The sequence below is a fragment of the Cornus florida genome, unplaced genomic scaffold (assembly GCF_030987335.1).
Source record: "Cornus florida cultivar Cherokee Brave unplaced genomic scaffold, ASM3098733v1 CherokeeBrave_3.0.0_Hap2_Chr07, whole genome shotgun sequence".
NCBI lineage: Eukaryota > Viridiplantae > Streptophyta > Magnoliopsida > Cornales > Cornaceae > Cornus > Cornus florida.
Window position 1 is genome coordinate 84,452,407 of NW_026775577.1, and position 72,089 is coordinate 84,524,495.

General features: G+C 37.6%; 1 protein-coding gene and 1 pseudogene across 1 annotated transcript; both read left to right on the top strand.

The window, feature by feature from the left end:
* Positions 1-31,683: 31,683 nt before the first annotated feature.
* On the top strand, positions 31,684-48,443 carry LOC132266355 (uncharacterized). Its single transcript, XM_059767210.1, has 3 exons — positions 31,684-31,986; positions 32,056-32,385; positions 48,246-48,443. Exons 1-3 carry the CDS (start codon positions 31,684-31,686, stop codon positions 48,441-48,443), a joined length of 831 nt encoding a protein of 276 aa, XP_059623193.1.
* Positions 44,943-45,041, top strand: LOC132267990 (small nucleolar RNA R71; annotated as a pseudogene).
* Positions 48,444-72,089: the final 23,646 nt, after the last annotated feature.

Consider the following 72,089-nt stretch of genomic DNA (forward strand, 5'->3'; position numbering starts at 1 on the left):
GTAACGATTAAGGAAATACATCAAACAATCCAGAAATAACTATGATAATATGACTTCAAGTTATCACAAAATAGGAATGACTTATTATTTATTTAAGTTTCCTATATCATATGTCCTACATAAACTGAATCTTATACATATGATGATATTTTATTATTCCGTCAAATAAGCATTCTCCATATCCAATTCATCCTAAACATTTAAATTCAATTGTTAAAACATATTAAAAGATTAAATTCATTCGTTTGTTTAAAACATTCAAATAGCAAGCATCATTATGATTGAGTCTATTTAAATTTATTTAAACCCAAACCTAGTTCCTATTTAATGTTCAGGAATCCTAAGCATGTTTCTACGTTCCATTATTCCACCGATATGAAATATACATAATTTAAACATGTAAAAATTCACACCGGAAATCAAATCAAAATCATGCAATTATCAATTCAAAACACAAGAACAGATATGAACCAAATTCATAAAACCTATGTTCTAATCCAATTAAACATGCATAATTATTTAATTTTATGTGTTTAATAAATTCTGAAATTTCTTAAGCATGTATAGAAACACGAATCAAAGGGAAAGAGATAGAAGAAGAACTTGCCTTAAATTTTCGGATTGAAAGTTAAACTTCTTCTTTTTTGATCTTCTCTCTAAAGGGTTTTCTCCTCCTTCCTTCCTCTTTCTCCTTCTCTCTCTAACTCTCTTTCTCCAGAATATATTACGTGATATATTTTCACTCCTTTTTCAACCCATAGTTGTGTATTTATAGGCTAAATAATAACTCTATTCCTTTTCCCAATCCAAGTCAACTTAATAAAGAAAAATAAAAATAAAAATATTAAAAAGGTAACTTAAAATATGTTACGTATATAATCTATGTATATCCTTATTAATTAAATAAAATATATACATTAGATTATTTATTAATACTAAAGTTACCATAATATTAAAAGGTAACTTAAAACATGTTACGTATATAATCTATCTATATCCTCATTAAATAAATAAAATATATACATCAGATTATTTATTTATACTAAAGTTACCATAATATTAAAAAGGTAACTTAAAACATGTTACGTATCCTTATTATATAAATATATAAAATATATACATCAGATTATTTATTAATACTAAAGTTACTATAATATTAATAAATTACTTTCCTTTTTATATATATGTATATACATATATATCTATATATATAAATATAGAACTATCTTTGGGTAATTATCCATACCCATCCAACCTCCTATCCAAGTAGTCCATGGGACCTAATTAGTTAGCCCATTACCACTAACCATAACCATAAAATAAAATAAAATATTTAATCATTTAATTTACAATTAATTACAATTAATCAAATACATCATTTAAGCACACAATCTAATTAAACAAATAATACAAATAACACCTAGATAAAATACAAATAACACATAAATAAGTAGCCAATTAATCAAGTAACACTTAATTCAATTAAACACATAAACAATTAGTCAAATAATCAATTAAACAATTAAAAAAATACAATAAAAATAAATAAATAAATACCGAAACTATCCTTTTAAAATTAGGGGTATTACATGACTTGAGTTATGGTGTTTGCAGGGATAAGGTTAATTACCTAAAGAAATACGTTCTGAACAACATTCCTTCCTGCTCAGATCTCCTTGCTTCAGATAACCTTTTTGCCCTTTTAGTCCTCGGCAATACAATGAGTCAGCTCAAGATCCCATCCTTTGGTAGGAAGAAGGACCCTCCAAGGACCACTGACGCTTCTGCTGCAACCTCTTCTCCTGCCTCGGCATCTTCTTCTGCCACTATCTCTGGCACTTCCCCTCCTATCAATCCGACCGTGGTAACTGCCAGCCCGGTCATTAACGTTCTGCCTACCAATCCGAGCACAACTTCTTTAGTCAGCAACCCTCAGAACGCTACCACTGTTGCTGCTCGTAAGAAGGAGAAAGGGAAGAGGCCTCTACCTGAGGGTACATCTGGTCCAGAGGGTAACCCTCCAACCAGAAGGGTTCGTACCTCTGGGCCGAATGTGCCCGTGTCTCCACTAATCAGGCCCCCTCCACCCTCTGGGTCTGTCACAGCCACTGCTTCTGCCTCTGTAATGGCGTCATGGAGTCCTCGGTTCGTCCGAGCGGATGGGACAAGCGTGAAGCCGAGCGAGACAATGTTCAGGGATGGTCCTACCGCCATGGCATATTATAGGAATATGTGGACTCCCAAAGACATTGAAGTGGCCAGAGGCTTATCTCAAAAGGAAGTGTTCAGCCGCTTCCCCTTATCTGCCATGGAGGTATCTTTTTCCCCTTTTATCACCAGATCTTTTCATAGTCTTTTCCCTTGACCTCTTCTAACCATGCGCTTGATTTAACCAGTATTCATGCATATCTCTGTAGACCTTGTTCGGTATGATGGTCATGCAGAAGTAAGTGGAATTGGGGAATGCCAAGGCTCGTAAGTTTTCTGATGGCCTTAATGCAGCCAAGAAGGAAAATGAGATCATCTGCGCTAAAAATACCGAGCTGATAGTTCAGCTTGACAAAGTTGAGAAAGAGAGAGACGCTCTGAAAAAGGAGGCAGACACTCTCCGGGATGAAAAGGACGCTCTACAAATTGAGAAGAGTGTCTGGCATACTGAGCGTGACTCACTTAGGGCTGAGAAGAGAGAACTTCAGCGCTTATTTAGTGATGAGCAGACCGCTCGAATGGCTTTCGAGAGGAGGGCCTTGGAAGAGCGCGACGCCCTGCTTAACATTATTGGCAAAGTAAATGGTGGTATGATGGCTCTTCATGCACGCTTTTCCAGGGTAGGTGCCCTCAGGTATGCACAGGGGTTCCTAGAAGGTTACACCGACCGCGTTCCTGCTGAAGGCTAGACCGGTTCTACTCCAGATGAGGTTGACAAGGAGTTAGATATTGATCCCCCAGGAACTTATGTTGATCCAGTTTCTACTCCTGCTGTGCATATTTTTTATGAGTGTCAGGAGATCGCTTCTTCCAGGGTCACTCTTACTCCTACCACTGATTAGCCTTTGAACGTGCCTCCTCTGTCCACCCTGGTCCCTTCTGCGACCACCATTGAGGTTGAGACTCAGTAGATCAACTCTGTTATTCAGCTTGATTCTCCTCGTGAAGATGGGGTGACCAATGGTGGTGAGGAGATAAGTCAGCTCAACCAGGAGGGTGATGGAACAGAGGCAGACAGTTAGGGTTCTTCTGTTGCCACAACTTCTTTCTTTTTGTACTCATATCATTTATATACTTCATGGGTTGTAACCTTAGAAATTCCTATTATAAATGAGATGACAGATTTTTGGCTAAACTTTGCTCCAAAATTTTTTATATTTTCCTATTGATTACACCTGCTCATTAGTAACAACAATTAACTTCATATTCAGTTTCGACAAGTTTTTGGCGTTCAGCTCATAGTGCCAGCTGCCACTTACTTTGCAGAGTGGTTGGCGCTCGGCTAGAATGCCACTTGCCACTGTCACTCTTTATTTTTTGGCAAGTTTTTGGCGTTCGGCTCATAATGCCATCTGCCACTTACTTTGCAGAGTGGTTGGCGCTCTGCTAGAATGCCACTTGTTACTGTCACTCTTTATTTTTTGGCAAGTTTTTGGCGTTCGGCTCATAGTGCGAGCTGCCACTTACTTTGTAGAATGGTTGGCGCTCGGTTAGAATGCCACTTGCCACTGTCACTCTTTATTTTTGGCAAGTTTTTGGCATTCGGCTCATACTGCCAACTGCCACTTACTTTGCAGAGTGGTTGGCACTCGGCTAGAATGCCACTTGCCACTGTCACTCTTTATTTTTTGGCAAGTTTTTGGCATTCGGCTCATAGTGCCAGCTGCCACTTACTTTGCAGAGTGGTTGGCGCTCGGCTAGAATGCCACTTGCCACTGCCACTCTTTATTTTTGGCAAATTTTTGGTGTTCGACTCATAGTGCCAGCTTCAACTTACTTTGCAGTCTTTCAAACATTCAATTTTTCAGAGGAAGATAGCTCTTTATAGATTTTAAAATTTCGTACATTCATACGTACACAATTTGAAAATGAACAATGATAAAATTGGAACTCAACTTTCTATTGATAATACCTTTTCAGAGACGTAGCATTCCATGGCTTGTTGACCAGCCTTCCAGCCATGGTCTCTAAGGTGTCAGCTCCCTTTCCTATGACTTCTGCAACTCTATATGGGCTTTCCCAAGGTGACACCATTTTCTTAACCATTCCTACCTTCCTCTTCAGAACCAGATCACCTGGTGCAAAGTTTCTGTGCTTGACCTTTTTGTTATGGCTGTTCATAAGTGTCTGCTGGTAGGATGCGAGCCTTACTGACACTGCATCTCTCTTTTCTTCCAACATATCAAGGTTAAACCTCAACATACTGTCGTTTTGCTCTCGGCTCCATGCTAAGCTTCGGAGAGTCGGAACCAAGTGCTCGACCGGTATAACTGCCTCGGTACCATACGCCATGGCGAATGGGCTCTCTCCATTCGGTTGTCTTGGGGTCGTTCTATAAGCCCATAAGACGTTCGGCAGCTCATTTAACCATTTTCCTTTCTGATCCTCAAGCTTCTTCTTGATGCAAGCAAAGATTGTTCTATTTGTGATTTCTGCTTGTCCATTGGCCTGGGGGTGACTTACTACTGCCAGCTTTTGATTAATTCCATACTCCTCCAACAACTATCTTACTTGCTTGCTATCAAGGTTAGTCCCATTATCCATGACGATTGACCTCGAAATGCCAAAACGGCAAATAATATTACTCCAGATAAAGCGTTTCACATGAGTCTAAGTCACGCTCGGATATAGTTTTGCTTCCACCCACTTAGTAAAATAATCTGTTGCCAGCAGCACATATTTGTTCTGAGCTCTGGCAGTTGGTAGAGGACCAACCACGTCCATCCCCTATTGTGCGAAAGGCCATAGTGTGGCCATTACGTGCAATTCCTCAGGTGGTTAGTGGATCAATGGTCTGTATCTTTGGCATTTATCACACCTTTTAGAGAACTCTTCCGTATCTCTTGACATGTTTGGCCAGAAGTACCCCTATGTCATTGCTTTGTGCGCTAAAGATCTTCCCCCGGAATGATTTCCACATACACCTTCATGAATAGCTCGCAATATCTGTCGAGCCTCTGTGGGGGTGACACATTTCAAGTATAGCCCAGAAAAATATCTTCTGTACAACTGGTTATGCACTATGGCATACTTTGCAGCATTCGATTTGACCTTCCTAGCCTCTTCCCGTTGTTCGGGTAAAATACCATCCCGAATATAAGTTACGATTGGATCAATCCAACTCGGCTCATATGGTATGACATTCACTTGCCAAGGATCGGAGCCTGTAGGTTCTTCGAAGATGGATGGCTGGCTCAGTATACCTATTGGAACCACCCTCTCCAATGTCTCCCCAGAACTTGAAGCACTACATGCTAACCGATCGGCATCGTCGTTATGCTCTCTCGGCAACCGGATGAATTCAATTTTCTCAAAGCCTTTGGCTGCACGTAGCACAACAGAATGATATGCTTCCATCGTTTCGTCCTTGGTTTCGTACTCACCATTCACCTAACGGACAATCAATTGTGAATCACTAAAAGCAGTTAAGTTGCTGACCCTCAGCTCTTTGGCCAACTTTAGTCCATTTAACAACACCTCGTATTTTGCTTCATTATTAGTGGCTCGGAATTCAAGTCTGAGCGCCTGACTCAAAGACGTGCCCTCTGGCATTTGCAATTTGATCCCAATACCTGCCCCCATCTGGTTGGAGGAGCCATCCACGTAGAGCTTCCATGGACAACTTCTAAGGTCTTCTTCTGCATCTTCTGAATCGCACTCCAGCAAAAAATCAGCCACCACTTGCCCTTTGATAGCTGTTCTAGGCTCATATGTTATGTCAAATGAGCTTAACTCTATAGCCCATTTCGTCATTCTCCCTGAGAGGTCTGGCTTGTGCATGAGTACTCTGATTGGGAAGGTTGTCAGAACGACTATAGGATGGGACTCGAAATAATGCCGCAGCTTTCTCTTGGCATTTACGAGCGAAAGTATTACTCGTTCGGCCTTTGAATATCTTCGTTCAGCATCGGTCATCATTTTACTAACATAAAACACCGGGTATTGCACTCCTTCCTTGCAACAAATCAAAACGGCACTTGTCGCAATACTGGATACCCCAAGATATAAAACTAGCTTCTCTCCTGGATCAGGAGCAGACAGGACTGGTGGATTCTGCATATACTCTTTTAATTGAGTCAGTGCTTGTCATTGTTCATCCCCCCAAACCTGTCTCCTATGGCTCCGTATTGTGTCAAAGAATGGCTTACAATGATCTGACAGCTTTGAGATGAACCGGCTTAATGCAGCTATTCGACCCGTGAGAGCTTGCACATCTTTGATTGATTTCAGTTCCACATTTGTGATCAGAGCTCCTGCCTAAGCTGGGCTAGCTTCTATTCCTCTGTGGTTAACTACATGTCCCAGGAATTGTCCAGAACTCACGCCGAATGAACACTTGCTTGGATTAGGCCTCATTCCATATCTTCTTAGCACATCAAACACGTCTTGGAGATGTTTCAGATGATCAACTTTCTTATTACTCTTCACCACCATGTCATCGATGTAAGCCTCCACAGTTTTTCCCATCTGATCTTTAAAAATCTTGCTGATCAGCCTCTGGTAGGCTGCTTCTGCATTCTTTAGTCCGAACGGCATGACTCTGTAATAATAAGTCCCTCGTTCGGTAACGAAAGAAGTTTTCTCTTCATCAGCGGTGTTCATGGGGATTTGATTGTAACCTGAATAAGCATCCAGGAAGGTTAAGTGCTTATACCCTGTGGTAGCATCTACCATTTGGTTAATCTTTGGCGGTGGGAAGCTATCCTTCGGACAAGCTTTGTTTAAATTGGTGAAGTCAATACATACTCGCCATTTGCCATTTTTCTTTGGCACAACGACAACATTTGAGAGCCAGTCTGGGTACTGTACGTCCTTAATGAACGTTGCGTCAAGTAACCTATCAACTTCCTCGGCTATAATCTGATTGCGTTCTGGAGTGAACCTTCTCTACTTCTGCCTTACAGGTTTTACGGTCGGATTAACGTGAAGGGAATGACAGGATACAGAACGACTGATTCCTGTCATGTCTAAGTGACTCCATGCGAACACATCAGCATTCTGAGACAAAAAATCAACTAGCTCTCATTTTTCTTCCTCGGCAAGTCTTATTCCCACTCTGGTTGTTCGCTTTGGCCTGTCTCGGTGGATCTACACATCAGTAAGGGGCTCTTCAGTCAAGTCTATGGGCTCCTCCTCCCCATTCTGTATGGGTGGAGGTTCCTGTAATTGCTATTTCGAGCTTGCCAAACGAATAGGTGCTTTTCCTTTTCCAGCGGATTTCATCATCACAGAATAACACTCCTTAGCTGCAACCTGGTCCCCATGAATATCAATCACCTTATTTTCGTCAGGCCCCAGGCACCTCATTACCTGGTACAGAGTTGAGGGAACACCCTGAACTCTGTGAATCCACCCTCTGCCCATCAGAAGGTTGTAAGATGGATGGATCTCAACAACCACAAAGCTCTCTATCAGAACCCTTTCTGCAGCCTGCACTGTAACTTTTACCATACCGATGGGTTCAACCCGTTTTCCATCGAACCCTAGCAAGGGATTTGCAGTGGGCTTGAGCCTCTCGAGTTTTATTTCGAGCCGATCGTATGTGTCCCTCGGCATAACATTCGCACTACTCCCAGGATCAATCAGGACTCGTCGTACCAGGCATTCTGCTACTGTCAAACTGACGACTAATGGATCTTCATGATGAATTTGAACACATAACAGGTCGATTCTGTCAAACTTGATCTGTGTTGATGCACTCTGCTGGTGCAAAGTATTTACACTGTCTATCCTCCTCTTCATCTGTGCCTGGCGAAGGCGTGTTCGAAGTAGTTCATTTGACTCCTCAGTGGGTTCAAGCCGACCGTGAATTGCATTGATTATTCGAACTGGTTGCGAGTTGTGGGAGCTCGACTTCTGATTCCTATTCACTTGCTCCATCGGTCGGCTCTGTTCTACCACCGGGCCTTGAATATAACTTACAAATTCCCCTCTGGCTATCGGCATCTCTACCTGTCTCCTTAAGTTCCTACATTCATTAGTCTGATAGCCAAAGTTAGAATGGAATGCACAATGCTTAGACTGGTCCCTCTACTCGAGGGGCTGTCTGATTGGTAAAGGAGATCGGAACTTATCTTTATTTTCTTGGTACAGTCTTGCTAAGGTGACTTTCAATGGATTAACCAGCTCTTCCTCCCTAGGCCTCTTTTCAGATTTCTAGGAGGTCTGACGATGTGGCTGAACCTGCTTTTGCCTGATCTTTGCTTTGGTTTTCTCTTCTGTTGATATGATAGATGTCTTTCCAGCGTTAGCTGCCTCTTCTTCTTCCAAGCGCACAAATGCATCAGCTCTTTCATTGAGTTCATCCAAAGTCTTCGGTGTATTCATTACCAAGCTTGTGTGGAATGGAGTACCACAAGTCATGGCCAATTTAAACGCTTGAACCGCCGTAGAAGGGTGACACTCAATCACTATACTCTTAGTAAGGTTAAACCTGGTAAGAAAAGCTTGGAGACGCTCGTCCTCATGCTGCTTCATTGTGAATAGGCTCAAAATGTCCTTTGCTAGACGTTTATTTCCATAGTACTGGCCTATGAACCGATCGCATAAGCTTTGGAAACTATCCACTGAGCCTCTCGGCAGGTTCTTGAACCAATTGAGCGCTGGTCCAGCTAAACTTGTTGGAAAGCATTTGCACATCAATGAATCGTTCTCAGTGTTCAAAGCCATTTTCAACTGGATGTGATACACATGATCAATCGGATCGGTTGTCCTGTCGAACAGAATGAAAACGGGCATGGAAAATTTCCTCGGATTCGGAGCATTCAGAATTTCATTGGTAAACGGCTAATCAACCGTCTGAGCTGCTAAGCAGAGGGCTTCATTCTCCCTCTGGAACCCTGCGGTAGCTCTCTGATCTATAGATCTCCTTTCTGAGCTTCGATAATCGAACGTTGCCATGGAAGGCCGATAAGACGGATCGAATAATCTTTCCTCCATAAACTTCTTGTGCCACGGTGGTATAGCTTTGTGGCGATCAAACTCCATTGCTTCTTCTCGACTGAGCATTTTGTGATGTGGATCGAAAGTCATGGCTTCGTTTCGCCTGATCTGTTCATACTGTGGATCCACGTGAGTTGATCCTTCACGATCATCAACACGACGAGGATTTGGCGGTAAATCATTAGGCCGGACCTCCTCATGATGAAGATCTGTCTGATTATTCCCTACCTCCTCACCGTGATGTGCTGCACCGGGGCGTAGAACTTTTTCTCCTGCCGAGAGCGGTCACGGAATCACCGGAGCTTCTAGACGCTGCATTTCCGTCCTTAGCTCTGCATTCTCTCTCCTGAGAGCTTCGATCATGCTCATCAACTCATCAAGTTTCATCTGCTAGACATTCTCTACCGTATTGGAGTTCTTACCCCTAGTCATCATTCCGGAACGGAGCAAAGGCATGAATCACAAATTCGAAATCAGATATGATTTTCACTAACACAAATCACGTCAAATCTGGACTCAAATTTTATGAATTATGTTCTCCCTTTGGTAGATCAGAGCTTTTCTGGCTTTGAACTTATCAGATCCAGCCACGACAGAATGAATCACCGCTGCATAAATCTAACACCAATTTCTCAAAATCAATCAGGAATCAAGAACTTCTCAAGAGCAAACCGCAATCTCTCAGATCTGGATTCAACTTCCAGAAATCAAGCTTCGTCTTCACGAATCAGTCTGAATCAACATGATGTTGATCAAACAAGAATCAATCTTCAACGTTTCCCACAGACGGCGCCAATTGTAAATGCCAGAAAAATATCTCTCTTGACCTCTCTAATATTTCATTACACAATTTTTCTATCTCCCCTCTTTCTATATCTTCTATGCCTATTTATAGGCAATTACAAGTGTTATAACTAACTTCTGATGTTGGGCTCTCAGTCTTCGGGCCTTCTTCCTTTTGGGCTTGACTCAATCCGGTGGATCTCCGGTGTTGGGCTTGTGGTATTAGTCTTCAAGCTTGGGCTAGAACTTGCTGCCCAACCCGATGCTCTCCTCTTGGGTCAGACCCAGCCCACTCAACCTTCGGTATCCTCAAGATAGAATGTTGGTAAAAGAAATAGGGAAGGAACAACCGCATGTGGTTTATCATGGGATATGACACTAATTAGAGTTTAATGATAATAAGAAGTTTACATTCCCAACCCCAATGTGACATCATAAATATTTGGTTAGCAATTTGCGGTTCTTGCAAAGGGCGCATTGTCATGCAACAACAACTTGATAATATAATAATCATATTAATAATAGTAGTAGTTTGCAACTGCTATGATTAATTTTGCTGGATCTTAGGTTATTGTTGGTTTTCTTAATATGTTGGAACTTTGGAATTGTACAGTTCCCATAAATGTTCCATTTTTTTTGCTCATGGTGTTATATTTATTAAAATGTTTGATTAAAATTGATTAACTAGCCTAATTAGTCTTTAATGAAATCTTTTTTTTTTTTTTTTGGAAATCTAAAATTTATTAGATCTCTCTCTCTTCTTCGCCCCCTCCTTTGTCCCTCTTTTCTATTGTGGTCCTTTATATTTTGAAAATATGTTGTGATGTAATTGAAGGAACAACTTAATTATTGTTTGGTGAATTTAACTTTTTTCTTATAGTTACATAAAATATAATATCTAGCTTGGTTGTTTAGATGGAGTGAAAGATCAAATGTGGTCATACATTACGACTTGGGGTTCTTCCAACTGTTTCTATCCCATAATTAATGATGTTTTCATGGTGTGCTATTTTGAATTTAGGTGTTGGTAAAATCATATTGTGTAAGTGTAAAACAGCTTGAAAGGCCTCATCTCCATCCCTGCTTAACGTTTTACTTTTATTCAATTTGCTCTCACAAGTAATCATGAGTTTGTAGTTCTATCTTTCTTATCCTACTCTGAAATATTGCCTGTGGAATATCTTTTGATTGCGACTACTTATTTTATTTACTTTAGATTTGTTGTTGTGGCTTGATAATCTGACCTTAACTACCATAATTGTATTATTATTTGTTTCACTACTGCTTACTCAGTGTCATGGGAAATATTTCATATTACAATTGACTTGACATATTGTTGTTATCAATTTGCCTGATCTGGAAATTTTGCTTTGTCGTCTTTGACATTGGTACATGGTCGTTCAGGACTAGATTTTTTCATGGGCTTTTGGATGTGAAACCATTTATTCCTTTAATTTGAAATATCCCTGAAGTTCTGAACTATGTAGGTTGGCGGATAAACTATAGGGTTTCATTTGTTTATATATGTATGTTTAAGACATGTAATACTGATGGGGTGATTAAATGATGGTGATTGTGGTCATGAATTGTGGAAAATTAACAAGCATGAAAACAGTTCATTGAATTTTATTTGTTTGCCTACATGGATGTATGTATTACATCTCATACTGGTAGAGAGATTGAATGAAAGATGATGGTGGGCATTTATGATAAAGTGGTAACAATTCGTTGAACTTTGGTTGAAGAAAAATGAGTTTTGATTCTTGATTGGTTTACCTTAAGTATCAAAGATTAAGTCCTAATCTTTTGCATAGGTTATTTGAGTTGAGTTTTGATTCTTGATTGGTATTCTTGATTGTTCTTCTTCCAGGAGAGATGTGGATGAGTTTTTGGGCATATTCAATGGTGGGGGTGGGGGGCATTATATTAAACATTGTGATAGTGTACTTTACTTAACAGAATTAGTTTTAAATTTAAATTATGTATAACTATGGAGAATTTCTATAGAATTTTAATTTTTTGGCTAACGGGTTCCGCAGAATATATGACCCATGCTCCTTTAGTTTCTAAAGGAGGGAGCTAAGAACATAATTTCCTTTTGCAATTGATACGTTGACACTAGTGTATTGTAAGAGCTTTTATCTTTTTGTTTTTTCAAGGTCAGATGTGAGTTAGAGATATGAAGTGGAAGAACATTTGGTCCAGCAGATTAATTGTAGAAACTGATTTATATTGTTGTATTAGTTGAACAGGTAGCTGTCAAAAGGGTGGTATATGCATGTACGTTATATTCGAAATATAGGACTATATTTTTCCTTTCTTCCTCAAATAAGATTTGTTTAGGTATATGAGAGCATTTGCCAATGCATAAAATATGTAATCACTGAGGTTGCATAAGCTGTTGGTTTAGTTGGTAAAATCGCAATGGTCAGCCTGGCCAATAAAGATGGAATGATGTAAGAAGTTCAAACTAAGTGGCTTGGTGCAGTTGTTGCCCCCCCCCCCCCCCCCCAGCAACCAAGTTCACGTGATTTAAATTCATGGATCATTATTATTTGTTGAACAACCATATGCTTTATTGTGTATAATTTGGTATCCAAGGACTTTCTCTTGGTATCCAGTTTTGCTCCTCTAAGGCACGAAAACAAAAAAAAAAAATGAACATATATACAACTATGCATTAGAAAGCAATAAAAGGATAACGTCTCTTTCGTACAAAATACGGCTGCATTTAGCATATACAACAAGTCTTTTAAATTCTTAAGTTATCCTTAGTGGACCAGTAAAGTCTCGCGAGGGTTTCAAAAAATGATACCCACAACCATCAAGCTCTTTCTCACTTAAGAGGCACCAACATTCCAAACAAGTATTGAAAGAAAATTACCTTGCCATTTTTCAACCATTTCTAAACAATCTTTCAAAATTTCAACAAGCAAGCAAATATGGTACTCCGCTCCACACATCAAGTAAGATATCATGCAAATCAAAACAATTCTAGCATTCTTGTTCAATTTATATAATCAATTTTCTATTTCAGAATTTGTTTCTATTTATTAATTCATTTGTTGATTTGCAAAGAACCTAGATTTTACATGCTTTTGAATTTTTATTGGGGTTTTAGTATATGAAATAGGATGATTTGCACTCTTTTAATTATTTCCTTATGTGTCTTTTGACAGACAAAACGGAAAACAGCATAGCCAATATCAAGACATATATTTTATTTGAGAATTTGAATGCCAGAGCACAACGGCAATTGAATGAAGTAATTGAGATGGGGGAAGCCACAGTGGATAATGCAAGATTAGTTCGACAACAAATTAACAATAATATTATTTTAATGAAAAATTTTAAAACGGATATAATTACACATATAAAAAAAGGGGTAAAGTGCAAAAAACCCCCCTTCAACTATTGGCCATGTGCAATTAACCCCCATGATCTATTAATTTAACATATAAGCCCCTTGAACTAACCAATTTGGTGCAATTAACCCCATCCAGTGATAAGCCGGTTGAATTTGGCAATGAAGACGCACGTGATGGGTCACGTGACAACCCAAATTTCTTTAAATGACCATACAACCCTTTACCTTTACACCCAAAACCACTTAGATCACCCAAACACGCCCTTATGCTAAATACACATTGTTCACCGTCAATAAAAGAGATGATACCATCACCACCATCCGGTCCGTCCCCACAACTACACCTTCGAGGCTGAAGATGGCCAGCGAGACAGATCCGGCTGTGAGGATGGAAATGACCGGCGAGATAGATCTGGGTGTTGGACTTGGACTTGCAGCGCGGCAAGCTTGAGGATGTTGATGGCAGTGAAAAGCCGGTGAGAACAGATCCGGCTATGGTGGATCGAGCTCGCGGCGGATCTAGCAGAGACAAGAAGAGAGCTGTGAGAATAGATTTGGCGGCTGTGTGATGATCTCTTGGTCAGCGCAGATCCGGTGAAAGCCGGTCGTGTAGATGGATGACTCTTGGCTGTGAGGTCCACAAGCTTGGAAATAGAGATGGAGGTGGTGGCTGTTGTAGAGCCGATCCGGTGGCAGCGGATCTGGTTTGCCGTCTGCCAACAATTCCAATCCTTCTGTGAGCGCACTTCTGGCTCTTTGATCGGATCCTTTGGAGGAATTCTTGTGTTTATACTGTTAATCTTGTTGTCCACTGTAGCCCTTTCTCGACCTTGACGTGAGATGATCAGTCACCCACTCTTCCAATCACTCATGCTCATCAGTGCATCTATATATTTCTTTTTCACGTGTGTCTATTCCAGTTTGTTTGTAAGAGTGAATGTCAGTGGCTCTTGTCATCTGTTTTGATTTGGATTTTGGAATGATATATTGGGAAATCTTCTGGAAAAAAGTATTTGTCTCTCAATATTCATCTTGTTCATAACAATGTGTTGCCCGCCGCCGCCGTCGACTGCAGCAGAATTAGGTTTCGCCGCTGCGTCACCGTCGCCTTTCTTCTTCTCTTATGGCAGCAACCAGATCCTCGGCTTATTCGACATCTTGTAGTTCAATCTAGTCGCAGAGCGCCATGGATTCACAAGGCACAAATTTACAAAATTTTTGGATGCCGTCGAGGCCATCGCCGGTCTGTAGGAGGGTGCTGTCGAGAGGAACTGAACGAAAGAACACCACGTGTAGGTGAGGGTTGGATTTGGTTGGTCTGGAGGTCCAAGATGAAAAAGGAACTGAACGCCGGTCTGAAGTTTTCGTTTTTTTTTTTTTAAACGACGTAGTTTTATGTAAGGGATAAAATTGTCTTTTACTATTTTCGTTTACACCAATTGATCGGACATGTCACATTGGGGGTTAATTGCACCAAATTCAATAGTTCAAGAGGACAAATTGTATTTCAGGGGGGTTAATTGCACATGGCCAATAGTTGAAGGGGGGTTTTTTATACTTTACCCTATAAAAAATGACAGTAGGGATACTGAATTCAAGGTGACTTCCATTTGCAACAACGTCAGTTGGATTCATCTGGCTATAAGACATGCAGCTCTAAACCACCACCAAGATCAAATTTAAACCATAAGATGGATAATTATCATGATGATGTGTGCACATATCTTATCGCCACAACAATTAACTTGTGTTCCGTTTGTTTCATTATTCACTGTAATCTGCTTCTCGCATGAATATCTCTGATATGCTTATTAAAAGTATCAGTTTCAACACTAGGGCGTGTCACTATTAGGTAAAGACATTAAGTCAATTGATTTTTGAGGACATTAAACCCGTCACAATCTCAAAGGGGCTGTGTCCTATGGATCTGTGTTACAGAACTATTGTACGCAAATTCAGCCATAGAAAGAATTTGGTTCCAGCTACTAATATGGTCACCAACAAGACAATGAAACAGGTCACCCAAGCTGCGATTAATAACCTCAATTTGGCATGAAAATAAGAGAAAAATTTTAGTCTTATATTCAGCATCTTTCATAATTTATTCGAATGTAAATTAATTTTAAAAGGGAGATTATATTGGCATTCCGAACTTTTTTTCTTGGGTTCTATTGTTTGATTTAAATGAATTTCTTTCTTTCTTTTTTAAATAAAAAATTCAGTCTGTTGATTAAAATGAAAGTTGTGTGACAAAACTGTAATCGCTTCAATATGATTGTGTCTATAGTCCACTGTATGATTTTAAAACATACTACCTCTATCTAAAAAATAGTATCATATTTCGAGAACCGTGTCAATTTAATTTGTGAGGGCCATAATTTCTTAAAAGTAACACTTTTTATAAAACAGAAATAGAAGTGACACACTTTATAAGCCGAGGAGTGTCCTTGATACGTTGACAAGATGAATCACTTACACCTGCAACTCTCTGTCTATGAGATCATCATATAAGAAAAAATAAAGATAAATAGTACAACTTTGATGAACAAATAGGATTATGGATGGTATTATCGGTCGTAGAATTTACACTCAATTGCAGCCACTGTCAGCTAAGAATCTTCTGATTTAAGGAATTTTTATATACAAGAAACAAGAAACTATTGGTCACATGTCAATTTGTGATTTCTACTCATTCATTTTCTTGGCACGTGGCAGTGAGAAAAAGAAAAACAAATTATATTTTTCTTACTGGAATAAGGAAGAGTTTTTTAATTTCACATGCAATTTATTGATGACTACTCTTTAATTTTTTTTCTTACTCTTTCATTTTTTATTGTTCTTCATTAAGATTAAGACTACAAGTGAAACTGGTCCACCACCTGCAGCGCACGATATCCCAGGCCAGTCTGGTCCGCATCACGTCCGCCCCTTAGAACTAATCTCAAGAAATTTTTATTAGTAAGGATTTGGTATGACTAGATGAAAGTTATTAATGCAAATTTCATGTTACAAATAAATTACAAATTTAATTTTTTAAATTAATATTTTAATAATAAAAAAGGTTTCCCAACAATTTAGTCACAAACAAGTTCACAAACTGAACTAAATAATTTCTTTACCACGTTTGGGTTCAGTGTGATGTCAACTTTGCAGTGAGTTGTCAATTATGTTTGGGTTCAGTGTGACGTCAACTTTGCAGTGAGTTGTCAATCATGTTTGGGTTCAATGTGACGTCAACTTTGCAATGAGGGTTTGTGGATCTCAAACACTTCAGGTTAATCAAATTCATTTGTTATGCGCTGGGTTGCTCTTTTAACATTGGATTCCTTCTTCATAATACAGACAATCAATTTGATTGGATCCTGCAACAGTTTGAATTGCGTCAGAGAACATACTACATATATAGACAGGTGCACAGTGACACAACGCAGGAGAAAAAAGGCTCCAAATTCACACTTTCGGAAAATGTGATTTACGCCGAAGCCACATTTTTTGAAAGCAACGTTTAAAATGGGCAAAGTAATATTCTTTTTGTTTCATTGTAGATGTCAGTTTCGAAAATTATGAAACAAAAAGAATATCTGTTTAAGTACCCACGTAAATATATATTTTATATTAACCATATTTTGTCTTTTATGCACATCTATACACCCCCATTAAATATATACACACAAAATATATGTACTTCCTATTAATTTTTATATTTCTACTCATTAATATAGGATGGTAACAATATTAATGGTACGTAATGAAGTGACTTTTGTCATAAAATTTTGCAAAGAATTTATCACTTTACAATTTATCTGATGATGGACTAAAAGGCTAATACAAATCTTACTTTAAAGTGCAAAATCTCTTTTCTCCAGCTATGTACTTAGGAAGTTAGTCCAACACTTTAGTACAATTTCAAAGGCAAGACCACTGGTCCTACCAAAAAATTTATTTTTACACCCCCGTCTCTAAGTCAAAAAAATAATTTTTACTTTTATAAAGAAGCTTTACCTAACATACTCATCAATACTGTTGAAATGTATCTGTTTATACTTTTTACACTGCTCGAGACTACAAGTGCAACAGAAGCTATTTAGTCTACCCAAATTTAGTCTACAGAAGCTATTTAGTCTACAAGTGCAAAGAAGACTTGACTTCTTTTCATTACTCTCACTTGAATTTATGATTATAATTATTATACACTACTTTATTTGTTTGTTCTACAAACTTTTAATTGTCTACCCACAGTATTATTTTAGGGACAATAATTTGATCAGGGTTCTCAGGTCTTGTGCCTAATACTACTAGAGATTTCATCACCACAAGTTTATATGTATCAGCAAATAATTGGATTAAGAATGAAACTTTTGTACACCTTTATCTTACAACACTTTTAAGATGAATTGTATTTATTCAGCAAGATAAGACTTTAATTTCAGAAGAAAACACTTCAATTTCAAGTAAGAATGTGATTGTTATATCAACCAACATTTTTTAGAAAAAAAATGATTGTCTGAAAATTGTGACTTACAATTTGTTTAGATCATGTCCAGTGATTGGCCTGTTGGCAATTTGAGCCCATTTTGACGACCCAATCAGCTCTATTGTAGGTCACCAAAATTGGGCCACATCATGCAGATCGGGGAATGGGTCGCCGTTTTCGGTAATCTTGTTAGCGAGCCCGGGCCTGCCATGCAGGCCCGTCTATATTTCTTAAATTGTCGCCTAAGTCCCTGTTTTAGCCTAAAACATGGTTTGTAAGGCTATATTTGACTAAAATAAAAGCTAAAAATCATATTTTTAGGTTATTTTGGTCTCTCTCTTTCTTTCTTTTTTTTCTTTTTTTTTTGTTCCCTCAAAATAATTGAATGAAAGAGCCGTTAAGGCACTGTTTGACTGACACAAACAGTGCCTTAAAAGTTTTTTTGGACAAAAAAAAGTTTTAAAAATTTTAAATAAGTGATTTTTTTTCCTTTTCAAATTTTCACTGTTCCTATTAATATTATAGTCGTTTTAGGTACTGTTTAGCTAATCCAAACAATGCCTTAACGTTTATTTTCCCTAACAAATTGAAATTTATTTTAAACAAAGACACATTTTTTTTTCACCTCTATAAATTAATAAATCAAATGATATTAGATATTGTATTGTTTACAAGATTTCAAACATATTAGCTAAATAATTTAATCAACAAATAATTTAATTATTTATTTCAAAATAAAACATTACACAATAAATATTCCATTACATAAACTTCATAATAATTTAAAAATAAATAAATGCAACATAAATTTATTTTTGCTTTTCACAGGGCTCGAGAAAAAATATATTTAGTCTACCCAAATTTAGTCTACAAAAGCTATTTAGTCTACAAGTGCAAAGAAGACTTGACTTCTTTTGCATTACTAGGACTACAAATTGGGTAGGCTAACTTAGCCCAACCCCAGTCTAGGAAATTTGAAATTTGGACTTTAAATTCACAAATCGGGCTTATATTCGGATTAAATTTTGTCAAAACTCAGACATATTTGGGTTGAGCTTGGGCTCAATCCGAACCCAACCCAAAATCCAAAAATAAAGAATAAATTTTTTTTTTTCTCCTCTCTCGCCTCTCGCTTTCTCTCTGTGCTGCCGTCCCCTCTGCTGAAGCTTGAGAACGAGTATAAACTCGATCAATAGCGGCTAACAATATCAATACATCTAATTTTTTCAGTTATATCATCATGTCTTATCTCATATTGCTTGTTCAGTTTACATTTGGTTGAAATAGTTGCATTCGAAGTTCTCATATTGCTTGTTCACTTTATATAATTAATTTTCTGTTTCAGATTGTCTTTTTATTAATTCATTTGCTGATTTGTGAAGAACTTAGTCTTTTACATGTTTCTGAATTTTTATTGGGATTTTGGTATATGAAATGGGATGATTTCCCTCTTTTAATGGTTTGCTTATTTGATTTTTGACAGATAAAATGAAAAATCACATTCCTGATATGGAGACATATATTTTATTTGAAAATACAAATGTCAATCTCGATGGGGACTTAATGAGAGCACAAGAAGAGTCTAGATCACTTCGATATGAACTTCGGCAATTGAATGAAGTAATTGAGATGGGGAAGCCACAGAGTATAATGAGATATTACTTCAACAATAAAAAATCGCTTTAAACAGAAATTTTATCAATCAACGTTAGCGGAAATTAACTATAATAATATTTTAATGAAAAATTTAAAAACCAATATAATTACACGTATACAAGAAGATTGTAAATTATCATATTCTATAGAATTTTCTATTAATATAAATTTATTAGTTAATATGTAAACGTTTGGGAGACAAATTAATGTTTTAATCCCACGTGGATTTACTGGCCGTCGTCACTATATACCGGAATTTAGTGATGACTGGCAAAATTATTTCCGATGAGCTGTAAATTTATTTTAATATATTATATTTTTTTTCTTAGGTATTAGCTTGTTTTATTTTCTATTAGTATGATTGAATTAGTATAAATTTTAATGTATATTGAAAATAATGTAAAAGACATATGGAGTTCATGACTTGAAATTTGAAATTGAAATTAAGGATTAAAAACTTTAAAACTATATTCAGGATCATCGCTTTGAAATTGAAACAAAAAAAGGAAACTGAATGGAGAACAAAAAAAAAACAGGAAACTAAATTTGAAAAATCATTACATGGTTTAGATTTAGATTAATGGTTATGCAAATAAAAAATTTAATAAAATTGTCAAATTTATTTGCGTAGATGAATAATTAGGTCTGGACCAATTGTATTGAACCATGTCACGAGGAGGCTGAAAAGATATTTCCAAAGAGAGAGAATGCGACCTATCACTATCAGCTAATAATCTTCTGATGTAAGGAATTTTTATATACAAGAAACTATTTGGTCGCATGTAAATGACTACTTTTTATTTTTTCATCTTGCCAAAAAATTTATTCAACATAACCGAAAAAAACAAAAAAAATTGGTTCCTTCAAAAATAAAATTTATTCAATTTTTATTTTATTTTATTTTATTTGTGCTATCAAAAATACTTAAAATATTAAATATTAGAGAGAATGAGAAAAAAATTGAAAAGACAGTTGTGTCATTTAAAAATTTATAATTTTTTACTTATAAAGGTAATATTAGAATTGTCATTTAATTTAAGATTATAATGTACATGTTAAAAATGGAATGTGACTCCATATGTCTTTTACTTTATTTTTAATATACATTAAAATAATATAATTTTCCTTCCATTTTAGTTCTATAGATAAAAATAAAAACTAAATGAAGAACAAAAAAAAGAAACGAAATTTGAAAAATCATTACTCCGTACATGATTTGAATTTAGATTCATGGTTCCCACTGATCACTACTAGGGCTGTAATTCGGCGGGTTGAAAACTTAATTCGGGCTCAGCCTATGTACAAAATATTTCGCCCAAACCCAGCCCATGGGCCCACGCCTCTGTATTCCGAATGTAAAAAATAAGTAATTTGTGTAGCCATAAGGACTCAACCAGCATTGTTCTAAGAAAAAATCTAAACACACTACCAACTAAACTATTATGTATTTATGAAATAACAGAATTTTAAAATAAATATACCATTTTTGGACTTGAGCTGGGCTTCGAACTTTATATAATATCAACCCAAGCCCAATCTAAATTTAATTCGGGCTCAGAATATTTAATCCAAGTCCAAATCTAGAATAGAAAAATACTGTTAAGCTCTGAAAATTTCAAACTGGATTCAGGTAAATTTGAACTGGCCGAGTCCAAGTTGCTGCCCTAATCACTACTGAACAAGCAAATAAAAAATTTTAAAAAATTGTCAAATTTATTGCGTGGATGAGTAATCCGTATTGAACCATGTGACGAGGAGGTTGGAAAGATTTTGTTCTTGTTCAGAGATATTTCCAAAGAGAGAGAATGCTGCGACCTATCACTATCACTATCAGCTAAGAATCTTTTGAGGTAAAGGAATTTTTATATACAAAAACAAGGGCCTATATATTTGTATGGTTGGGCTTTGTCCACATTTTGTGGACCAAGGTCTATAGCCTTTGTAACCACTTTTTAATTTATTCAATATTTACTCTTCGAAAAATAAATAAATAAATAAATAAATAAATAAATAAACAAACAAACAAACAAGTGCCTAGGGCACATGTCAATTTGTGGTTTCTACTCCTTCATAATCTATTTTCTTGGCACGTGGCAGTGAGGAAAAAGAAAAACAAATTAAGTTAATTTTATTATTATGAAAAATCTAGGCCTGTATGATGTATCTGATAATATTAATTTTTTTTTTTTTTTTTTAAATAAACATTGATTTTATCGAACTGAAGGTTGCAAAGAAAACACAAAAGCCTGTATGGATAGTATTTGTCCAACCATAATAAAAATACGTAATTATAATTTTTTTGAAACACCTTATTATAGTATTAAATTAATATTATTTATAGTAATGTTTTACATAAAAATTAAAGTTGGCCCCTTCAAATTTTTTGTAATACTCTATTTATGGTACTAAATCATAGATACTAATAATTATTTACTATATAAAAATTAAAGCTAATCTCTCTAATTTTATTATTATTTTTTTAAAAAATTTATATGATTCCCTGATATTAAATATAGTTTAATAATGAAATTATTTTTAACCCCTTCAAATTCCAATAAATCTCATGCTATAAAAGATCAAATTTAGTTAAAAAAAAAATTTATTAATTATTATGGTAATCCTTTTAACAACATACTATATTTACGCACACATAAAGTCATACACGTACATAAATATTATTTGTTATGAATTAGAAAGAAAAATATACATATATATTCACTTGACAACAACAATAATTCAATTGACAACGTTTCTGTTCAATTTTATTGCATATTATTTATAGACACATTTTAACAAATATACATTAAACTTGCATAAAAAAATTTCTTACAATGATTTTATGTTATTTTTAAAATTTTAATATTACATTACTAGTTTGGCTCACCAATTAACAATTCTTGGGTCCGCCTTTGTTTGTATGCATATGACATTGGTTAAATAAAAGAACTTATAAAAGTTAATATTGTACTTTAATAATTTTAATGGGTCAATCAAGAAGTTAAATGACAATTAGGTACTCTTATCATGATTGGGGTGTTTTTGTTCAGATTTGCAAACTTGAGGAAATAATTAAATCACACTCTCCCTAACTTCTCAATATAGTAATTTGTAAGTGCAAATTACCTTTCTTCTTCTTCTTCTTCTTTTTTCAATTATTTCATTATATATATATATATAGTTCTGATCTCTTGCTTTTCATGGAGTAAGAAAAATAATCCATACTTTTTATATAGACTGTTAGATTAAATCTATTGGTCATTTTACAAACCCACCTATATCTTTTCCTTTTAAAACAAAACCACTCTTACCCTATGTTTAGTTTCTATATTTAATTTTATCATTACCACATACTGTAACAATAAAAGATAATTATCAAAATAAAGATAGAAACCTTTGAAAAAAAATTGATTCCCGTATATTTACTAATAAACTTGTTTTTATTTAAATGTTTCTTTGAAAGAAAAATATTACCGGTATACTTTTAAGAATTGTATAAGTTAGACTTGATGTTTTAAATCAACAAGCTTCAAGTCTAACTTACAACAATTCTTTGAAGTATTAAGGTGACTAACTACATTTTTGTAAAGGGTCTAGAATTGCTTAAGATGAGTTTGTATGCAAAAGGTGTACTAGGAAAACAAAGAAAAATAAAGGCTTGCTTTGAATTAAAATTATATTTGAATCAATTAAAATTAATGCAGCAAGATTTTTACTTTATGTATTGAATTAGTGATTTATAAAATTGGGCAAAGGTGGCTGAAAAATAGTAATTAGAATAAGGAGCCACGCAGAACTTAAAGATTTAAAGGGAAAACAAATTTACTTTTTCAAAACAAAATAAGTAAAGAAGAGGAAACGCTAATTCATATCAATTCTCTTATAATTCTTCTTTATTTGACATAATCGTGAAAAATAGAGGTGAAAGCCTAAAGATATTTCAAAGAAACATCAAAATAAAAACAAATTTATTAGTAAAATGTATGGGAATTAATTTTTTTAAAAAAAATTTCTATTTTTATTTTGATAATTACCTTACAGTAGGTGGTAATGGTAAAATTAATTATAGAAACTAAAAATAGGGTGAAAGTGATTTTATGTTAAAAGGAAATGTTATAGATGGGTTTGTAAAATAACCGTTTCTAACTATCTATATAAAAAATGTGGATTATTTTTCTTATTTCATAGGGAGTAAGAGATCAAGACTATATATATATATATATATTAGTTAACCATACTGTAATAGATTGGAAACCATACTTTACTTATTTTACATATTAACTAAAACTCAAATTTTAGTTTTATAATACTGCTTCAATTAACACTCAACTCAATTTCGTACCGGTATTTCAATTAAATTACATAAAATCTAATAAAAAATTAAAAAAATTCAATTAACACTCAACTCAATTTCGTACCGGTATTTCAATTAAATTACATAAAATCTAATAAAAAATTAAAAAAATAAAATTAAATATACTTGACAAAGAAAAGAAAAGAAAAAAGTTTATTAAGTATAAAGGAAAAGAAAATAATTAGAAAGGTAATTTTATCTTAGAAATGAACTTTTATAGTTCCAACAAAAAAAAACAAAGAAAAAGAAAAGAGACATTAATTAAGTTTTTTTAACCCATTCCCTCCAAATTATCCGATTCATTTATTAAAAGCATCAACATCCAGAGGTCTGCTGTATGGGGCTTGCCCAATGCAATTGTCATTGCCGCAGGTAGTATACATATTTCCTTGGCACGTGGCAGTGAGGAAAAAGATAAACAAATTAAGTTATTTTTATTTTTTATTTTAAGCTTGAAAAATTAGAGAAGTCAACCAGATTTTTGCCCCTATGTAGTTTCTCTCTATGCAATGGCAGCTACGTACAACACAGCTCCTCTTCTTCGGAGGAAGAAGAAGAATCATCACACGAAAACGGAGAGCGAGAATCTTCACCACCCATTTTTCCCTCCTCATATTTGTTCTTCAAGCGCCTAACGAAGAAATTTGATGTAATTTTCGAAAAAAAAATAAATTTGATGTGCATTGGGAAGAAGTAACTATAGGTATTCAGTATTACATGTCTTAACCTACAGTCAGGCGTTTGAAGACAAGTATGAGAAGGGAAAAATGGGTGTTTTTTTTTTTTTGAATTTTAAGCAACTGATAATATAAATAAAATAATTACAAAAGCAAGAAGGCCAATGGCCAAACAAGACAAGGAGCCCAAACAAAAAGGCCCAAACCCAATGACAAACACAGCCCAGGAGAACAAATTAACGGCTACAAACCGCTAAATGGGTTAAATCAACTGAACGTTAGATTTCTGATCAGGTAATTTTTAGAGACAGGTAATTTAAGGGAAAAATGGGTTAAATCAACTAAACGTTAGATTTCTGATCAGGTAATTTTTAGAGACAGGAACGCTAGCTATGTTAATTGTTGCATTTGTCATTGTAGGAGTCTGGTTGCTAACTTAAGTAATTATGAGTTTATAGTTCTGTCTTTCTTATCGAACTCTGTAATCTTGCCTGTTGAATATCTTTTGATTGCCACCACTTATTTTAATGACTTAAGATTTATTGTTATGGCTTTGATAACATGATCTTGACTACTAGTCTACTATAATTGTAGTGTATATATATATATATATATATAGTATAGTAGGGGAAAGGTGATATAGGTGGGACGAGGGTTAATCGTTAAGACAGAAATAAGGGCTACCATCAATCTATTGACTCTTTTACAACACCAGTTCTTCTACTGTATCTGATTTACCTACACGATCTAGGCCACTGTTCAATATCAAAGATCATTTCTTCTGCTACATCTGATCTAGGTACAGCTTGTTTTTGCTTTAAAGGGATATATGAGCGCCAAAAAGCTAGTCAGATGCAATAATGTGCACAGTGTACGTATTGGGAAGGGAAATGGGCCGTCCATCCCAACACCTCTTTATAGCTACATCGACGGCTGCTGTTTCTCTCACATAACCAGTCTCATCTACTCTCTCTCTCTCTCTCTCACTCACACAGTCTCATCTACTGTCTCTGACTCACATAACCACAACCTGAACCAAAAGAGAGAGTGATGTGACAATACAAGACTAACACTGCAGCAGCGCACGGTCAAATTCACTGCGTCTACATAATTCTTTTTGTATTCACTCTCATTTAATCTTTTCACCAATATCCTACCGTCACTCAGCATTTCCAAATCTCAATAAATACCCTCTCCTTAGATATTTTGACAACTCAATCCCTTTTCACTTCGTTTTCGTTCGTGCAAGTCCAACCATTCATAAGCGCTCTCTCTCTCTCCACTTCGGTACTGCAAACCCTAGTTCAGAAAATTTTCCAACTCTAAATTTTCTTCCATCTCTCTAAAGTTTATCTCTCTGCAATGTTACGCCTCCCAAGGACAAAAAGTCCTATGCTTTTTCAATCTTCGTCCTCTGACGAACAAGACTTCACCACCTACGGCTCCAAGGACAAAAAGTCCTCTGCTTTTAAGAAGCCAGAACCCATTCAAACATCCGCGCAAATCCCTCAATGATGTCAGAGGACGAAGATTGAGTGGCGAGGGGTTTGTGCCGATATTTGAGTGGCTTCTGACTTCTTCAAAACAGAGGGTTTTTTGTCCTTGGGAGGCGTAGGTGGTGAAGTCTTGTCATCTTCTTCAGATTCTGAATGTTCTCGTGCTCCACTTTCCGACTCAAATCCTAACATCGAGGCCATGGAAGAGACTCCAAAAACTACGAAGAAACCCAAATCTGCTTTGGGCACTGTGAAACGCCCGTTGGAAGATAGAAGCGATCGAGAGTTCCGGGCGATGACAAGAACACTTGGTCCAGCAGATTAATTGTAGAAACTTATGAGGGTTTTTTATATTGTTGTGTTAGTTGAACAGTTAGCTGTTAAAAGGGTAAAGCATATTTTTACTTTGCAGCCTTTTCTGGATCAGTCCCACCTTTTGTTTTGACTGGTACTTGATCCTCAATAATTGACCCACCACTCATCACACAGTATTTAATTACAGCATAATGTAAACACAGAAGATCAATTTGTGCACTTGTTACATGAATTTGAAATTAGGGTTTTTCGACCTTACGGAAAAAAAAAATTTTAATTAAATAAATTAGGAAGGTCTATTTTTTGTCCATTTTTCTGGCCTATTAATTTTTTATCCTTTCATATTGTGTATCCAAATCTTTTTCTTGTTTTGCTATTTTTGAATTTTAAATTTTTTGTAAACTTGTATATTTACATATATACATATACAGTGATATATGTTATATGTGTGTGTATATATATATTTATATAGAGGCTTACCAAATTTATATATATATATAAGTAAAAATTATACCCCGTATTAATTTCATTGTAAGCATTAATGTTGGAGTTCCGTTCAATTTAAGTCTTCTCTCTCTTAATTAAATGGGCTTGCCATGATTGATGTGTTTCATATTATCATATTACTAATATTGTACTGTGGGTAGTTACGAACTTGCAAACAAACATGAAGTGGGCTGGTGACAAACAATTGGATTTAGGAGTATTTAATTTCTTTCATTAAACACAATTTTCTGTCACTTGTCAATATGCATTTTATGTTTGCACCTGCAATATCACTAAAACAGATTAGGGAAAAATAAATTTATTAACCGACTAATAAATAAATTGCTTGTCAATTTCCATAATAAATGATGTTTTCAAATGTTGTCATGCGTTAGGACTTGGGCTTCCTCCACTTGTTTCAATCCTATAATAAATGATGTTTTCATGGTGTGCTATGCTGAATTTAGCACAAGGTGTTGGTTTTAGAGCTTGAGCAATTGAAGATGTCAGTTTTTATTTTTTTCGCCCGCTCTTCCAGCCAGGGCGAAGACTTGAATTCGGGGACATAGTGAAATTCAGCATAATGACTTTACCAACTTCAATTGCTCAAGTAAAATGAATCATTTAATTACAGAAAACATAAAAGTAAAATGAATTTTGAAGGAAGAAATTTTAAGAGAAAAAGATAAAAAATAGAAAAGTTCAAAAAAAATTTAGAAATTAATCATTTTAGGGAGGCATAATATACAAATTTCTATATACATATGTAAAAAATATATATATTAAAAACCATATATATAGAGCGGCCAAGACCTCGCGCCCACGGGCACAAGGTGGCTCCGCCCATGCTTCCAGCCTTTCTTTTCTCTCGTTTTCTACTTTCTTTTTGTGTTGTCTGCTTTAAGTGTAGTTTTAATTTAAATATCATTGAATCTTGAAGTTTACCTTTTTTGACAGTAAAATTGTAATATCATAAGAACAATGATTTTATGAAAAGAACAAAAAAGGAAAAAGAAAAAAACAAATGTATTAAGTGGTGTTCAATTCACTGGAACTCCCAAGTAACCCTCGTTTGATTAGGTAGAACTAGCAAGAAAAGAAAAGAATCGAAAAATATTTAAATTTTTGTGCTTTTGTGCGTTTGTTTGGGATGAAACAGAAAATTTTCAAGAAATTGGATTCTCGCAAGTAGCTAATTTTCTTTAAAACGATTTCCGTATAAAACACGCGAAAATTTTTATTTCTCGGAAAAGTTATTAAGTTATATTTTAAATTCATATTATACTCATAATTATCAGTTGGATAACTTGAGTTTCCTTTATCTTTTTATCCCTTTTTTATAAACAATTTTTTTCCAAACGTAAATGAAATCGTGAAATTGGAGAGATCTTATTTTTAGCAAAAATTTTTTTAATCTATTTTTATTGCTTTATTCTTTTTTTCCTTTTTTTTTTCTGTTTTTTTTTTCCCTTTCAAATACATATATACATATAACATATCATGGTGGATATTTTTTAAGTGCATTATATTAATTTTCAATATGTGTATATACATATCAACTAGGTTTTATAATTTTGATACTAGAGTTATTATAAATTTTACAAAATATATACGTTCCTAAAAAATAATAATACAAAAGAATTATAGTTATATAATTCTAGTTGAATTAAAAAAGAAAACCCTCATAAACTTGGTTGTTAAAATTTTATTGGTTTTGGTTATTCTAATATAAACAAACATACAGTGGAACAATCCTAATTTTATTCGACTTCATCAAAATCCTTACAATTACTATATAAATTGTAAGGTCCAAATCATATATATATATATTTGAATAAAGAAATTCCGGTGACTTGGTGTCTCACACAAGTTCAGAATATTATTATCAACAACAAAATTTGATGTATGAATTAATTTTACTCAAATTTATTTATATTTTTAGTATTTAAAATTATAAGGACAATTTTGACAAGTACAATCATTTTCTTTTCTCTTTCATTCTATCCAAACTAATAACATAATATTTTCTCACAATTTTCTTAAAAAATTTCCATGCTAACCAAATGCACCATGGAAACTTAATTTTCTTTTCCTTCACTTCACTTTCTTTCACTTTCCACCATCTATTTCCATTTAACCAAACAGACCTTTATAAGAATAGATAAATGAAAATTTTCAAACATCGACACCCAAATATTACTATATTCATACGGTTTTGGTTCCAAATATTTGGAACCATTAAGTTTCTAAAATCAAACTGTTAGGAATCAAAATTGTACAAATAATTATTACTAATATATATGCCTGTTGATACTTGTTGTGATCAATGTATTGCTTTAGTCAAAGTTTTGCTAAACAAAAAAACGAACCGGTTGGATTTTATATCCCAATGGTTTCAATTTCGATTTTAATTTTTAAAACTAATTACAAACTAAGAAAGTGCAACACAACTTTAATACCATATCTTAAAATAATGCGGTAGCATATGTTTTTTAGTAGAAGTAAAAGTTAAGTATGGATTATATATATATATATATTTGATGGGACGTCTTTTATTTATTTATTATTATCGTTAAAAAATATTGTAACGCTGTAAAATAGTATTTATAAAAAAAATATCTAAAATTATATAACAATTTTTATTGGCAAGTTCTAGGAATATTTGGAAAGAAAATAAATTAAATTACTGTAAAACTTCTTTTAATAACAATAATAATATCATATATGCTAATACTTTAAGTTATCACTTTCTAAATAACAAATTTTATAACTATTTGTTTAATAACTCAATAATAATATTGTTAAATTTAAAATTATTTTTTTGAGTTAAAATTCATTATATTTTTTTTACTCTTTCATCTAGGTATATCTTTCTCAATAATAATATTGTTGAAAAACTGAAACAATTGATAAAGAAAATTTGATTTTCTAATAATATTTATTTCTTTAGGTTCCTTCTCCATAATTTTCTTTCTAATATATATATATATATATATATATATATATATATATTGTCTAAGTTTATTTTTCTTATTTTTTTAATTTTCTCAAAATATATATATACTATAACAAATATTTTAAAAAATTTATATTACAATTAATTTATAAAATTTATAAAATTTTATTACATTGTTTAAATTCGTCCCAAACTTTCAATTTCTGGCTGGGTATGTTTTATTTTGTCTAAAACTTAACTTTTTTTTAATGATACATCTTGTCAAACTTTATAGCTCTTCAGTTTCTGCATTCTACTCGAGGATGTCGAAAACGACATGGGCTGGATTCAACCTGCGTAACGAAGGGTGGGCCTAATAATTGACCTGCGCCCAAGCCAAGCTCCTATAAGGCAGGCCCAGTACTGAAGAATGAAGTGGGAAGTCCATGAACAATATCGGGCCTTTGATCATAAATGGCCTCAAAGGCAAACCCAACGGAAGAAGTTAGTTAGGAACCTTCTAGAAGAAGGAAAATGGTCTATAAATATATGAAAAAAGGGAGAAAGAGAGATGGAAATATTTAAAGTGTAATGAAACTCTGTCCATTTAGAGAGAGAAAATTATTGCATCTTCAATGGCGCCGTCTGTGGGAATCGAGGAGAATTGCTTAGTGTTTGGTTAAGCTTGATTCGATCCAGTGTAGTTCGTGAGGAAGAAGCTTGATCGCTGAGGGTAGAATCAAGATCGGAGAAGTCACAGTTTGTTTTGCCGAATCTCGGTGAAATCATCGTTCTCGATTCGATCTGAACAATTCTGGTTTGTGCTTATTCCGGTGAGCAGTGCAGTTGAGATCTGCTGCGATTCCGGTGAATTCGGCGGGTACGCCGCTGGAATAACTTAGATTTAGCTAATCGCGGTCGGAATTCAATTAAGCTTGAATCTAGATCTAGTGTGTTCGCGTTAGCGGAGCTCAGATTTAATCAGTAATTAGCGATTGATGACTTTGCTTCGATTCGGAATGATGATCGGAGGAGAAAGCTCGAATCTATTGGAAAATGGCCAACAGTCAAAGCTCGACGAGTTGATGAATGTGATCAATGCGCTGAGAGGAGAGAACGCAGAACTGCGAGCTAGAATGGAGCGCCGTGAGGCTCTTGCAATTCTGAGGCCATCTATGACAGTAGAGGGAGTTGTGCCATCCAATGCTCTTCGTCATGATGAGTTGGAAGGAGAGCATCGCGCGGATCCTCCTCGCGAAGAGATAATGCAAGGCGATCTACCTCATAACCTCCGTTAAATCGAAGATTGGGAAGGATCTATCCACCTGGATCCACCACGTGACCGAGTCATGCGAGAAGAGGCTGCCGCGTTCAATCCAAGTCATGGAAGGTTGCTGCGAGATGAAGCAGTAGAGGTCGGTCAACGCGGAGCGTCATCACCATGGCAGAGGGGGTTTACGGAGGATAGAACGCTCGATCCACCTTACAGTCCTTCAATGGCGACCTACGATTACAGGAGTTTCGATGGGAGATTTGCAGATCCGATGGTTCCCTCGCGATTTTCAAGGGAGAATGAGGCACTTCGTTCGTCTGCAAGAACGGTTGCCTCTCCATTTACTAACGAGATCTTGAACGCTCCGAATCCAAGGAAGTTCTCCATGCCTGTGTTCATTCTGTTTAATGGAACAACCGACCCAATCAATCATATCTACCATATTCAGTTGAAAATGGCTTTGAACACGAACAACGATCCTTTGATGTGCAAGTGCTTCCCTACGAGTTTAGCTGGCCCAACACTCAATTGGTTTAAGAATTTGGCTCAAGGTTCAATTGCTAGTTTTCAAGATTTGTGTGATAAGTTTATAAGTCAATAATATGGGAATAAATGCTAGGCTAAAGATGTATCGAGCCTGTTTACAATGAAGCAGCATGAGGACGAGCAACTCTAGGCTTTTCTCACTAGGTTCAACCTTGTTAAGAGTATGGTTATGGAATGCCATCCATCAACCGCAGTTCAAGCGTTCAAGCTAGCAATGACCCGAGGGACACTTTCCATACTAGCCTGGTGGTGAACACGCCGGAGACAATGGACGAGCTAAATGAGAGAGCTGATGGTTTCGTGTGTCTGGAAGAGGAAGAGGCAGCTAATGCTAGGAAGACATCTGTCATCTCCATAGAAGAGAAGTTCAAAGCTAAGATACGGCAAAAGCAAGTTCCACCACAACGTCAAACCATCTGGAAGGCAGAGAAGAGGCCCAGAGAGGATGACTTGATTACTCCACTCAAAGTTACTTTGGTAAGACTATACTAAGAAAACAAAGATAAGTTTCGTTCCCCCTTGCCCATTAGACAACCTCTTGAACAGAGGGATCAATCCAAACATTGTGCTTTTCATAATGATTTTGTTCATCGGACTAATGAATGCAGGAACCTGAGAAGGCAAGTGGAGATGCTGATCGCTAGGGGAGAGTTTGCAGGATATGTTCAAGGGCCAGCACAAGAGCAGAATCGACCAGCTGAGCAAGTCAAGAGAAACCAAAAGCCGAACCATCATAATGCTCAGCCCGTTCGGATTATAAATGCAATCCATGGCCGACCTGAGCAGACCGTAGAATCCGAGGAATTACTCCGAACACGTCTCCAACTGATGGACAGAGGCTGCACTACCATCAAGATTGAGAGTGTGAAATTTAAGGTGAGGGCCAAGAGTTTTATATTTATAGAAGCCACTACTACCTTTCACTATAAATATAGCTAGGGCGAGTAGGGATCGTCCCAAGGGATTGTGAGGGTCGGACAAGGTTGTGGAATCGCTATTAGGGCTAGTAGGTCGAGTGATCAAACATTGGTTGGTTGGTTGGTTGATTGATTAGAGAGCAACTAAATTGAATTAAGTAATAACAAAAGAATACAACTAAGAGTAAGTATGAAAGAGAAGAGTCTTGGGGTTTAGAGATCACCACCAAGTAATGCATTTCTATACCGTTGACAAGTGACTAATAAGGGCAAATGGTGTGTTGCAATATTGGTGTGTGTGTGTTTGGTTGATTCAACAATTAAGGATGACTAGTTAAGCATGTATTGTCTAAACATCATGTGAAAGGCACAATATATCTAAGCAATGAAGCATAGATTGTCTAAACAACATGTGAAAGGCACAATAGATCAAAATAAGTCATTAATCCTTTCATTAAGCTCACAATCCAAATACAACACAAGGTTAGAGACATATGCTACTTGCATTTAAAAGCTTGGATCATCAAACAACAAGCATGGATTGTCATCCCATTTAACATTACGCTATAACTACACTACATCTACACTACTAGCATGAAAATGAACTAGGAGAGAGGCACAATCCATCAAGGAATAAGTATGAACCATCAAGAAAATCATAAGAGCATCTTTTAAGCACTATGTTTTGACAATCTCTAAATCTATAGCATTAATACACATAGACATGCATCAATAACACAAAATCTAGAGACAAGCACATGAACATCTATTATAGCATACATAGACATATGGATAGAATGAAATGATCAATTGGAAACATTAAACCATATAAATCATTGAATAAACAAGATCTATATATATCCAAGTGTCAAAACATTAATTACAACACTAATCCCTCAATAATACACAAGATTAAGATATAGAAAGCATGCTTGGGACTAACTCTAGCCCTAAGAGGATGTCTAGCCACTTATGGTGATGTTGCTCCAACCCTCAAGAGCTAACTCCATGGTTGAAATCTGTTCTTTTGTTGATGAAGAACTCCAATGGTGTCTCTAGCCTCCTCCTCTTTTCTTCTACACTAAGAATAGCCTCTAAAGTTGTATCTACCAAATGCTAAGATCTCCTTTCAAAAAGTGTATCATATTCCTTTTATAGGTAGGTCAAGTGACACACCAAATGAGCTATAGGGTCGTGCAAAGAATATTCTCTAATGATTGGATAGAGGACGGATTGAACAAGTTGGCTTTTTAACTTTTTCGCACTGGAGGGAGTTCGATCGATCGAACCTTGGACTTAGATCGATCGAACTGGCTGAGATCTATCGAACTGAGGCTGGATCGATCCAACTGGTTGAGCTTTTTGGGAAAAGACAAATCCGAGATATTTTGGGAGATATTTTTGGGAAAAGGACAAAAGTGGTTAGTGGGTGGTACAGCTGTGGATGAGATCAATCATTTGAATAAGGACAAAAGTGTTGGATCGATCGAAGGGTGGTGTTGGATCGATCGAACTTTGGACTTTTTGCTTTTGGGTCAAGGTTTGGATCTATCTTGAAGTACTGAGATCGATCAGTGTTCGATCGATCGAACCTTGAAGTTGGATTGATCAAACTTTGCTGCTTCCCACCTTTGGCTTCATTTGCTTCTTTCTTTCTCCACGTTGCTCATTTATTTATTTAATCCCAGAATTGCTTCAATTAAGCTCTTATTTGGCTGAGTTAGCTTGTTTTCGGGATAAGTGTCCAAAAATGGAAATAATACGAAATCAATCTAAAACGGTAAAGTAAGATAGATAAAGGTACTAGAATGCCTAAGCTTAAGGGGTTTAAATACGCACTTTTCAGCGCTCATCACATCCCCAAACTTAAATATTGCTAGTCCCTATCAATGAACTAGAAAATAAATGAATGAAATGAACAACTATACAAGTATGAATCTAGAAAGCAATAAATGGATAACGCCACTTTCGTAGGGAACACGATTGCACTTAGCATATGCAACAAGCCTTTTAAACCCCTAGGTTACCCCTAGTGGAAGAGTGAAGTCTCGTGAGGGTTTCCAGAAATGGTACCCACAAACATTAAGCTTATTTTTTCAAAACAGGTACCAATATTACAAACAAGCATTGGGAGAAAACTACATCAAGTATGCAATGTTTCAAATATTTCCGAGCAATCTCCCAAAATCTCAACATCAAGTAAGCAAGTATGGTCCTCCACACATTAAGAAAATGATCATGCAAATCAAAACAACTCTAGAATCCTTTTTGAGTGGATTGGCATCAAATATGTTGCTATCTTAGCCAACTAGAGAAATGATCACATCCTTACCCTCGAATTAGCACACAAATCTAGTACCGATCATCAAGACAAAAAGTGGACCTTTTATTAAAGCTTTATTGTTCTAGGTGCGCTTATTCTTTTCACTCGATTTTTTTTTTTTTTAAAAGATGGAAGCATGGTGCAATGTGTTGATCTATTAAGCTTTCTAGTGATTCATGAAGGTCGAGCGTTAGGTCAATGACTCCCAAACCAGATGGTTTTAGGGCATTAGGCATTCAAATACCCTTACGGACTTACAAGCTCAAATCAACTACGCTACAAATCAGACAACAATCATCTAATCATTTCCCACTTCTCACCATTTGGGAGAAGTCCTTACTTTTTTATTGCTTTTGCTTTTGCTCTTTTTTTTTTTTTTTTTTTTTTTTTTTTTTTTTTTTTTTTTGGTATTCAATTATTAACCTAGAGTTTGGGCCCTCCACCTTTCGACGCGAGAAGTTCAGTGCTTGATGAGGCTAAAATCCCGGCTACTTAGTGAAAAAGGGTTGTTATCCACCTTTATCAAGAATAATAGCTTTCAATGCACTACTAGCCTAATTGGGATATAACCAATTCAATAATTAACAAAGCATGTACCCCACAAATGAATGTTAGTGTGCGTCTGTGCTAGTGTAGAATACTAGGGTGAATCTCAAAATAATTACAAAATCAGGATGATGTGGACCACAAGTGCAAGCAAGATATCAATTTTTCAAAAAATTTACTCCTAAATGGCATCCATAAGGCATACAAGGAGTATTGGACTCTCAAGTTAAGTAATTTTAAAATTTTAAGCAATATAGTCCTCAAAAGATCAAAATTATAGCTAGATATAGACCAAAATATCCCTCAAATACACAAGTCATGCTCAAAATTTTGAAATTTAAAGCTAACAGTGCAAAGCACCATTCCCCCCAAACTTAAATGGCACAATGTCCTCAATGTGCAAGAGAATAAAGGAAAGAGTATACCAGTGCAACTAAGCAAGAATGATCGGGACTGAAGTATCCAAAGTGGGTGGCATGGCCCCCCCAAACCTGGGATTAACTATGGTCCTGAAAATTGGTACTTAGATAAACTCATCAGATAACAAAATGAGATAATCAGTGCACAGTGGACATGCAAGTGTAAATGGGATAATGAAATAAAATAGGGAGAGAGATATAAGGGTGGTCTTGAATATCAGGAAGTACTCTCTCACTGAAGTCACTGTGATGCACTTGATGGAGTCAAACATACAGATATGAGAATATAATATATGACATCTATAGCAAAAATAGATATATATAAAACAGATAAAGTGCAGGTACAACAGAAATATCAAAGCCGACAGACCGGGTGCAAAAATAATAGTACTGTACATTGACAAAAATATAGATCAGAGATCAGAGAGTAGAGAGGGATCAAAAGATAGAAGGAACTGTGAACTCAGGACGATGAGGTAGGACGGGTAAGTCGGGCTCCGCGGATATCTCTGGATAGATCTTGGAACATAGTCGCGACATCCGTGCAGAAGGCAGCAAAATCAACTCTATGGGCTGTAAGATCAGCTCGTATGGCAACAACAGCATCCTCAAGAGTCTGCAGGCGTACTCTAAAGCCTTGGGTCAGATCTGGAGCCTCAAGATGAATCAGAAGAAAGCTCCTGAGTCTGCTCCTGCTCGTGAATGGGAGACCCAGCTGGAGAGTACTGCTCTGCGTCATCTGCAGGGCGCTTTAAGTCAATATCTATATGCTCGGCAGCTGGATCGACTGGTGCGTCATCCGTTGCGGGATCTGCTGCTGCTACCTTAGCTGCTGCCTCAGCCTCCTCCTCAGCCTCTAGCTCCTCTGCAGCCACTATTGCGTGGTCCTGCAGTCTAGTAATAATGGTGTTGTAGCTCTTGGTCCAGTCCTTCTTTAGAAAGTGACAGGAACCTCTCTTGGGGTGCTCTTGAGGATGAATAGGGTAGCACTGGTCGATAAGAATCTGAGTGATGAGGTGGCTAAATGGGAGAGACTTAGCCCGTCTGGGCGTCTTCTTGCTAATATACTTATCGTCTAGCTTCCTCATCACGTTTCAGATGAGCGCGGGAATAGATACCCAGTGCCCGGTGTAGAAGGCATAGAGGGCTGTCAAATAATCTCCCCTCCTCTGAATCTTGTGCCCTGCCATGTAGATGTTCCGGAAGAGCACGGAATCAGTGAACCATAGGTCGTCTGGAAGGAATGTCCAGGTGGCGAAGGTCTCGCCACCGGCATGGTGACCTGTAAGAAAAACTGCCATGTCGACATAAGAAGGTCTGTATAGCCTCGAATATGTCTCCTGAAGCTCTGGAGGACAGCGGTGTAGGCAGTGGCAAGAGCGGGCTAGTGAGTCCACTGTGATAGTGATATGATGGCCATCTACAGAAGTGACCAGCTCTGCTGTGGTACAAGGGGATGGTCGGAGGTTCTGGTAGAACAACCGTACCAGCCGTGGGTAGACTGGCTCTGTGACTGGGGCAAGAATAGCTGCCAGGCCCCTCTGAATGATATCGTGGTAAGCTGATGGGGTCAGCACCGATCTGGAGAAAAAGGCCGTGTCGAACACTGACTCATGGTCGACCGCCATATATGCATATCTAGGCATGGGCCTATCACGCTCCTGAGCTGGCTGAGTTGGCTGGCGTGGTAGAGATGGTATGGGTGAATGCTCAGCTCCAGTACGTAGTGGAGATGGTGATGGTGTAAATGCAAGCGGAGCTGCAGAGGTGGATAGAATATGATCAGCCTCAGCCTCATGAGATGGTGACTGAGGTGGGGTAGCCTGTGCTGGCTCCTGCTATGCATGAGAGGGCTCTGCTGGCTCCTCTGTCCGTGGTCTGATATGGCGTTGAGGTCCATGTTGCCTGTTGGCAACTGTCTTCCTCTTAACCATGGCTTGCAAAAAGAAAAAGAAAAACTTGCAATGGGAGTTAGTGCCAAAATAAGAAATTTTAAGCACAATATAGAAACATGCATGTCAGATAAGATAGACAAAACATATATGACATGTATCTATGCAAGTGGCAGGATGTGAAGCATGCTAAACAATGTAAGTATGAAATGCATCCAATGTGAAATATCACAAGCATTGGGCATATATGAAATAGCATGAACATAAGATATGAAGAATGAAGTGTGTGTGTGAGATCTGTGAAATTCGATTGATCAGAAAATGAAGTGAGATCGATCACAAAAGTTGGATCGATCGAAAATAAGTGAGATCGATCTCACAACTTCGATCGATCTGAGACATGAGTTCGATTGATCTCTCAAGATCGATCTGAGATACAAGTTCGATCGATTAAACTGTGCGATAAATAAAAACAGTCACGGATCTGTGACTTTGGAAGTACGGGGCCCACACGAACGTGTTTGTGGGCCCATTAACATAACACATCAACAAATATCATCACCCAATCATGGCCCATCCTCCCAAAAATAGATCAAACACATATATATACATACGAAGCATATACACATATATAAACATGGAAACTCAGTGCTTCGAAGCTTCAAAAAAGGAGATTCAATCATGTGTAAAGCATGAATGTAATATATAAAGCATGTAATCATTATATCGAAGCTTAAATCATAGATGAGATCTCGGATTTTACCACAAATCGAAGGGAGAGAAGTGGATGCGAAGATTGGATGAGAAATCCGAGATAAGGGAGAGAGTGTAGCTTAGATCTCGCCGGAGATGAGGAAGATGGAGAGTGGATGCGGCGGCGATGAGGGAAACAAGGGTTTGGAGGGTTGGATTGATCTAAATGATCGATCTTGAGACCCTCCAGGTCTATTTTAAAACCATTCCCGACAGAGTTCGATCTATCGAACTTCAACTGAGATCGATCGAACTTTGATGAATTCTTCTCAAAGTGTTTTTGGATTTTTGAAATTTTTGAAAAATGCAAAACTAAAATTAAAAATTAGAATTAAAATTAAAAATTGTAAAATAAAATAAAATAGAATAAAATATTTTTGGATTTTTATTTTCATTTTTTTTAAATAAATAAAATAAACAAAATCTTTTTGTATTTTTGAAATATTTTTGAGAAATAAAATAAAATGAAAATGAAATAAAGTAAAATAAAATGAAAATATTTTTGGATTTTTGAAAATTGAAAAAGTCAAAACAAAGTCAAACAATGAAATGGAGAACTGAGATCGATCGGAACAAAAGTTTGATCGATCAGACAGAGAGCAAAAATATGCAGGTTTATGGTTCAGAAAATTGGCGAAGTGTTGGAACTTGAAGATCGATCGAACTTGGAAGTTGGATCGATCGAAGAAGTTCAGATCGATCTTGGAATGTTTCGATCGATGAGACAGAGAGCTGAAATATGCAGGTTTATGCAGGCTCAAAATTTTTCTAAGTGTTGAATCATGAGATCGATCGAACTTTGAAGTTGGATCGATCGAAGGTCTCCTGATCGATCTAAGAATAAGTTTGAACGATGGGATAGAGAGGTGATTTGGATGTAGGTTTCTGTAGGTCAAATTTTTTTCTAAGTGTTGGATGCAGAATGGAGTTCAATTGATCGAACTCAAGTTTGAGATCGATCGAACTATGCAGAATACTCAATAATAACATGAAAGCTCATGCAATCCTCACCAAAGTTCCTTTCAATGCATATGAAAACCAAAAACAAGTATCTAGACTTCGCAAGAAATGAAATTTAAGATAGAAATGAGGGAGGAATAGGGTTTTGACGCCCTACGAAATGTTTTTGCTAGTCTTTAACGTCTCTAGCAAGACATTGGGCTCTTTTAGCTCGGATCAAAGATCTTGTAATGCATCCCCTCCTTGTTGGGGTGATAGATGCTTTGAATTCCACCCAACAAATGGTTCTTTGAAGAACTTGTTGGATTAAGTTCAAAAGAAACTTTTGATCCTTTGTCTATGCAATCACAACCTTTGGGCTTCCATGCCCTTTCAAAGCAAGAATTTGAAACAACACTTTGAGAATGCAGGGTTGAAGATGATCCCTTTGAAGATTTGGTCTTACATAAAAGCTCATTTTCTTGACATTGAAGATCATGACATTTATCTACAACATTAACTTCTCCTTCATATTTGTCAAATGAATTGGGTATGGGATTAAAGATATTCAACTTCACCTTCATGTTGCCAAATGAGATCTTCATTATCCCCGTCCTACAATTGATGTTGGCATTAGCGGTTGCCAAGAAAGGACGGCCAAGGATAACGGGAATTTGACTTTTAGGATTGGGGATCGGTTCCATGTCTATGACAACGAAATCAACTGGTAAGAAGAATTTGTCAATCTTTATCAATATGTCCTCAATTATACCCCTAGGCTTCTTAATGGATCGGTCGGCAAGTTGCAAAACTACCAACGTCGGTTTTAATTCCCCTAGGCCCAATTTTACTTAAACCGAGTATGGAAGAAGGTTAACACTTACTCCTAAGTCAAAAAGTGCCCGATTAATGATATGATCACCAATAATGCATGATGTAGTGGGTGAACCGGGGTCCTTAAACTTTGGAAGAGTGTTATGTTGCAAAATTGAGCTTACTTGCTCGGTCAAAACCACTTTTCTTGGTGCTTGGCTCTTGTTCTTCCGCTTTTGGGTGCACAAGTCTTTCAAGAATTTGGCATAAGCCGAAATTTGCTTGATTGCATCCAAAAGTGGAAGATTAACTTTCACTTGCCTAAACATTTCCATAATTTCATTGGTTTTTGCCTTTTGCTTTTTCTTTGAAATGGATCCTTTTAAGGCATCCAGAAATGGAACTTTTGGTTCAAATACTTTTTTAGAATTTTCTTTTGAACTCTCTTCAACACAAGAAGTTTTCAAATCACTTTGTTTCAAATCATTTTTCAGCAAAACTTTTTCAACATCATTTTTCAAAACTTCTTTTTTAAACACATTTTTCAAGACTTTCTCATTCACAAGATCATGTATATGCAATGAAGGAGGAATGGGATGTGAAACGGGACGGGTGACAACTTGAGGTTGCACCGGTTGACTCTCTTCATTGGACATTTCTACTTGATTGTCCACAATCCTACCACTCCGCAAGGTAGTCACCGCATTAATATGTTCAATGGTGTGGCCTTCCGATGAGGAATGGGTTTCCACAACACATTGTTGCTTTGGTGGGGCATTAATAGGCATCTTTCCCTTCTCTCTTGCATTGAGAGTGCTTGCTATTTGCCCTACTTGGGTTTCTAGCTTCGCAATAGATTGAGAGTGAGAATGAAGTAATTGTGTGTTAGCCTCTAAAGTGCCCAAAGCATTCAAAACTTTTTCTTCAAAGGCGGGACTTCTAGTATTTCCTTGGGAATAAGATTGGTTGGGAAAATGAGAATTAGCAAATTGATTCCCTTGTGATTGATAAGGTCTATAACCTTGGGATCCTTGGTTTTGAAGTGGAGGTGGAATGTACTTCCCTTGAAAACTGCCTTGGGAAGGGTGATACCCCTCGATTCTAGAGCTACGGGTGATCAAGTCCGGGCACAGATCCGAGAGATACCAAACAATTAATATGTAAACAAGCAAGAATAAAACTGAATTAAGAATAAAAGAATAATGCGCTGAAAGAAAACTGAAATAAAAATCCTCCAACCTTAAATAATAAATTAATATAATTAAAATCCGTACAACTCGGGAATCCACTTAGTGGACCCCTAATCCCAAATCCTTAAATAAATTTATAGAATTAAAAATCCAAAACCAAAATAAAAAGGTAGTCCTATGTAAGTGGAATAGTGAGTGTCTGTATCTGCATCCATACGATCAAGCTCTAAGCCTCGTACTGGCGAACACCTGAAAAAATAGGAGTGGGTTAGGCCCACATGTAAGTTCCAATTTACTACAATCCGTATATAAACCCGATACGCAGATACATCCTAAATAGCTCAACAATAGCTAAAGTAGTCCATATAGATATAAGTATACACTATAGGACGTTCGCTAGTCCAGTAGGTCTGTCTCAGCCTGAGTAGAGATATCATGCAAATCACATATAATGTGGTCATGTGTACCTAGACCTATCAGGGAACAACACCTATGTCCAGTTATCCATCCTAGGCGATATACGCACCCTAACCGTGATCAAGAGACTCAAGCTCGTATCACGGTACCATAAATATATATATAAATTCCTTTCTAAGATTGAAAAATAAAGTAACCATCCATTATGTCATTCAACTGTTTTAGTTGACAGGACATGCATCCATGTAGGAGTTAACTGTTTTAGTTAATCCATTCCGTATGTATGATTGGGTTGGAATTAGCGTTTTGATCTAATCCGTCCCTCCGTATGTCACCGTCCCATACCGGTACATATAATGCAAATGATCCAATAAATGATGAACACACATTTAGACATCAAATCCATCCAGAAATAAATATAATAGAAATCTGATATATGTAAGGTACTATTACACATCCAGTATAATCATAAGTCCTCCTTTTTAAATTGTTAAAGTAATAATGAACAATTTAAACCATCCGTATCCATATAATTGACAAAGCCGAAACTATAATCGTTTATCAATTAAAATCCATCCAATCATATAATGGAAATCAGAATATATAAATTGAACACATTATACCAAATCCCCCAACTTCTTTCATCCTCTTCCATTTAGTCTGCTCAAACATATTTAGCAATTTAAGCTTTTACCATCCCTGACAGCATGCAATCTATTATGTAAATTTCATGATGTCCCTCTGATCCTCCATTATAAATCCAGAGTATTGTATAATGAATACTCAGAAGTATAAGCTACGCATAATAAATAAAATTTCAAAAGCATTTAGTTTGCTAACATAATAATTAGTAGTTACCACTTCCATACTCCCTGACGGCATTCACTTTAGTATCCATGTTTCATGATATCTAGGACTACAGCAGAAAACAACATCCCTGGGATTTCCATACATTATATATTTCATTTATATAACCTCACAAAACAACTTTTATTTTAGTCCGTTTAATTTACTAGTACCACACTAGAAATTAACCCTTCCACATTCCTTGACTGCATGCTTAATTAATAATTAAAAGTCATGACATCCACTCCCATAGCCTCAACCAATAATTCTAGGTCATTTAATAAATTAAATACATCATTTTAAAACCTCTCCATTAAATTTGCTTAAATATCACGACAAGCAATTTAATTTCTTCCAAGCTGTAAACCGCATGTGAATTTAATTTTAAATCCCATATTGATCAAGTTCCTAACATGAATTAATCATTCTTGGGTATAATTAATCATTCTTGGGTATAATCCTATTTAATTACATCATTCAAATCCATCCAACCAAGTTTAAACACACACTGGAGCCCTAAAATCACAAAAAATCCACGTACTGGGCACTTTATAAAATTGGAGCTGCCTCCAATTTTAGGTTGAGCCGGCTCCACCCATATTGGAGCCGCCTCAACATCTTGTGGAGCCAGCTCCACTTCAATGGAGCCGCCTCCATTGAAGTATGGAGCCGCCTCCACTTCCCCAGCCTCCGTTTTTCACTCTCTACTTCCTCTGTTCTTCGTCTTTGCTTCTGGCGGAAATTCCAACTGTCTGTTTTAAGTTTCTTAAGGATTTTAAAGGTTCAATTTAAGCCCAAATACTCCTAGAAACTTCTCCAATTCCATTATGAATTACTTGACATAGGCTAAAACTATGAACGCAACAGTTTATGTTTTCTCCGTTTGTCTTCTTTGCGTCCGGCGAAGTTCAACTCTCCGTTCTAGAATTTTTCTTACATTCCTAGGGTTCAATTCAAGTTCATTCAATCCTAGAAACTCCTCAAATTCTCTTGTGAAAAAATTGACAAAAATTTAAACCAAAAACACAACAGTTCATAATTTCAAAAGCGAACAGGGTTTAAAATTGTACAGAGACTCTATCACGCATAAACATCCATTTTAATAATTAAATTAGATTCCTGGAGACTATAGAGAATGCACAAAACACAAGTTTACAGGAAGAAGATAGAATGAAACTTGCCTTTAGATTCCGGTTTGAAATCTTCACCGCCGTCTATGGAGTTTCCGACGAACGGACGACTACCAGCAACCTTCCTACTGCTCCAGTTATATTCCACCATCAACCTCTTCCTTCCTCTGTGGCACACTTTCAGTCTATAGCTAAAAGCTCTCTGTATTTTCCCCTCAAACCTCTCTGTTTCTCTCTTCTCTAGTTTTCCTCTACTTTTCCTCTCAAGATACTATGTCGTGAATAGGGTTTGTAACCTAGCAGACCCTACTGTCTTATATATATATAGGTTCCTTCTAAACCCTAATCCTAATCCCAGTCCATTAATACATCGGTTACCCCATTATACATAAATTAAACCCTAAACATAATTATAAATACACACACATAAATACTCTAAGCTACCAAAAATACACGTCAATTAAGTCACTAATAATCAAATAATTAAATCACAAATACACTAATTTAAATTAAAACACATAACCCATTACAATTAAATAATTAAAGTAAAACAAATAAATAATTCACAATTAATCAATTACGCAAATAATAAAATAAATAACAATTTCAAATGCACATAAATCAAATAATCAATTAATCAATTAAAATGCATATAAAATAAATAAATAAATAAATTCCAGTTATATCCTTTTGAGAATTAGGGGTGTTACAGTTTGTGCCCTCTCCTTTGTTTTTTCAAGAGAAATTCGGATGATTCCTCCAACTTGGATTATAGTGAGTACCATAAGGATTGTTCCCTTGGTTCACAAAAGCTGCATTGACTTGTTCATTAGGTTCATTTTGCACTTGTCCGTGAGGACAATAAGAAGTAGAATGAAGAACACTAGAACAAGTCATACATGTTTCATTTGATGCATGATGAGAATGGTTAGGGAAGGAAGATACTTGATTCGCCGAGTTTTGGTTAATAAAAAATTGATCAAACCTTTGAGATAAAGACTTCATTTCGGCGACTATTTCATTTGAATGGTCAACTTGATGTAAGCCAACACTCTTCCTACCTTGTGAATTTCTACCATTCTTGGATGATAATGTTCTATGCAAAGAATTTCCACTCATGCTCTTATAAAGACGCACACGTCATCCTCATGCCTATCAATGTATGAGCCACCCATGGAAGCATCAACCATACCCTTATAGTTGTCTGATAAGCTCTCAAAGAAATATTGAACTAATTGCCATTTGGGCATGTCATGATGTGGACACTTTCTAAGCAACTTATTGAAGCGTTCCCATGCCTCATGAAACGTTTCTCCATCACCATGTGAAAATTCTCGAATTGAGGTTCTCATGGCATTGGTCTTTGAAACCGGATAGTACTTCTTCAAGAACTCTTGTTGCATTTCTGCCCAAGAAGTGATTGAAAAAGGCCTAAGATTGTTAAACCAATACTTTGCCTTGTCTTTTAAGGTGAATGGAAAAAGTTTGAGTCTTAAGACCTCTTCCGGCATGTCCGTATATTTTACGGTGGAACATACTTCAAAAAACTCATCCAAATGCTTGTAAGGTTCTTCACTTGGAAGTCCATGATAGTTAGGAAGCATTTGAATGGTTTGTGGCTTAATTTCATAATGATGTGCTCTAAATGGAGGCAATTGGATCCATGTAGGTGCATTATACTCATTAGGCACATAATGGTCTCTTAAAGCAAGAGGTGGATTAGCTACTTGAGGTGAAACATGAACACCTTGGTTTTGAATTCCTTGATTGATGTGGGAGGTTGTGAAGTATACATTAGCCTTGGCATTCCATATGGAGCTTGGCCTTGTTGTTGTGGTGGTTGGTGAATGTATGGCCTAGGCATGCCTAATGGTACTTGTATGTTCTCATTGTGCACATTAGGATGAAGGATACCTTATTGGTCTATGTGACCAAGGTCCTCAACATGATCATTATTATGGTCATCCATTGATAGATTGGTTCTATTTGAATTTCCTCTTCCTCTAGGATTTCTAATTACGGATTCAAGATGCAAATCAAGAGGGACAAGAGTTGGTCTCAATGAACGACGTCCATGCATGCATAATGTAAAACACAACAAGCACAAAGAATGACAAACACTATGCCTTCACAACAATTTCAATGAAACTTCCTCCACAAACATTTAATTCATACTCCCATGCTTTAACAACAATGATGTAAAGAACAATTAATAACAAGCCTCCACGCGGGCCGACGATTTAACTAAGGGATTGAGTAAAGAAAGTCTTACAAAGGTCCTTTAGCACTTCAACTCCAAATTTAAAGCTTAGCTTACCAAATTTTTAGAATTTTTAGCTTTTTTCCTTGCTTGTTTAGCTTGAATGCTCCTTTGCTTGCTTCCTCTCCAACAATGCACCTTGTCAAGTAAGAACAACACAATAAGTAACCAAAAAGAAAAATAAAAGTACAGTAAAGACATGATCAAAAGAGTACTAATCCTAATTGATTCCACAAATCCGACGTTGCCAAATCAAATCGATTAATCCCTGGCAATGGCGCCAAAAACTGATGAACGGAGGTCGCACTACCACCAAGTTTGAGAGTGTGAAATTTAAGGCGAGGGCCAAGAGTTTTACATTTATAGAAGCCACTACTACCTTTCACTATAAATATAGCTAGGGCGAGTAGGGATCGTCCCAAGGGATTGTGAGGGTCGGACAAGGTTGTGGAATCGCTATTAGGGCTAGTAGGTCGAGTGATCAAACAATAGGTTAGTTGGTTGATTAGAGAGAAACGAAATTGAATTAAGTAATAACAAAAGAATGCAACTAAGAGTAAGTAAGAGAGAGAAGAGTCTTGGGGTTTAGAGATTACTACCAAGCAATGCATTTCTATACCGTTGACAAGTGACTAATGAGGGCAAATGGTGTGTTGCAATAATGGTGTGTGTGTGTTTGGTTGATTCAACAAGCAATGATGACTAGTTAAACATGTATTGTCTAAACATCATGTGAAAGGCACAATATATCTAAGCAATGAAGCATATATTGTCTAAACGACATGTGAAATGCACAATAGATCAAAACAAGTCATTAATCCTTTCATTAAGCTCACAATCCAAATATAACACAAGGTTAGAGATATATGCTACTTGCATTCAAAAGCTTAGATCATCAAACAATAAGCATGGATTGTCCTCCCATTTAACACTACGCTACAACTACACTACATTTACACTACTAGCATGAAAATAAACTAGGGGAGAGGCACAATCCATCAAGGAATAAGTATGAACCATCAAGAAAATCACAAGAGCATTCTTTTAAGCACTATGTTTTGACAATCTCTAAATCTATAGCATCAATACACATAGACATGCATCAATAACACAAAATCTAGAGACAAACACATGAACATCTATTATAGCATACAAGACATATGGATAGAATGAAATGATCAATTGGAAGCATTAAACCACATAAATCATTGAATAAACAAGATCTATATATATCCAAGTGTCAAAACATTAATTACAACACTAATCCCTCAATAATACACAAGATTAAGATATAGAAAACATGCTTGGGGCTAACTCTAGCCCCAAGAGGATGTCTAGCCACTCATGGTGATGTTGCTCCAACCCTCAAGGGCTAACTCCATGGTTAAAATCTGCTCCTTGTTGATGAAGAACTCCAATGGTGTCTCTAGCCTCCTCCTCTTTTCTTTTACACTAAGAATAGCCTCTAAAGTTGTATCTGCCGAATGCTAAGATCTCTTTTCAAAAAGTGCTTTATATTCCTTTTGTAGGTAGGTCAAGTGACACACCAAATGAGCTAGGGTTGTGCAAAGAATATTCTTTAATTATTGGATAGAGGATGGACTGAACAAGTTGGCTTTTTAACTTTTTCGCACTAGAGGGAGTTTGATCGATCGAACCTTGGACTTGGATCGATCGAACTGGCTGAGATCCATCGAACTGAGGCTAGATCGATCCAACTGGTTGAGCTTTTTAGGAAAAGGCAAATCCGAGATATTTTAGGAGATATTTTTGGGAAAAGGACAAAAGTGTTTAGTGGGTGGTACAGCTGTGGATGAGATCAATTATTTGAATAAGGACAAAAGTGTTCGATCGATCGAAGGGTGGTGTTGGATCGATCGTACTTTGGAATTTTTGCTTTTGGGTCAAGTTTTGGATCTATCTTGAAGTACTAAGATCGATCAGTGTTCGATCGATCGAACCTTGAAGTTGGATCGATCGAACTTTGTTACTTCCCACCTTTGGCTTCATTTGCTTCTTTCTTTCTCCACTTTGCTCCTTTCTTTGTTTAATCCCAGAATTGCTTCAATTAAGCTCTTATTTGGCTGAGTTAGCTTATTTTCGGGATAAGTGCCTGAAAATGGAAATAATACGAAATCAATCTAAAACGGTAAAATAAGATAGATAAAGGTACTAGAGTGCCTAAGCTTAAGGGGTTTAAATATGCACTTTTCAGTGCTCATCACCAAGCACAAATGAAAAGACGTATAGGTAGTGTCAACAATCTGCACTAACAAAACTCAATAACGCAGATAAGGCTTGATAAAACAGACTTGATGCGAGTCCAGATTCCTCATGAGGACCCCTTGGTTGTAAGTTTGACAGTGGCTGAGTGTTTGGTACGAAGAGTGTTGATTGATCCGGGGAGTAGTGCGAATATCATGCCTAGGATCACATTTGATCGGATGGAAATCAGTCCAGAGGAGCTGAAGTCCGCTGTTGGGGTTTGATGGCAAACGAGTTGAACCGATCGACACAGTGGAATTGATGGTTCGAGAAGCTAAAAGGAGCCTTGTTGAAAATTTTGTGGTGGTGGAGATCCATCCCTCATACAATCTGTTGATGGGGAGGGGGTGGATTCATAGGGTAAAGGGGGTCCCCTCGACCCTATACCAATTGATGAGATGCCTAAGTCTAGACGGGAGTAAGGTGATAGATATCCATGGGGATCAGGTCGCAGCAAAAGAGTGTTACTCGGTAACTCTGAAAGCCGTAGAGAAAGGAAAAGCTCCTATCCGATCTGATGGTGCGCAATACCAATTACAGAAGCCTCCCCTCAGCAAAAACAGGGAGGAGGAGCTTCCGGTGCTGACCGAGGAACCTCTGGTTGATGTACAAATTGATCGTCTGAGGCTAGACCGAACCACAAAGGTAGGCTCAGGGTTTGCCGAGGGAGAGAAGTGCCAATTGATTGATTTCCTCTCCCAGAATGCCGATGTATTTGCTTGGAGCCATTCGGACATGCCGGGGATCGACCTTACTGTTTCTTATCATTCCCTTAATGTAGACCCCAACGTCAAGCCTATTAGGCAGAAGCAGAGAAGATTTGCTCCGGAGCGTAACCAGATCATCGCCGATGAGGTTAATCGATTGTTAGAAGTGAGGTTCATTAGAGAGGTACAATACTCGATCTGGCTGTCAAATGTGGTTGTGGTGCAGAAGAAGAATGGGAAATGGAGAGTTTGTATTGATTTTACCAATCTGAATAAGGCTTGCCCGAAGGATAGCTTTCCACTTCCAAAGATTGATCAAAATGGTGGAGGCTACGACAGGATATGAGCGGTTAACTTTTCTAGATGCCTATTCAGGCTACAATCAAATCCCAATGGATCCGAACGAAGAGGAAAATACTTCTTTTGTCACTGAACGAGGGATCTATTACTACAAGGTTATGCCGTTCGGATTGAAAAATGTCGGGGCTACGTACTAAAGATTGGTTAATAAGATTTTTAAGGATCAGATGGGCAAGATAGTGGAGGCTTACATCGATAATATGGTGATAAAGAGTAAACAGAAGGACCATCATCTGAAGCATTTGCAAGAGGTGTTCGGTGTACTAAGAAGGTACGGAATGAGACTAAATCCAACAAAATGCTCGTTCAGCGTAGGCTTAGGGCAATTCCTTGGCCACGTAGTCAATAACAGGGGAATTGAGGTTAGCCCAGCCCAAGCGGAAGCTTTGCTCAAAAATGTAGAACCAAGCACTATCAAGGAAGTCCAAGCTCTTACCGGATGCATAGCGGCACTGAGCTGATTCATCTCCAAGCTATCTGATCGATGCAAGCCATTCTTCGATACAATCAAGAGTCACGAAAAGTAGTCCTGGGGGGATGAACAGAGGCAAGCACTGACTCGTCTGAAGGAGTATATGTAGAACCCACTAGTCATGAATGCCCCAAAACCAAATGAAAAGCTTTTCTTGTACCTTGGAGTTTCTAACGTTGCGACTAGCGGTGTTCTGATATGATGTGCTGAGGGTAAGCAGTTCCCAGTTTTTTATGTAAGCAAAACACTGACCGACCTAGAGAGAAGGTATTCAAAGGCAGAATGAGTAATCTTGTCCTTGCTAAATGCAAAGAGGAAGCTCAGGCATTACTTTGAGTCCCATCCTATTGTCGTTCTGACCACATTTCCCATAAGGGTGATCCTGCATAAGCCCGATTTATTCGGACGAATGACAAAATGGGCAATAAAGCTAAGTTTTTTTTGACATAACGTACGAACCCCGAACGGCCATCAAAGGGTATGCTGTGGCTGATTTCTTACTGGAGTGTGATGTGGATGAGCCAGAGGAATGCCTGAAAGAATCTTCTTGGAAGCTCTTCGTTGACCGCTCCTCAAATCAGATGGGGGCAGGAATCGGGGTCAAGTTACAAATGCCCGAGGGCACCACATTGAGCCAAATGATCAGGTTTGAGTTCAAGGCAACTAACAATGAAGCAGAGTATGAAGCGTTGCTGGCTGGGTTAAGGTTGGCCAAGGAGCTGAAAGGCAAAAGCTTGGTCACCTTCAGTGATTCACAATTAATTATTCGGCAAGTGACAGGGGAATATGGAACAAAGGATGAAACAATGGAGGTTTATCGTTCAGTCGTTATGCATGAGGCCAGAAACTTTGATCAGATTGAGTTCGTTCAGTTGCCGAGGGAGCGTAATGAAGATGTCGATCGATTGGCTTGCAGTGCGTCAAGTTCTGGCGAAACATTGGCAAGGGTGATCCCGGTTGGTGTGTTGTGCCAGCCATTTATCTTTGAGGCACCGCCAAGTTCAGATCCCTGGCAGGTGAATGTCATACCATATGAGCCGAGCTGGATAGATCCAATTATGGCGTATATACGAGATGGTGTTTTGCCCGAACAGAGGGATGAAGCAAGAAGGATCAGATCGAATGCTGCAAAATACGCCATAGTACACAATCAATTGTATAGGAGGTCTTATTTAGGACCTTACTTAAAATGTGTAACTCCAGCAGAGGCTCAGCAGATACTGCGGACTATCCATGAGGGGGTTTGTGGTAACCATTCAAGCAGAAGGTCTCTAGCACACAAAGCGATAACACAAGGGTATTTTTGGCCGAACATGTCACGAGACGCGAAAGAATTTTTGAGAAAATGCGATAAGTGCCAAAGGTTCGGACCACTAATTCACTAACCACCAGAAGATTTGCACGTAATGGCTAAACCATGGCCTTTCGCGCAATGGGGGATGGATGTGGTTGGCCTGTTACCGACCACCAGATCACATAATAAGTACGTTCTGCTTGCGACAAACTACTTTACCAAGTGGGTAATGGCAGAACCGTATCCCAGTGTGACCCAGACCCATGTGAGACGTTTCATTTGGAGTAATATCATCTGTCGGTTTGGTGTGCTGAGATCGATCATCATGGACAATGGGACTAACCTTAATAGCAAGCAGGTGAAGGAGCTGCTGGAAGAATATAGAATCAATCAGAAGTTAGTAGCGGTCAGCCATCCGCAGGCGAATGGACAGGCTAAAATCACAAACAGAACGATCTTTGCTTGCATAAAGAAGAAGCTTGAAGAAGAAAAAGGGAAGTGGCTGGATGAACTCTCGAATGTCATGTGGGCGTATAGAACGACTCCAAGACGACCGACCGGAGAAAGCCTATTCGCCATGGCGTATGGCACTGAGGCAGTAATACCTGTCGAGCACCAAGTCCCTACCGTTCGGAGCTTAGCATAAAGTCAAGAGCAAAATGATCAGATGTTAAAATTTAACCTTAACCTGCTTGAAGAAAAGAGGAACACAGCAGCAATAAGGCTAGCATCATATCAGCAAACGCTTATGAACAGTCATAACAGAAAGGTGAAGCATAGGGACTTTGCACCTGGTGATTTAGTTCTGAAAAGAAAAGTTGGTATTATCATTATGTCACCTTGGGAAGGACCATATAGAATTGTAGAAGTTATAGGAAAGGGAGCATATGTCTTTGAGACCATAGCAGGAAGGCTAGTGAACAAGCCTTGGAACGCCACATCTTTAAAAAGGTATTATCAATAAAAGTTGAATTCCAGTTTGGGCAGTGCTTATTTTCAATTGTGTACTTACAAATGGATAAAATCTCAAAAGATTTATAAAAAGTATTATCTTCTTCCAAAAAGATGATTGAGTAAAGGCACTTAAGTAAAATAAGTGGCAACTGGCACTACGAGCCGAACACCAAACACTTGCTACGAAATAAAGAGCCAAGTGGCATTCTAGCCGAGCGCCAGACACTTAAGCAAAGTAAGTGGCAATTGGCACTACGAGCCGAGTGCCAAACACTTGCTAAGAAATAAAGAGCCAAGTGACAGGTGGCATTCTAGCCGAGTGCCAGGCATTTAAGCAAAGTAAGTGGCAATTGGCACTATGAGCCGAGCGCCAAACACTTGCTAAGAAATAAAGAGCCAAGTGACAAGTGGCATTCTAGCCGAGCGCCAGGCACTTAAGCAAAGTAAGTGGCAACTGCCACTACGAGCTGAACGCCAAACACTTACTAAGTGGCAAGTGGCATTCTAACCGAGCGCTAGGCACTTAAGCAAAGTAAGTGGCAACTGGCACTACGAGCCGAATGCCAAACACTTGCTAAAAAAGAAAAAAGCCAAGTGGCATTCTAGCCGAGCGCTAGGCACTTAAGCAAAGAAAGTGGCAACTGGCACTGTGAGCCGAATGCCAAAGACTTTATAAAAATTTGCCATAAAATAATGCAAAAAAAAAAAAAAAATAAATAAATAATAATAATAATAATAAAATAATTAAGACTGCATGTAGTCAAAAGTTCTTTTCATTTATAATGAACTAAAAGTTTACAAAGAGGATCATATGAGTACAATCAAGTTCTATTTATCTCCTCATTCACTTGCTCACCCTCACGATTGCTATCATTCTCCTCCCTATCCTCGGTCATGGCGTCTCTGTGAGGGGGGGAGTCAAGCTGGATTACCGTCTTGTTCTGCTAGGTTCCGCCTTCAGCAATAGCAGGTACAGGTGGAACTGCAACGGAGAGAGGAAGAACGTCTAAAGGTTGAGCAAGAGGAGGAAGAGGAATAACTCTGGATGAGGCAATCTCCTCACACTCTTCAAAGATACGCTCGGCAGGAGTGGAATCCGGGTCTGCATAGACCCTCAAGGGATCAATCTCAAGTTCTTTGTCAACGTCATCTGGGCCAGTGCTAGAAATGGTTTGACCTTCAACAGGGAGACGATCATTAAAACCTTCTCGGTATCCCTCAGCATACCTGAGGGCCCCGATGCGGGAGAAGCGAGCATGCAGAGCCATCATCCCGCCATTAACCTTGCTAATGACGTTGACAAGGCATTGCGCTCGTCCAAAGCCCTCTTCTCAAAGGTTATACGGTCTGATTGTTCATTGTGGAGCAGGCGCTGAAGGTTGTCTCTTTCGGCCTTGAGCGTCTCACGCTCAGTATGGCAAACGCTCTTCTCAATTTGAAGAGTGTCCTTTTCATCCTGAAGGGAGTCTACTTCCTTCTTCAGATTGTCCCTTTTATTCTTAACCTTGTTCAGTTGCACCATCAGTTCAGCGTTCTTGGTGCCCAGGATATTATTTTCCTTGGTAGCTGCATCAAGGCTGCTAACGAACTTGCATGCCTTAGCATTGCCAGCCTCAACCTATTTTTGCATGACTATCATGCCAAATAAAGTCTGCAAAGCAATACACGAGCATTAATTAAGCAAGGGAGAACGTCTATCCAGAGAAGTGATAAAGTAAGGATATTTTTAACAGAGAAAAGAGTAGAGAGTTACCTCCATGGCAGAGACAGGGAAGCGGTTAAACACCTTTTTCTGACTCAGAGATTTGGCCACCTCAACGTATTTGGGAGACCACATATGGTTGTAATAAGCCATAGTGGTGGGGCCATCCTTGAACATGGTGTCACTTGGCAGAATGACTGACCTGTCTGCTCGTGTGAGTCAGGGAATCAATGGAGCCACCCGGATGAAGATGGTGTGGCCGTGCCAGATCCAGAAGGAGCAGGCTCTCGGGGACAGGAGTTCTGGAAGTAGGAGCTCTGACTTGAGGAGGAACGGGCATGTTTGGTTTAGAGGTCCGAATCCTCCTTGATAGAGGAATATCATCGGGACAGCCCTCACTTTGAGGCCTCTTCCCTCGTTCCCTATTCTGGGCGGAGGCAGTGGGGGCAGAAGTGTTCTGAACTTGAGGTTTGGTGTTTTAGTTGGTAGATGGAGTGGTGGTGACCGGACGGACAGTTGTCACGTTCGGAGTAGTGCTAGAAGTGGTGGCGGATGAAGATGCTGAGGCTGGAGAAGAGGAAGCAGCTGCGGAAGCAGCGACAACCCTGGGTGGATCTTTCCTTCTGCTGAAGGACGGAATCCGAAGTTGACTCATGGTGGTGCCGAGGAGTGAAATGTCACTTAGATTCTCGGACGTGAAGAGTTTTGAACAAGAAGGGATGTTGTTCAGAACGTAGTCCTTTAGATAATTGAACCTATCCCTGCAAACGTTATAACGAGTTCATTATCTTAAGGGATATCCAAAGAATTACATAGAAAGGAACAGAAGCAAGGGATGCAAGTCTCGAAGGGGCAATCTGTCTTATGGGTTTTGTATTTCTTATAAGAGGATACGGAGCACTCGCCGAAGGCTGTTGGGATAGGGAAATCCTTGGCAGCCGGGGCAAACCAGGCCCCCCGAACGCCAACAATGCTCTTCTTCCACCCCTTTTCGGACTAAAGTTTGTCCGTACATATGGATCTCTTCTCTATGGGGTAAAAATGGTAATAAACGTCCTCTAGCCTAATCTTACTGACCTTGTAACAGAGGAGAAGATCAACTAAGTCAAGATCTAGGCCTCTGTCACGGTTCAAAAGTAACAGAACGGACAAAACCCTAAAGAAATTGGGGTTGACCTGGAGAGGAGAAAGATTTAACCTATTGAACGCATAGCAAAAGAAAGGGTGCAGAGGGAATCTAATAATATTGAGATGTTGAAGGGAAAATAAGACTTCACCGGGAAGAAGACTGGCCCCAGTCTTAACATTTACAGTCATGGGGAACTTCCTAAGATGAATATTGGAAGGAAGATGAAGTTTCATATGGAGAACGTCCAAATCTATAGGCATGATATCAACAACTATTGTCCTTTGGGGGAAATATGAAAAGATCTCAAGAAGAATAAAGAACAAAACTAACCTTGAGAAGACTGAGAGATGCAAAAGATGCTGCAAGGGAACTGGGATTGAAGAACCTCACACAGGACTCGCCGGAGAAGGTTTGATTTGACCGGAGGAGATACAGTTTGCCCTGAGAAGATGGACTGAGTTGATTGACTGTGAGAGATAAGAGATGCGACAAGAAAGATTTTGATTGTGAAGGAACAATATTTAAAGGGGAAGTGGTCCCAGTTGCTGAGACGTCAGGAAGCTGAAGGGATTTGAATTTCAAAAAAGACAATAATTCCGAGGCCAACCGCTCGATGCCCCACGTGATTGTCTCGAGTCTTTAAATCATTGAGTCCATAAATAATCACACCCTAATCAATGAGGGAGTGATTATGGGGGTAGTTGAGGATGCCGAAAATGGCATGGGCTGGATTCAACCTGCGTAACGAAGGGTGGGCCTAATAATTGACCTGAGCCCAAGCCAAGCTCCCATAAGGCAGGCCCAGTACCGAAGAATGAAGTGAGAAGTCCATTAACAATATCGAGCCTCTGATCATAAATGGCCTCAAAGGCAAACCCAACGGAAGAAGTTAGTTAGGAACCTTCTAGAAGAAGGAAAATGGTCTATAAATGTACGAAAAAAGGGAGAATGAGAGATGGAAATATTTGAAGTGTAATGAAACTCTGTCCATTTAGAGAGAGAAAATTATTGCATCTTCACTACTATCCAATTGAAAGTTCTTTATTGACATTGCTGGATGATTTTTGACAAACCCAATTGAGTAAGTAAGGACAAAATTAAAGAAAACACAGAAATAGTGGGAAGGTGACTTAAGTGATCGAGTGGGCCGGGCAGGCATAATGGTGAACATGCATGGAGGGGCCAGACCAGTTCTTCAGCTACATTTGATCTACCTACACTATCTAGGCCTCTGTTAAATATTAAAAATCATTTCTTCTGCTATCTGATTTAGCTATAACTTGTGTTTTGCAGTTGCTTTAAAGGAAAATATGACCACCAAAAAGTTATGAGATGCAATAATGTGTTTAGTGTATTGTGAAGAGAAATGGTCCCTCCATCCCAACACCCTCTTTATACACTTCCATTTTATACTACAGAAAAAATAAAACGTCTCACCTCTCTCTTCTGCCACCCACCCAAGTTTTGTGGAGTCTTTTTCATTGTTATCAAACTCAATCACATACTCTGTTTCAACCCAAAAAAAAAGCCTACGCTGCTGTTTCCTCTTCAAGTAGATTGGCATATATTCCATATTTTTTGCGTCAGAGTTGAGTCTTGTCACACATATAGACTTCCATTTTACTAATACAGAAACAATAAAGCCTCTCACCTATCTCTTCTCCTAGCCACTCGAGCCTTGTTTAGGGCCCTTTACTAACGCTTTCATTTTTTTATTTTTACTTTCTTCAAAAGTAAATACATAATTTTCCTTCCTTGCACTGAAATAGAAAGTAAAATGATGTTTAATAAGAAGATTTTATTTTTAATATTTTGAAAGCAAAAAACAAAAAGTAAGTTTAAAAATTTTGATTATAATTTTGTTTTTCCTATTATCTTTCTTTCTCTAAATTATTTTTATCTTTCTCTCTTTAATATATATATATATATATATATATATGTATATATATATATGTATGTATCTGGTTTTGATGAGGATGGATACAGAGTATGTATGGGTGTGTGTGTGTGTGTGTGTATAAAAGAGAGGAGGAGTAGTGATAAGCTTGGTCACTAGTCTACATCACGAAGACCCCCCAATTAATGAACCTCAGTTATAGAAGACCCAATTGATGGATGAACCTTACAGCTCCGGCAAAAATGATTTAGTCGAGAAGCTATCTTTGAGCTAACAAGATCAAATCAGCCTTCAACGATGGGTTTTTCAATTCAGCGATAAATTGCTTATTGGGTCTCAGAGAGTATGTCTAGAATTCGTTGAGAAAGGACGTGAAAACAGTTTGCCGTCGATGATGGAGAGTCGACTTTGTCTTTTTCGATTCGCCTTTATGTGACTGGTTCAAGTTGATTTGGGTATATTATTGATGGGTTTTGATGTGTATGGGAGAGGAGAGAGATGGTTGTGGCAGTGGGTATGGTGGGGAGGAGGTGGGTGGAGGCGATAGTGATACATAATTTTGGTGTTGGTGGCCATGGTGTGGAGGAGGTATCGGCGATGTGTGATTTCTGAATTTTGAGTTTTTTTTTTATTTATTTATTAAAATAAACATGCTATAGTATGAAAGTAATTCATTTGAATTCTACATAACGTAGAGAAAGTAACAAATTTTCATTTTTTTTTCTTTCATTAAATGTGAAAGTATTTTCTAAAATCTAAAAAGTAAAATTATATTAATAAACATAATTTTTACTTTTAGTTCTTATTTTTAAGAATTAATAGTAAAAATCAGGAATCATTCTTGCTACTAAACAGGCCCTTAGTCTTTTCATTTATTATCAAATACTACTCACTTTCAACCCAGCTTCCTTATCAAAAGATGGGTTGGATATCGCTACTAAATTTCTAATTCATATTTCATCCATTATATAATAAATATACAAGATACATCTATTTTATATTACACTCAATTTATTTTTCTTTCTTACGAGGGACTGCAAGTTGGGCTGGTTCAATTCAGCCCAGTCCTATATCATATTTTGGGCGGGTAGTGCGAGTTTCACGGGTCTTTTCTTTTTTTTTTTTTCTTTTTTTTTTTTTTAACAAACTTTTCAAATTACGTATTCCTTTTTCATATTTGTAAACATTAAATTTTTCTAGAAAATTTTATTTTTTAAACATCAAAATTTTGGAAGACATTGGAGTTATACGTACTGTTGCTTTCTTTTTTATTATACAGGTCAGAAGTTTCTCAACTTTTCAGTCTTTTCTCTTTAATTTTAATAGTTAATTTTATATTGTATTTTAAATTTTATTACGGTTAGATGGAACACTGCAATTCCTTTTTTTATTTTGAATTTTATATATATATATATATATATATATATATTGAATTTTATTATTGTTGACTAAAATCATTGAAAGCCGTGTCTTTAAGAAAACCTAATAAAAACCTAATATAATGAAACCAAAACATGTGTGACTGGTAATTTATTCACGTTAGTTGATACTTGATAGTGAAATTCAATTAGTCTCATTGAAAAATTCAATCTATGAAACTTTCTCTAAAAAGGGGAAAGAATAAAATGTTATTCAATCCTCGTTATGTTTTGTGTTATATACATGACTCCATATATATATTTAAGACAAGTTAAGATAGGTCATACATTATAAACATTACGTAAATCATTTTGTAAATAATAAGAATAAAAAAAGATTCCACTGTTATGATTCCCATATCACCAAAAATAATCAATGACTTAGATATTAACTTTTATTAAGTGACAAAGAAGATCATTTATTTCATCACTTTATATAACATGCAGCAATGTAAAAAAAGAATAAACAACACACACACACATACATATATATATCTTGATGCTTGTTGTGATCCAATGTATATCAAGCAAATGAACAATTAATATATATATTTTTGGTCCATGTTAACAATATAAATATAGATCATTAACACTATTTATATGTAATAATTCCAAAATAATGCACTTCTTCTTGCCTATATAAAGGAAAGAAGACAATCTCTACATTCAATCCTGACCATTTTCTGGTGCTACTATCTTAAAAAAAAACAAGAAAAAGCTTGACCCATGTGAAAAGATTAAAAAGAATAAAGTTTTTTTTTTTTGGAATTTTAAGCAACTGATATTAATAAATAGAATAATTACAAAGAGGGCCAATGGCCAAAACAACCCAAGGAAAAGGGAAGCAAGCCCAAACAAAGGCCCAAACAATGATTTAGTCTAATAACCGCAATTAAAGGCTAATTAGCCGTTAATAGAAGTTGTTAGCCCTCGGTCCGGTGAGTCCTTAGCAGAAGATGATGATTGATCACCATCAACTGTGATCCAATTAATTCGGCAGTCTTAGAGGAGGGTGACAGTGAGCTGGCGACAAGTTCCAATCCAAGAGAATCCGTCTTGAGGAGTGGCTGTCTCTCAGGAACCCTAATTTCAGGAGGGCAGTGATTATGGAGGTGATCCTTGCAAGCACTGCTCTCAGAGTTGATTGCTTTGTCTTGAAGATCCTCTCGTTTCTTTCCTCCCATGTATGGTAGACTATGGAAGAAAAGCAAACTTTGCGCAGCAAGTTCATGGGCGAATTATTCCTCCATTGAGAGCTTATGAAGTGGATTAGGTCTTCCCAATTTGGGATTGCAGTACTGAAATTGTATTTGAGTTTGATGAAGCGCCAAATTGGGGAGATGAAGCTGCAGTTGAAGAAGAGGTGTTGATGGGACTCTTGGTTGTTGTTGCAGAGAACACAACCATTTTCATGGCGAGACATTGCTTTATTGTCAAGAGTAGCCAGAGGTTAAACTTCATCCTGGGAATTATGGGAGATTTCCAAACTAGGTTGTACCAGTGAACTGTAGGGGAGTGGTCAGGAAGATGCCATTTTGTGGATTTGAGACTGTATGAACCATTTGGGGATGCCAGCCAAACTTTTTTATCACATCTAGAAGGACAAGGGGGGGAGGGGGGGAGTGAGAGTAGCTCAGGGATGGCATTTGTGAGGCTTATTGGGAAGGACCTAGCTGAATTCATGATGAAGGTGCTAACTATAATAGTGTCATTGAATCCAGCATTTGTGAGAGTACTTAGAGGATATCTTGTGCTGAGAGGGCCACTAGTGATCCAATTATCCCACCAAAAAGCTGCATCTGAGCCATTTCCAATTTTGTGTTGTATGAGAAGCATTGCAAGATGCTTGAGCTGCAAAATCTTTCTCCAGCTCCAAGAACAAGGTTGAGGGATCTTGAGTGTCTAGAAATTTCTTGATTTAATGAGATATGTATTACACCAAGTGATCCATAGTCTGTTATTCTCATTAAAAAGAATAAAGTTGATTTTAAAGAATAGTTAATTACAAATAAACCTATAAAAGGCTACAATCCACTACATACAAAGAATCAAATAAATATTCTGAAGCTATACATTCATAGGTTCTACTGTCCATCCTCCTACACACTTTCTAGATTCAAAATATTAAATCGAATATAAATACATAATTTTAGGGAGAATAACATAGGACCATAAAGTCCTATGAGTAAACCTCCTATAGGACTTTATGGTCCTATGTTATTCTCCCTAAAATTTGCAAGAATCTGTGTTAACCTTGACCTATCCAAGCCACTACTCAAAGAGATTCAGATCAAGCTTAAAGACAACAGTTTGGAGCAAATTTCAATTGAATACCAACATCTCCCAAAGTTTTCCAACAAATGCAATCAAATGAATTACACTGAAGAGCATTGTTCTCTAAAAATCCTTTATCCCACCACCACTCTCAAAGATAAGAACAAAGTTACTGCTCCAGAATCTTGCCTCTCACCACCTAAAGACAACAGCCCAGCTATTAACCCTCAATCCACTGATTGGATAACTGTGAGAAAGAAAAGGAAACCACATATACCCATACCACATTCCTCACCCCTAAAACCCTTGTTGATCACCAACAATAACCAGTATTCAGCCTTATCAAACCTACCACTTCTCACTCCTCCAAAACAAATAACCAGCAACGCATTCTCCACACTTTCTCATGAATCCACCATACCCTCCTCGGGCACAATGGGGCACAATACCATATCACGCTCATCCAATTCCATATTTCCTCACACACCCAATCATTCCTCCCTCTGCAGTAAGAGACTTAACTTCTCTCATACTAGCCTACCACCTTTACCCACTGTTGCCTACTCCAGGATCATCACTCCCTTTACATTTCCTCTAATCCCCAAGCAAAGGAAGCTGAAACTACAGAACAGGCATGCTGGAAATGGCCCCACCATTTTTTCCTCAACCATTATACCAATTGACAAGGTTCAACCTGCATTGAGAAGAAAGGAAAATCCAACTATCAGAAGCATGAAGAAGGCTGCTAGAAGGAAGTCTTTCAACAATAATGAGTTGATGTCTGAGAGCCTCTCACAGGGCCACAGGCATCCTGGAGGTTCTGTCACCCCTCCTTTTTATGTTAGCCCTCCTCATATGGAACATAAGAGGGTTAAATCAACCCTCTAAGTAGTCAGAGATCAAGCGGCTTATCTCTGACAAGAAGCTTGAGTTAGTCTCAATAGTTTAGACCATGGTCTCCCCAACTAAAATTGATTCCATTCACAAATTTATAGCCCCAAAGTGGTTCATAGTCCACAATTACAACTATTCTCACTTAGGGAGAATTTAGGTTATGTGGAACCCTGGCATTTTCAATCTTTATTGATGTGAATGGTCAAGCTATTCATTGCAGCATTAATATCATAGGACACAATATCAGCTTTTTTACTTCTTTCATTTATGCTTCTAATCATGTTAATGAAAGGAAGTACCTATGGGACAATATCATACATTTTGCTGGCATCTTCTCCCCCTCTCCTTGGCTTCTTATAGGAGACTTCAATGTCATTTCAAATGTAGGGGAAACCCATGGTGGCTCACAGAGATGGTGTCCAACCATGATTAACTTCAAATAATGTCTATAAGAGGCTAAACTTGATGACTTAAAGTACAGTGGTATTCTGTACTCCTGGTGCAACAGAAGTATTGGCTCAGCATGTGTTGCAAAAAAACTGGACAGAGCATTGGTCAACCAAAGTTGGACTTCAGCTTTCCCACTTTCAGAATATAGCTTCTTAACTCTAGAATCTCTGATCGCAGTCCCATCCTAGTTACAATGGAACTTAATATACCTAGAAGATGTACCCCTTTCAGATTTTTCAATGCATGGAGCTCTCACCCCCAATTCATCCCAACTGTCCACGGTGTCTGGAGTACACACATCAGAGGCATAGCCATGTATCAAGTGGTGCAGAAACTCAAACTTCTCAAACATTCCCTAAAGCTTAACTGCAAAAAAGAGTTCTCTGATATTGATTCTAAGTTGGTTGCTGCCAAAAATGAAGCTGGAATTATGCCAACTTAACCTTGTCATCAACCCCAATGATTCAACTCTTAGAATGATAGAAAATGCATTAATCAATGAAGTTATGCTACTAGCCAATTCACAAGAAGACATATTAAAGCAGAAGTCTAGGATGTCATGGCTAAAGCTTGGTGATTGCAACTCTTCCTTCTTCCATAAGTCCTTCTCATCCAGGAATAACAGAAATAAAATTGTCTCACACACATTAGAGGATGGTCAAGTCATTAAGGATAGGGACTCTATTTTTCAAGTAGTGGTCTCTCATTTCCAGAACCTTCTTGGAAGCTCCCCACAATCAACTCACCATACCTTAGAGCTGTAACACTTCTTCACTAAACAAGTTCCTGATCAGCTTCACTCCTTATTGAATGAAGTCCCATCCCACTTGGACATTCAAAGCTGTATATTCAAACTCAATAAGGATAAGGTCCTTGGACCTGATGGCTTCAATGCAGCATTTTTTCACAAAGTTTGGCACATAGTGGGAAGGTCTATCCTCTCTGCAGTTTCAGGATTTTTCAGAAATAGGAAGTTGCTTGCTGAAGCCAATAACACATATATCTCTCTTATACCAAAATGCCAAAACCCATCCTCCATCCATGATTATAGACCAATCTTTTACTGTAATACAGTCTATAAATGCATAGCAAAGCTGTTGGCAACCAAATTACAGTCCACCCTCCCACTCATAATTGATCACTCATAAGCAGCCTTCATCAATGGTAGGAAAATTAAGGATCCAATCCTTTTTGCACATAAGCTTCTTAGGGGTTATCACAGAGATTCTTCACCTGTTAGATGTGCAATCAAGATTGATTTGAGGAAAGCTTCTGACTCAGTAAAATGGGATTTTATCATCTCATGCCTCTCACTTCTCAACTTCCCACACAAATTCATCTCACTCATACAATCATGTATATCCTCACCTTCATTCACCATTGCTATCAATGGTGAATTTCACGGTTACTTCAAAGGCAAGAGAGGGCCGAGACAAGGAGATCCTATCTCACCTTTTCTATTTGTAATTGTTATGAATGCATTGTCATCTATTATTAACAACTATGTGGAGAAAGCCAGCACTTTCAAGTATCATTGGAGATGTGGAACTCACAAAATCACCCACTTATCCTATGCTGATGACCTTCTTCACTTATGTCATGGGGACATCACTTCTGTCTCAGTCCTCAAGTGTGCCTTGGATAACTTTAGTACTATGTCTAGACTTGAAATAAATCTCTCAAAGAGCACAATCTTCTTTTTTGGCATTGATTATCACACTGAATCTTCCATATCAAACCTCCTTGGCATTGAGGTTGGCTCACTTCAAGTCAAGTGCTTGGGAGTTCCTTTGATCTCTACAAATCTCAAAGTATCCCACAGTAGCATGTTCATTGAGAAGATTACTCACAGAATCTCCTACTAGACCTCTAGATCCCTATCATATGCAGGGAGACTCCAACTTGTCAGAGCTATCCTTATCTCCATATAAATATACTGGACTGGAATTTTTACCCTACCAAAAGCTGTAATTGATGAGCCCAACAGGATTTTTAGAGTTTTCCTATGGTCTAGGCCAGAAATAAAAGCCAGTGGAGCCAAGGTGGGATGGAGCAAAGTTTACAAACCTAAGCAATTGGGTGGGCTAGGCATCTTAAACCTAGAGCTAGCCAACAAAGCAGGTATTTTGAGACACTTGTGGAAGCTACACTCTGATGACACTGACAGATTGTGGAATAGATGGTGCAAAACTCATCTAATTAGATCAAGGAACACCTAGACCATCAAAATTCCATCTCCATGTTCATGGAGCTGGAGGAAAATTTTGCAACTGAGACATCATGCAAGAATGCTAATCAAACACAGGATTGGCAATGGCAGTAACACTTACTTGTGGTGGAATAATTGGGCACCTGGAGGCCTCTTATGTACTAGATTCCTAATCTCTTTACTATCTGTTGCTGGGCTCAATGAGGACATTACAATGGACAGGTTCATCACCAACTCAACTTGGACATTTCCATCATCACTACTAGCGGCCATCCCAGAGCTACACTCCCTATATCAACCATGTCCTTCAAGGTCTGATACAAAAATATGGACTGCATCCTCCTCAGGTCAATTTAGCTTGAAACATACATCGTTGTTCTTGGCAGGACATGCTAAACAAGTGCGTCGGTTTAACCTGGTATGGCTATGTAACGACCTGAACCCGTAGGTTCGAATCGTTAGCTGGGTCCTTAATCGAACCCGAGGTCAACTGGGACAACACCATTCTTTCTTACGTCAATACATATTATACGTGTTATTCCAAGTTTATATAAAAAAAAATAAGTAATAATAAATAACTAAATAAATAATAATAATAATAAAATGAGATTATAGTTATAAAGTATGTCAAACGGTTTACTAACCCATCAAAACCTGTGGATGAGCGTTGTCCGCCACTTGCCATCCGTGTCCTGAAAAATATTAAATATAAGGGGTAAGCAAATTGCTCAGTAGGTGGTGCCTAAGACACACCTCTTGTGACTCCGTGAATTCAAATAATGAATAGAAATAGGAAGCGAGGTCATACTAAACCGGCGGAGAATACAATATCGATTCCAAATTCAAACAAACGAATGTCGTGCCATGAATGCTATGCCATGCATGTCACTCCCCATTTTTGAAATTCAAATCCATCACTTTTCAAACTATTAATGTAACTTGTCCGTTGGTGACTCCGCAGCGACACGAGAGAAGGATTGGCTACTTTCCCTGACCGTTGGTACCTCCGTAGCGTTATTTGGGGCCCAGATAGCTCAACCACGCTAGGGTAATCTCCCTAGTTCCCTTTGGGTTACATTAACACACCGGCCCTTTGGTGACTCCGCGGCAACCGGGTTTTCTCAAAACTACTTTAATCAAAACATTGCCCCAAAAATCCCTTTTTCATTTGTTCCAAAACATTTTCCTTCATTCATGCCCCACAGTATGCATGTATATTTTAAGCTTTCAATGCTATGGCAATAAGGAATTTTATACTACACAAATAAGCATGCCTTACAAGAATTTTCTAAGAAAAATTACACAAGCTTACATATATTATTATTATTATTATTTTCTTTTAACAAGTTAACAACACAATAGGCATGCTTTCTTATAACAATTTCCAACATGATAAAGAACATCATAGGCATGAGAAATTTAACACTTAGGCATGCTTTTCATACAAATCAATTAATACACAAAATCATAAATTTCACATATAACAAATTACATCATTTTATGGGTAATCAACTCAAATTAAACATGTTTGATAACAAATATTTGAGAAAAACTCACAAAGGAACAAGAAATTGGGAATTAGGAACTCCTACCTCAATCTAAGCGAAAAGCTCCAATTTCACTCCAAACCCTCAAAATGGGTCTTAATTTTTGGACTTTCTAGAGTGGCCAAAAGCTGAAATTGCTGGTATGGATTTGAAGATCTTATCGTGGGCTTCGATTTGCTGCAAACGGCACTTAAAAATTCCAAAAATTGAAGGAGAAATCAAACTTTAAAATTTTGATTGAAAAAGAAAAAGAAAAAGCAGAATGAAGGGGCGAGAGAGAGAGAGATACGGGAGTGAGAGAGAGATGAGATCAAATGGTCTCTAATTCTCTCTTAAAAGCTAAAGTGGGTCCCTCCATTATCTTTTATTTTCCCTTTTTCTTTTACCTTTAATTTACACCACACACCAACATATATAAACATATGCACATATATTGATATAAATAAAACACAGAGATTACATTCTCCCTACTTAAAAAGATTTCGTCCCCGAAATCTACCCTCCTTAAAGAAGGAGGCTCACAGCCACACACCTTCCCGAGAAACCTCACAAAACATCAAGACTATGAACCCATCGATATTATTGCCTTTGATACTGGATGTCACCAGGCAATCACACACCACAACCACTAAAACCCAATGCAGATACCCATCTCTCCCTTCATCATAATACAAGACCAACTAGACCTTATATCTGGCTCAAAACCGACATCAGCCTACTCCACACAGTCACGAAAGGCTCCAAGGCCCAAGAAAAGAACTGTTATCAGACCACCGAATAAGACAACTGTGATACCCCTCGGATCCGAGACACGGGTTGATCAGGCCTAGACCCAAACCCGAGGGAAATATCAAACAATTAATACTTTAATGAACACAGAATACAAATTGAATTAAGAAATAAAATTGAAGCTGAAAGAAACTAAATATAAATCCTTTAAAAATTAAATACTAAAAATTTAACAATCCAAAACTCCATAAGTTTAACAACTCGGGAATCCATCTCTAGTGGACCCCTTATAAAATCCAAACCGAATTAAAACAACTGAAAGAACATCATGATATAAGCTATGGAAAGAAATCCTACATCGTTGGTAGAGTGAGTATAAACCTCTACTCAGCACGAACACGTCTAAGTCTGGAACTGTCGTGTACCTGAAAAATAGAAGTGGGTCAGGCCCACGTGCAAGTTCTATACTACTACAATCCAAATAGAGGCCCGATACGCATGTACACCTTAAACAATTCAACAATAGCTAATAATCTGTAAATATATATATATATAGTCACACTAAAGGATTCTCACTGGACTATAGGCTGGTCTCAACCTGAATAGAGGTAACATGCTAAAACGCACACGAAATGGGCACGTGTACCTAAACCTAAACAGGGTACATCTCCTACCATCGTATCCAGCTATGCATCCCAATGCATATACGCTCCCTAACCGTCGATTTTGAGACTCAAGCTCATATTGAGGTACCATAACAATATATTTAAAATCCATCCTGTATCCTAGTAGTGCCGCTTAACTAGTCGTTGCCATGACACTACAATCATTAGGACTTAACTTTTAGTTAATCCAATTTTTAATCCAGAGTAGGTAGGTTTTGGTATTTTGAAACCAAACTGTCCCAAGTATACCACCATCCCATACCGGGCTATACTATCCAATCACCCAGCGGTTGATAATACCGACAATTAAAGTAAACATTAACTAAATCCACATCTCCATCACTGATATTAACAGGCATAGTGTAAGCATCAATAAACAACATCAGCTATATACATAAACATGTTCAGATTTATATCCATCACTGATACTAACAGTCATAATGTAAGCATCAAGAAATATAGTCACAGTATATATATAAACCTACTCAGTTTAGGCTGTTTCATAAAATCTGATATAGTGATAGGATTATTTCAAATTGTCATCCAACACTCAGCAGTTGATATTACAGACATTTAGAATAAACATCAACAAGTCCATTCCTCCAACAGTTGATACAAATAGTAATAGTGTAAGCATCAAGACAAAATTACAGTATGTATATATACATGCTTAGTTTTGGTTGTTTCACAAAATTCAATTAATATTAAATTTAAAACTTAATATTGTTCAACACTAACACATCCTACACATGTATAATTCAGATACATGATCATGGTATATGGTAACCAGTTTAATTCATTCAACCCAACCACGGTGTATTAATTTGTTTAAAACATATATGGTTCAAGTGACAACCATAGTTAGATTATTAACATGCCCCTTGAAGTCTTAGAATTGTCTCTAAGCATTATCCATACACCTCACACTCAATCCTAAACCCAACTGAAAACACAGAGAACCAACCACTGCAACTAAAACTGACTTAAAATCAAAATAAAAATAAAAAATGCATCAAGGAGACGTCTCCCAAAAGTGGAGCCGCCTTCTTTAGGACTTGGAGCCAGCTCCCACACTTAGGAGCTGCCTCTAACTCAAAAGGAGCCGGCTCTCTCTCCAAGGGAGAGAGGGAGAGCCGACTCTCTCCCTTTCTGCCTCGTCTCTTTGCCTTCCCTCTTCTTCAGACGTCTTCTGCAACTTCTCTGCCCTACGCTATGGTTTCCAGAAGTTGTATCTCAATCCCAGTAGGTTCCCAGTCTATGTTTAAGTCATTAACACATCCCATACATAGGTTTAAACAAAGAATTAAGCAAGCAAATAACACGTTTTAACGGGTTTTTCAAGCATGCAACACATACAGATATGTTTCAGTTTAAGCACGAACAGAGAAAATTTATAATTGATTCAATTAATCCTAGAACTGTTTAAGAATGCAAAGAACACGAAGCCTAAGGGAGAGAGTAAGGATAGAACTTGCCTTACACCGACGTTCGTCTCAATTTTCCAATAAATCCTCTGTTTGCTCTCTGTTCTTTCCCAGCCGTCTCCAAAACTTCTCTCAGCCTTACTATGTCGTAATATATCTCTAAAACCCTAGGCAGAAATCCTAGGTGAGTATTTATAGGCCAAACCAATCCTAGTCTCTCTTAAACCCCAACTAGATTTACTCGGCCCATAAAGAAATCTAGGTTAAATTCAATGACGACTACTTATGTGCATACTATATATGCAACCAACCTTATAGTCACATTAAAACTAAATAATTTAATTAGATCACATCTATTTACAACAATTAAATTAAAATAATTAATAATTAAATATTAATTAACTCAAAACAATTAAATAATTAACTATCAATAAATCAATACTCAAGTAAACTGACACATAATTCGAATAATCACAATTAGGTCAAATACTGCAACCAATCAAGCAATTAAATAATTAATGAAATACCAGGACTATCCTTTGTAAAATTAGGGGTATTACATTCTTCTCCCCTAACAAAAGGAATTCCTACTCGGAATTCGCTCTTACCTTCTTCCAAAATATCAAGAAACTGTGAGCGAATGACATCCTCCCATTCCCAAGTGGATTCAGCCTCATTGTGGTGACTCCACTAAACACGAACTAATGGAATAACCTTGTTATGAAGGATTTGATCTCGCCGGGCGATAATACGACACGGTGGCTCCAAATAAGTTGCATCCGGCTGCAACTCAATCTCCCTAACATCGATATGCTGATACCGTTCCTTATCTCGCAAAAATTTTCGCAACATGGAAACTTGGAACACATTATGGACGCGAATTATCCGAAAGTGCCAACTGATAAGCGACAGCTTCAACTCGATCTGTAATCATGAATGGACCGATAAACCACGGTGATAACTTCCTTTTCTTCCTAAAGCGCATTACACCCTTCATAGGCGACACTTTGAGTAGAATCTGATCCCCAACCTGAAACTCTAAAGCATGAGTGCGACGATCAGCATAGCTCTTCTGCCTACTTTGAGCAGTACGCATGCGATCTCTAATAAGAGCAATCTTCTCAGAAGTATCCTTGATGAACTCAGGACCCAAGAATCTGCTCTTGCCAACCTCTATCCAACAAACAGGCGATCGACACGGTTGGCCATATAACGCCTCAAATGGTGCCATCCCAATAGTCTTTTGAAAACTATTGTTATAAGCAAACTCCACAAGCGGTAAGTAATCCTCCCAGTGGCCCTTGAAATCAAGAACACACGACCTAAGCATATCCTCCATAATCTGATTCACCCTCTTAGTCTGTCCATCAGTCTGAGGATGATAAGTAGTGCTAAGATACAACTTTGTACCCAAAGCCTGCTGAAAACTCTTCCAAAAACCTGACACAAAGCTCGAATCCCTGTCCGATATAATAGACAATGGAATGCCGTGTAACTTCACAATCTCGACAATGTAAAGTCTCGCCAACTGTTCCGAAGTGAAGTCAGTACAAATAGGCAAAAAGTGAGCTGATTTCGTCAGTCAGTCCATGATAACCCAAATGGAGTTGTGATCCTTGAAGGAATTTGGCAATCCCTCTACAAAATCCATAGAAATGCTCTCTCATTTCCACTCCGGTATCAGCAATGGTTGTAGAGCTCCTGGCGGCCTCTGGTGATCAATCTTGACCATCTGACAAGTACTACACCGAGAAACAAAAAGAGTAATATCCCTCTTCATACCTGCCCACCAAAACTGCCGCTTCATATCCTGATACATCTTGTCGCCTCTTGGATGAACAGAAAACTTAGAGTGGTGAGTCTCAGTCATCACATCCTTCCTCAAATCATTAGTAGAAGGTACCACTAATCGTCCCTTGTACCTCAAACCTCCATCAGCCCCAGCATAATAGAATGGAACCTCTCTGGAAGCTATCTCTGCAACCTTGTCAATGCACTGCTGATCCGTGAGTTGTGCATTCAAAACCTTGTGAATGATAGAAGGTGTAACTACCATACAAGCCATGAACGCATCCGACAATTCATCCACATTCTTCAACGCATTCTACTCAGTAGTAAATAGAGCGGAAAGACTACCAACAGGTCGGCGACTAAGTGCATCTGCCACCACATTCGCTTTCCCTGGATGGTATTGTATAGAAAAATGATAGTCTTTCACAAACTCCAACCACCTGCGCTGTCTCATATTCAGCTCCCACTGAGTGAACAGATATTGCAAACTCTTATGATCGCTGAATAATCTGAAGGACTCACCCAATAGATAATGCCTCCAAATACGTAAGGCAAAGACCACAGCTGCCAACTCCAAATCATGCGTTGGATAATTATGCTCGTGAGGCTTAAGCTTCCGAGATCCATACGAAATTGGTCACTCCTCCTACATCAAAACACATCCAAGACCCTGCAACGAAGCATCCGTGTAGACCAGATACTCAATCCCGCTCTGTGGAGTAGACAAAACTGGTGCAGAAGTCAACCTAGACTTCAGCTCATCAAAAACTCTCTGACAATGTTCATCCCACACGAACCGTACACCCTTCTTAGTCAGATGAGTGAGTGGTCCTGCTATCTTTGAGAACCCCTGGATGAACCTCCTATAATATCCTGCCAGACCGAGGAAACTCCGAATCTCGATAGGTAATGTAGGCTGTCCCCACTCAACCACTGCTGAAACCTTGGCTGGATCCACCGCTATTCCCCTTTTTGACACCACGTAACCCAGAAATTTCACCTCTTGCTGCCAAAATTCACATTTCTCGAACTTGGCATACAACTGGTGCTCACGAAGCGTCTGTAAGACTATCCAAAAATGTCTAGCATGATCATCCTCAGACCTAGAATAGATTAAGATATCATCAATGAAAATAATGATAAACTGATCCAAATAGTCCTGGAAGACTCTGTTCATTAAATCCATGAAAACCGCTGGTGCATTAGTTAACCCAAACGACATCACACGAAACTCATAAGATCTATATCTTGTGAGAAACGCTGTCCTTGGAACATCCTGCTCCTGAACCCGAAGTTGATGATACCCAGACCGCAGATAATTCTTAGAGAAATAGGTAGCTCCCTTCAACTGATCAAACAGGTTATCAATCCTGGGCAAAGGATACTTATTAGGAATCGTAACCTTGTTCAACTCCCTGTAATCTATACACAGTCGAAGTGAACCGTCCTTCTTCTTCACAAACAAAACCGGTGCTCCCTAGGGTGAGGAACTCCTACGAATGAAATCCTGGCTGAGTAACTGCTGAATCTGATCCCTCAGCTCACGCATCTCCACCGGTGCCATCCTATATGGTGCCCTAGCAATAGGCGCAGTGCCTGGAGCTAAGTCTATCACAAAATCGATCTCGCGACTAGGTGGCAACCTTGGAATCTCCTGAAATACACCTGGGAAATCCTGTACAATCGGTATGTTATCCATTGATACAGTAATCCCCTCCTCCGTTTTCTCCTCCACATGGAACAAATAGATGCTAATGACCCCGCTAGAACGTGGCATAACGACGATATACATGTCCTGACTAGGTATGGTAATCACAATAGACCTATCAAAGCAATTAATATGGGCATGGTAGTGCGATAACCAATCCATCCCAAGTATCACATCATAAGTATGCATGTTCAGGACCAATAGATTGGCTAGAAATCTGAGTCTGCCAATATCTAGTGCCACAGG

What these genes read in the sequence shown, in the direction of transcription:
- LOC132266355 (XM_059767210.1), top strand. Translation starts at nt 31,684, where the DNA reads ATGCCATCCATCAACCGCAGTTCAAGCGTTCAAGCTAGCAATGACCCG. An exon ending in CTCCACTCAAAGTTACTTTG is followed by an intron (nt 31,987 to 32,055) that starts GTAAGACTATAC and finishes CCTCTTGAACAG; the next exon opens with AGGGATCAATCCAAACATTG. An exon ending in TTGAGAGTGTGAAATTTAAG is followed by an intron (nt 32,386 to 48,245) that starts GTGAGGGCCAAG and finishes TCAATAACGCAG; the next exon opens with ATAAGGCTTGATAAAACAGA.